General features: G+C 37.6%; 1 protein-coding gene across 1 annotated transcript; it reads right to left on the reverse strand.

Annotated features, from left to right (window-relative positions):
• Positions 1-50,064: 50,064 nt before the first annotated feature.
• On the reverse strand, positions 50,065-50,985 carry LOC116353673 (leucine-rich repeat extensin-like protein 5). Its single transcript, XM_031791334.1, has one exon. The coding sequence runs from the start codon at positions 50,983-50,985 to the stop codon at positions 50,065-50,067; it is 921 nt and encodes a 306-aa protein (XP_031647194.1).
• Positions 50,986-60,000: the final 9,015 nt, after the last annotated feature.

The raw sequence follows: 60,000 nt of genomic DNA on the forward strand, positions 1-60,000 counted from the left end.
AAGTTAGTAGTTCTTAATTCACTCCTCAGGGACCCTCAGTCATTCCAGACCTAGCACACCTGATGCAACTTGTTAATAAACACAATAATAAAACCAATGGGAAATGTAACAGTATATTATAGCTATTAAACCGAAATAAAAGAGAAACCTTATGATTCTACAAATAACTTTTTAGATAGAGAAAGATTTTTAAAGGAACCATTCTCTACAAAGGTTCAATAAATAACAATTAGAAAAAATATTTTATATAGCCCTCCAAAAAAAAGGGTTGTAAAACCATAGCGGAAACACGTGTTTGGTGCTATATCGAATATTTTTTGATTGATTCTTTATAGAACATTTGGAAAGGGTTCTTTCCAACCAGTGGTCCTGGACAAGAACACCTGATTCAACTTGTCAACTAATCATCAAGCCCTCAATTACTTGAATGAGATGTTTGTGTCGAATGGCTGTCTTTTGTGGGGGGGCGTGCATCCTGATCATATGATATCTTGGCAGAGACCCCTGAGAAACAAGATCCTTGACATTCAGGTCTTATTTTGTTCACAATTTGAATCCCAAGAAGAAAAATAACATGAATGAGTATCTACAAGGTAGCCCGTTGTTGCTGTGTGAAAAATCACTTGTTTTCCCCTCTGTGCCTCTGAGACGAAAAATCTTCTGGACACAACAGTTGCTGATGGAATTATTTCTAAAACTACTATCACACACACACACACACAAACACACACACACACAAACACACACACACACACACACACAAACACAAACACGCAAAAACACACACACCATGCCGGAACACAGCTATTCAGCTTTAATGGTTGCCATGTCAACAGCTATAGTTTTTTTCTTGGACACATGGGGTGTTAACCTCAAACAAAATAAAGACATCTTTGTATTGCCGCCTATACATTGTTGAATGTTGGCTTATTATGACCAGAACAAGACTTGTTTTAAATAGCCTCATGCACAGACAGGCAGCATAGGCCAGTACTTTACCTAGGCCAGTACTTTACCTAGGCCAGTACTTTACCTAGGCCAGTACTTTACCTAGGCCAGTACTTTAAGTTGATTCTGCAACTAAAAGGATCATGAATGTTCGGCTTGTAGACTGCATGACTATACGCTATATACTGCATGTACAGACTGCATGTATAGAGACTGCATTTACAGACTGCATATAGAGACTGCATGTATAGAGACTGCAAGGTATAGAGACTGCATATATAGACTGAATGTCGAGACTGCATGTATAGAGGCTGCGTATGTAGACTGCATGTAGAGACTGCATGTATAGAGACTGCATATATAGACTGAATACCGAGACTGCATGTATAGAGGCTGCGTATGTAGACTGCATGAATAGACTGCATATATAGACTGCATGTATAGAGATGCATGTATATAGACTGTGGGTATAGACTGCATGTATAGAGACTGCATGTATATAGATGCATGTATAGAGACTGCATGCATAGAGATGCATGTATAGAGACTGTGGGTATAGAGGCTGCATGTATAGAGATTCATGTATAGAGACTGCATGTATAGAGGCAGCATGTATAGAGACTGCATGTATAGAGACTGCATGTACAGAGACTGCATGTACAGAGACTGTGAGTACAGAGACTGTATGTATAGAGCCTGCATGTATAGAGACTGTGGGTATAGAGGCTGCATGTATAGAGATTCATGTATAGAGACTGCATGTATAGAGGCAGCATGTATAGAGACTGCATGTATAGAGACTGCATGTACAGAGACTGCATGTACAGAGACTGTGAGTACAGAGACTGTATGTATAGAGCCTGCATGTATAGAGACTGCGGGTATAGAGACCGCATGTATAGAGACTGCAGGGATAGAGACTACATGTATAGAGACTGTGTGTATAGAGACTGCATGTACAGAGACTGCATGTACAGATATTGCGGGTATAGAGACTGCATGTATAGAGACTGCGGGTATAGAGACTGCATGTACAGAGAATACATGTATGGAGACTGCATGTATAGAGACTGCATATGTAGACTGCATGTAGAGACTGCATGTATAGAGACTGCATATATAGACTGCATGTATAGAGATGCATGTATATAGACTGTGGGTATAGACTGCATGTATAGAGACTGCATGCATAGAGATGCATGTATAGAGGCTGCATGTATAGACTGCATATGTAGACTGCATGTACAGACTGCATGTATAGAGACTGCATATATAGACTGCATGTATAGAGATGCATGTATATAGACTGTGGGTATAGACTGCATGTATAGAGACTGCACGCATAGAGATGCATGTATAGAGACTCCGGGTATAGAGACTCCATGTATAGAGACTGCAGGTATAGATATGCAATTATAGAGGCTGCATGTATAGAGACTGCACGCATAGAGATGCATGTATAGAGACTGCGGGGATAGAGACTGCATGTATAGAGACTGCATGTATAAACTGCATGAATATATTGCATGTATAGAGACTGCATATATAGACTGCATGTAGAGACTGCATGTATAGAGACTTCATATATAGACTGCATGTAGAGACAGCATATATAGAGACTTCATATATAGACTGCATGTAGAGACTGCATTCATAGAGACTGCATATGTAGACTGCATCCAGAGACTGCATGTATATAGACTGCATATATAGACTGCATTTAGAGACTGCATGTATAGAGACTGCATATATAGACTGCATGCAGAGACTGCATTTATATAGACTGCATATATAGCCTGCATGTATAGAGACTGTGGGTATAGACTGCATGTGTAGAGATTCATGTATAGAGACTGCATGTATAGACTGTATGTATAGAGGCTGCTTGTATAGAGAATGCATGTATAGAGACTGCATGTACAGTGACTGCATGTACAAAGACTGAGGGTATAGAGACTGCATGTACAGAGACTGTGGGTATATAGACTGCGGGTATAGAGACTACACGCATAGAGACTGCATTTATAGCGACTGCATGTATAGAGACTGGATGTATAGAAACTCTATGTACAGAGACTGCATGTACAGAGACTGCATGTACTGAGACTGTGGATATAGAGACTGCGGGTATAGAGACGGCACGTATAGAGACTGCATGTATAAAGACAGAGGGTATAGGGACTGCTGGAATAGAGACTGCATATACAGAGACTGCATGTATAGAGACTGCATGTATAAAGACAGAGGATATAGGGACTGCTGAAATAGAGACTGCTGGAATAGAGACTGCATATACAGAGACTGCATATACAGAGACTGCATATACAGAGACTGCATGTATAGAGACTGCATGTATAGAGACTGCGGGGATAGAGACTGCATGTATAGAGACTGCATATACAGAGACTGCATGTATAGAGACTGCATGTATAGAGACTGCATGTATAGAGACTGCATGTATAGAGACTGCATGTATAGAGACTGCATGCACAGAGACTGCACGTACAGAGACTGCACGTATAGAGACTGCATGTATAGAGACTGCATGTATAGAGACTGCATATACAGAGACTGCATATACAGAGACTGCATGTATAGAGACTGCATGTATAAAGACAGAGGGTATAGGGACTGCTGGAATAGAGACTGCATATACAGAGACTGCATGTATAGAGACTGCATGTATAGAGACTGCATGTATAGAGACTGCACGTATAGAGACTGCACGTATAGAGACTGCATGTATAGAGAATGCATGTATAGAGACTGCATGTATAGAGACTGCATGTATAGAGACTGCATGTATAGAGACTGCATGTATAGAGACTGCATGTATAGAGACTGCATATACAGAGACTGCATGTATAGAGACTGCATGTATAGAGTTATGCACAAGCTGTATAGCCTATTGTATATAACATATATTGATGAATATAGTAGTGTAAAGGGTATATACTTTTTAAAGCACCTTTTTGTGACGTTAGATCAGCTGCATTTCAAGGTCATGCATATATACAGCTCACCTGCAGACAGTTTACACCTCCCTGCCAAGTACTACAACGCCTCCAAATACCCTTCCCCTCCAAAGTATTGCACCAAATAAGGCAATCGTGTCATCTTAAGCAGTTTCCCAATCTCACATATTTCACCTCTTCAGAGAAGGTGTAGGATAATGTAGCAGCGCATGTCTCTTAAAAAATGCTGAAAGAATACAAAATATATTGGATACCTTATTTACTGACACTACCACCAGGAATATTTCTGAGGTTTTGCAACAGTGGAGGTAGAGGAGGAGGAGGGAGGGTAGCTTTCATCCACCCAGGGACCCTTGACAGTGGTTGCTTTCATAAGAGCAGAGCCATAGGAGAAAAGAGAAGGAGGGGTTGAGACCATACTAGCCCAGCCCCTATCCACCGTGATATATCTTTATCATTTTAGGTGATGGGCTGACCTCTAAGAGTTGTGCCGGTGAGGGGGGTCCTCATTAATACAACTTTAAAACCCTCCTGGCTCATTCCTCTTATTTTCTTGATGCCTGTGACCTTTCTTAGGACGCAGCCTAGAATGGGTGATATCAAACAGAGCCCTCCGTGGCAGCTCTTTTAGTCGAGAGAATAGAGGAGAGTGGAGATCAGCAATGGATCCTGTTTGGTTTAGTAAAAAAAAGCCCATCATGGCATTGCCTCTAAGGTAGGCTAACTAAAATGTCAGACATATTTTATCTTGTAGCAAGCTTGTGTGAGCATGGCTGTTGTCTCATAGTGTTCCATTTGAATTAGGAAATTGATCTTATATTGTTACTAAACAAATCAAATTACAACTCTAAGGTCCCAAGGGCTTCATATTGTATGGGAGGAACCAACCCTATGTGTACAGTAGATTCCTATTGTATAGGGAGGAACCAACCCAATGTGTACAGTAGATTCCTATTGTATAGGGAGGAACCAACCCAATGTGTACAGTAGATTCCTATTGTATAGGGAGGAACCAACCCAATGTGTACAGTAGATTCCTATTGTATAGGGAGGAACCAACCCAATGTGTACAGTAGATTCTCTGGGGGGGAAGGCTGCATTTTGTTAGTTTTTTCGCGTTGTTCGTAATTTGTTTTGTACATAATGTTGCTGCTACCTTCCCTTATGACTGAAAAGAGCTTCTGGACATCAGAACTGCGATTGCTTATCTCAAACTGGACAAAGAGTTCTTCTTCAATGAGTCAGACGGAAGAGATATAACACCTCCGACCTGGCCCAGATACCCAATGAGCCTGACGGTAGAGATATAACACCTCCGACCTGGCCCAGATCCCCAATGAGCCGGACGGTAGAGATATAACACCCCCGACCTGGCCCAGACACCCAATGAGCCTGACGGTAGAGATATAACACCTCCGACCTGGCCCAGATCCCCAATGAGCCGGACGGTAGAGATATAACACCTCCAACCTGGCCCAGATACCCAATGAGCCGGACGGTAGAGATATAACACCTCCGACCTGGCCCAGATACCCAATGAGCCTGACGGTAGAGATATAACACCCCCGACCTGGCACAGATACCCAATGAGCCGGACGGTAGAGATATAACACCCCCGACCTGGCCCAGATACCCAATGAGCCTGACGGTAGAGATATAACACACCCGACCTGACCCAGATACCCAATGAGCCTGACGGTAGAGATATAACACCCCCGATCTGGCCCAGATACCCAATGAGCCGGACAGTAGAGATATAACACCCCCGACCTGGCCCAGATACCCAATGAGCCTGACGGTAGAGATATAACATACCCGACCTGGCCCAGATACCCAATGAGCCGGACGGTAGAGATATAACACCCCCGATCTGGCCCAGATACCCAATGAGCTGGACGGTAGAGATATAACACCCCCGACCTGGCCCAGATACCCAATGAGCCTGACGGTAGAGATATAACACCCCCGACCTGGCCCAGATACCCAATGAGCCTGACGGTAGAGATATAACACCCCCGACCTGGCCCAGATACCCAATGAGCCGGACGGTAGAGATATAACACCTCCGACCTGGCCCAGATACCCAATGAGCCGGACGGTAGAGATATAACACCTCCGACCTGGCCCAGATCCCCGTTATTCGCTGGAGAAGGAAGCGGAGACTTAGTGGAAAGAGATCAGGGTGCATCTTCTGTTTCATCGAGTCGTGGCTGAACGACAACATTAAAAACATACAGCTGGCGGGTTATGTACTTTATCGGCAGAACAGAAAAGCAGCCTCTGGTAACACACGGGGCGGGGGCCTATGCATTTATACTGCATGATATCTAAGGAAATCTCTAGATTTTGCTCACCTGAGGCAGAGTATCTCATGATAAGCTGTAGACCACACTATCTACCTAGAGAGTTTTCATCTGTATTCTTCGTAGCTGTCTACATACCACCGCAGACCGAAGCTGGCACCAAAACCACAGTCAATGAGCTGTGTAAAGCCATAAGTAAACACGAGTGACCGGGGACTTTAATGCAGTTTTGTTTTACTTCATTTCAATCAGCATGTTAAATGTGCAACCAGAGGGAAAACAATTCTAGACCACCTTTCCTCCACACACAGAGACACGTACAAAGCTCTCCCTCGCCCTCAATTTGGCAAATCTGACCATAATTATATCCTCCTGATTCATGCTTGCAAGCAAAAATTAAAGTGGGAGGAAGCAATGGTGACTCCGTCAAAAAAAGGTGGTCAAATGAAGCAGATGCTAAGCTACAGGACTGATTTGATAGCCAAGACTGGAATACGTTACAGGATTCTTCCTATGGCATTGAGGAGTACACCACATCAGTCATTGGCTTCATCAATAAGTGCATTGATGACGTCTTCCCCACAGTGACCGTACATACCCCAACCAGAAGCCATGGATTACAGGCAGCATCCGCACTGAGCTAAAGGCTAGAGCTGCCGCTTTCAAGAAGCAGGACTCTAACCCGGAACCTTATAAGACATCCCGCTATGCCCTCCGACAAACCATCAAACAGGCAAAGTGTCAATACAGGACTAAGATTGAATTGTATTCATTTATTTTATTCATTCCATCGCCTACAATTCTCAGAATGCAACCTGACGTCCGCCCCCTTTTTCTCCGTCGTTTCTTCACGCAATGATGGGGATTTGCGCCTGTTTCTGGGAAAGCATTATGGCGTTCATGTCGGGCTCGTCGGACTCGTTAAAGGAAATAAAAGGTTCTGCCAGTTCGTGTAATCGATGTTCTGATGTCCAGAAGTTATTTTCAGTCATAAGAGACATTAGCAGCAACATTATGTGTAAAAAAATATAATAAAAAAAGGTTTACAAACAACACAAAAACGGACATAATAACACAATCTGTTAGGAACACCAGCGGCTAGGGTTAGAGTTAGGGTTAGTGGCTAGGGCTAGGGTTAGGGTTAGGGCTAGGGCTAGGGCTAGGGTTAGGGCTAGGGGTTAGGTAGAGTTAGGGTTAGGGTTAGGGCTAGGGTTAGGGCTAGGGGGAGAGAGTAGGGCTAGGGCTTAAGGGTTAGGGCTAGGGCTTAGGGTTAGGGCTAGGTTAGGGCTAGGGTTAGGCTAGGGTGGTTAGGGTTAGGGCTAAGGGTAGGGTTACGGGTTAGGACTAGGGCTAGGGTTAGGTTAGGGCTAGGGTTACGCGCGAGAGTCCCCCCGGCTAGGGTTAGGGTTAGAGCTAGGGTTAGGGTTAGGGCTAGGGCTAGGGCTAGAGTTAGGGTTAGGGCTAGGGCTAGGGTTAGGGTTAGGGTTAGGGTTAGGGTTAGTTAGGGTTAGGGTTAGGGCTAGGGCTAGGGCTAGGGTTAGGGTTAGGGTTAGGGCTAGGGTTAGGGTTAGGGCTAAGGTTAGGGTTAGGACTAGGGCTAGGGTTAGGGTTAGGGCTAGGGTTAGGGTTAGAGCTAGGGTTAGGGTTAGGGCTAGGGGTAGGGCTAGGGCTAGGGTTAGGGTTAGGGTTAGGGTTAGGGCTAGGGTTAGGGTTAGGGGTAGGGTTATTGGGTGTGTAGAGGGAAAAGACAGCAGTCCTGAAATCCTAAAAAAACACTCAAATTTCAACAGCATAAATAATTCTGCAGTTAGCTTTAAAAGATCAAAGGCCAATCAAAGTGATTACCTTCTCCAACATTTCAATTCATATTTCACTCTCACGTTTGATGTGCACCTTGTAGAAGCCTCATTCTTTATTCTATGCCATCGTTTCAGCTACTCTATATATCTGACTCCTCCCGGTTCCAATACCTCGCAACTGACCTTGAAATATCAAGCAATGCTTCTTCTTCTGCACTTGATCAGACCTTTTCTATCAACTACAAATGAGTTTGATTGAACCGATGGATGGAAGTAAGTCCTGGTCTATAGGTAAAATATGAGGTAGGTAACAATGCCACTTACTCACCGTAAGGCCTTGAGGATGGCAAACTATTTCTGACTCTCAGATATCCAACCCAAATCTCTTGCACAGCACTGTTCACCTTTAGCCTCAGTAAATGATGTCGTAATATATGTGTCGTAATATATGCCCTTTAGCAGATGCTCTTACTCAAAGACACGTACAGTACAGGCATGCAAACAACCTTGTTTGCGAGTGGACCTCTTCCGTCCCGAAATATCCCACGAAATACTAGACATTTGACTTAATACATTAATGACAAGTTCTTTAAATTAATTCCTTAAGGAAATGGAAGCTTTAAACCACAATTGAATCATTGACTCTAATTACGGTGAGATGAATGGTATGGTAATTACCAACCCAGCCGAACATAACTCAGAACCAATCAATTATATTGAGGGGAAAAAAAATGCTATTAAATGAATGTAGCTAATTGAAATCCCACTTCAGAACATAATTAGACCCAAATATAACCTTTTTTAAACAAAAAAAAAGAAGTTTAAAGGAACAACTGTTTGCTCTTGGTGACGAGGGAACAGGAACAGGAACAGGGATACGAAGGGAAGACCAAAAAAATAGCACATCAAATAAGTAGAGCACCACATTAAGGCTGATGATCAGTAAAAATAGGTTTTATTCTCATGCATATCTTATTAACAGGGGGCTAAAGAGAGAAAAAACAGGAAAGAGGAATTGATCCTAATGATCTTAAAAGTCACCACAAACCAGCTACACCTATAGCTATACCTCCGAGGCTCTTGTTTATGAGTGGTGTTTATCCCATCAACATTCTACCTGTAATTACTCCCATATGGTGAATAACTGATATGGATTAAACAATTAAAGACAATTTTCTCCGCTTGTCTCCTGGCAGAATCCTCCAACTTGCATTTCAATTGAAATTTGCCCCAATAGATGAATCCGTTTTACTTCCCTGAACAATTAAACGTGGCATAGGTTGTAAGATTATCTATAATTAAAATGGACTGCTGGGGTGTCTGGTGCCTAATGCAGCTTGTTCTTTGTTGTTGTGTTTTACTTTAGAAACTATAGTGAGTTTTATATTTGGCCCTGTATTCATGTGCAAATAATACATCCTACACTTCCCAGTAGTATTTTAGGGATCTTGTAATTTGACCTTTATTTTTACAGGTTTTTTCTCATTGAGATAACATCTCTTTTCCAAGAGAGACCTGGTCCAATAGCAGCAGGGGGAACAACGTTTCAGACAAAACAACTTACATACACGAACACAACATTAAACACAACTATAAACACACATACAGTACAACAGATACATATTACAATTAAAAACACAAACATCTTGACTAAAAACAGCTGGCCTAAAAACAATTACACTCTTCTATGTTATATACATCGATCAAGTGTTTAAACTCCACCAATGAAACTAGATCATCACATTTTAAAATGTTCAGGAGAGAATTTCAGGACCACGGTGCTAACTAACTAAAGATATTTCTACCATGACCTGTTCTAATTTTTGCTACTGGTAGAAGCAAATCAGAGTGGGACCGTAATTGATATTTATTTACTGACCTGACTTAAAAAGAACAGAGAGAAAATGGCATTTTACCCAACATGGCCTTATAAATCAGTGTACACCAGTGTTTAAGCCTACGCAAGGTCAATGACGACCAGCCAACAGCGCTGTAGAGATCCCAATGATGTGTTAGACATTTCTGATTTGTAATGAACCTGAGGGCTACATGATACACTGAATCAAATGCTCTCAGGGTAGTGTCTGAGGCCTGCATATACAGTGGGGAGAACAAGTATTTGATTCACTGCTGATTTTGCAGGTTTTCCTACTTACAAAGCATGTAGAGGTCTGTAATTTTTATCATAGGTACACTTAAACTGTGAGAGACGGAATCTAAAACAAAAATCCAGAAAATCACATTGTATGATTTTTAAGTACTTAATTTGCATTTTATTGCATGACATAAGTATTTGATCACCTACCAACCAGTAAGAATTCCGGCTCTCACAGACCTGTTAGTTTTTCTTTAAGAAGCCCTCCTGTTCTCCACTCATTACCTGTTTTAACTGCACCTGTTTGAACTTGTTACCTGTATGAAAGACACCTGTTCACACAATCAATCAAATAGACTCCAACCTCTCCACAGTGGCCAAGACCAGAGAGCTGTGTAAAGACATCAGGGATAAAATTGTAGAACTGCACAAGGCTGGGATGGGCTACAGGACAATAGGCAAGCAGCTTGGTGAAAAGGCAACAACTGTTGGCACAATTATTAGAAAATGGAAGAAGTTCAAGATGGCGGTCAATCACCCTCGGTCTGGGGCTCAATGCAAGATCTCACCTCGTTGAGCATCAGTGATCATGAGGAAGGTGAGGGATCAGCCCAGAACTACACGGCAGGACCTGGTCAATGACCTGAAGAGAGCTGGGACCACAGTCGCAAAGAAAACATTAGTAACACACAAACGCCGTCATGGATTAAAATCCTGCAGCACATGCAAGGTCCCCCTGCTTAAGCCAGTTTAAGGAGGAATGGGAGAAGGTCATGTGATCTGATGAGACAAATATAGAGCTTTTTGGTCTAAACTCCACTCGCAGTGTTTGGAGGAAGAAGAAGGATGAGTACAACCCCAAGAACACCATCCCAACCATGAAGCATGGAGGTGGAAACATCATTCTTTGGGGGTGCTTTTCTGCAAAGGGGACAGGACGGCTGCACCGTATTGAGGGGAGCATGGATGGGGCCATGTATCGCGAGATCTTGGCCCTCTTTTAGAGCATTGAAGATGGGTGGTGGCTGGGTCTTCCAGCATGACAACGACCCGAACACACAGCCAGGGCAACTAAGGAGTCTCCAGACCTGAACCCAATAGAAAATCTTTGGAAGGAGCTGAAAGTCCGTATTGCCCAGCGACAGCCCCGAAACCTGAAGGATCTGGAGAAGATCTGTATGGTGGAGTGGGCCAAAATCCCTGCTGCAGTGTGTGCAAACCTGATCAAGAACTACAGGAAAAGTAGAATCTCTGTAATTGCAAACAAACGTTTCTGTACCAAATATTAAATTCTGCTTTTCTGATGTATCAAATACTTATGTAATGTAATGAAATGCAAATTAATTACTTAAAAATCATACGATGTGATTTTCTGGGTTTTTGTTTTAGATTCCGTCTCTCACGGAGTGTACCTATGATAAAAATTACAGACCTCTACATGCTTTGTAAGTAGGAAAACCTGCAAAATCGGCAGTGTATCAAATACTTGTTCTCCCCACTGTATATAACATCACTCAAATCTAAAACCGGCAGTAATGTACATCGTACCAGCTCCTTCCTGGTCCCAAAAGAAAAACAAGCCTTATGCCGGTAATAAAATCCTATTTTCAGCTTGAGCTTCCTTATCAAGTTCTCTACATGCACAGCGAAGCTCAGCTTATCATTAACCCACACACCCAAATATTTGTACACTTTAACTTGCTCTATAGTATGTCCAGCCAATGTAGCAATGCCATGACTGGTAACATGCCTGGCATTTGAAAATACCATGCATTTTGTTTTACCCAAATTTAGAATCAGCTTTAAATCATACAGATTCTGTTGTGTGATGTTAAATGCTCTTTGTGCATTTTCTAAAGCTAAAGATAAACTACTACCACTTGAATAAAGAACTGTATCATCTGCATAAAAATGAACATCCGCTGTTTCAATAAGATCCCCATGTTGTTGATATACAAAATGAACAACAGTGGTCCCAAAATAGAACCTTGCAGAACACCTGGGCACACCTCAGGTGGACACCTCTACCATCCGCCATTACACATTGTGTACAATTTGATAGGTAATTTATAAACCAATCTAGAGCATGACCAGTAATTCCACAACATTTTAACCTTTGCACTAACACATCATGTCAAAAGCCTTCGACAAATCAATAAAAACAGACACACAATGTAACTTCTCAGAGCTCTGCTCTGTCCTTTGTTTGAGTCACAGCTCTGCTCTGTCCTTTGTTTGAGACACAGCTCTGCTCTGTCCTTTGTTTGAGTCACAGCTCTGCTCTGTCCTTTGTTTGAGTCACAGCTCTGCTCTGTCCTTTGTTTGAGTCACAGCTCTGCTCTGTCCTTTGTTTGAGTCACAGCTCTGCTCTGTCCTGTGTTTGAGTCACAGCTCTGCTCTGTCCTTTGTTTGAGACACAGCTCTGCTCTGTCCTTTGTTTGAGTCACAGCTCTGCTCTGTCCTTTGTTTGAGTCACAGCTCTGCTCTGTCCTTTGTTTGAGTCACAGCTCTGCTCTGTCCTTTGTTTGAGTCACAGCTCTGCTCTGTCCTTTGTTTGAGTCACAGTTCTGCTCTGTCCTTTGTTAGAGTCACAGCTCTGCTCTGTCCTTTGTTTGAGGCGCAGCTCAACCCCATTAAGATGCATAATGTGTGTACTAGTTCTGCAGTGACTTAAAGATTTTTGGCAATAGCCATGACTGCTTCAGAAGTTTCATCTGAAAATAAGGGAGGAAGGAAGGAAGGAAGGATGGAAGAAAGGGAGGAGGTAAGGACACCCATGTGTGTTAAGGTTAATTTGATGACCCTATCCATCTCAATTAGTGATTTAAAGACATGCTTTTCTCCAAGTAGGTGCGGAAATTGAAATGTGTTACAGATGGTCCTTCTTGAGGGGTTGGTTGAAGATAATATAACACTGTTTTGACATTTCAACCGCCTGGTAGAGCTCTGTAATTTCCAAAATGAACATAATGTTTGGGGGAAAAAAACTATTGGAATGTCTTATTTGAGTTGTCAGTAGTTTTAGAATGGAAAGGTGAAATATTTGACAGCTGAAGGGTTCAAACTCAATTAAACTGAAACTTAAAGTTATTCTAATACATTGAATGGTATAAAAAACATGCGAAGACTATGCAGCAACACCAAAGCAGGAATATGAACCATTATGAATATGGCTGTGAAAATGACACCGCCTCATCGGTACATAGTGACAAAGATCATTAACATAATTGCTGTGTTCTTTGTCTGTCACCATCCAGAGCAACCATGCCATTTATTATAATGCTATTTGCTGTCCATTGCAATTGTCATCTCTTTCATTATAATCTCCATTTAATTACCATTATTGATGTAATTCTAATCCATCATTAAAGTTTTGCGATTTAATTTCTATTCTAAAATTATCACTTTCATTGCTGATCTCCCTTCGTCAAAAGCCATTGAGACAGTATTAGTATAGGCTGTGATATTCAATTAATCCTGTTCATTTAAACTCTGTTTCTAGATGAGACTACAGCTGTGAAAACATCTGGCTTAATTGTTATGTCTTGTATCTCTTATCCAAAGAATCTGGTCTGGCTAAGAGGGTTTTATGAAAATTGTCTAATTGTTTGAAATAAATGTATACTACTTATGACTAGTTATCCCAACAGAAATTAGAAGCTTTTGTTTAAATCACAGTGTGTGGGACCACTAGCGGCCTTGCCATTTCCAACAACCAGTGCTGAAACTGTAACTCTCATTCCATGGGTCTGTCCCAGCCTGTTCCCTATGTAGTGCATTCCTTTTAACCAGTGGCAGTAGTAGTGACCTAGTGCCAGGTAAAAAGTCAAATCAAATCAAAGTTTATTTGTCACATTCACCAAATACAACAGGTATGGAATTTACTGTGAAATGCCTACTTTACAAGCCCTTTAATAATCAACCATGCAGTTGAAGAATGGAGTTAAGAAAATATTTACCAAATAAAGTAAAAATGATTCAAAAGTAACACCATTATCTCAGCCCAAGACCCGTCTCCCCAGCCCCGTCTCCCCAGCCCCGTCTCCCCAGCCCCGTCTCCCCAGCCCCGTCTCCCCAGACCCGTCTTCCCACGCCCCGTATCCCCAGCCCCGTTACTCCAGCCCCGTCCCCCCAGCCCCGTACCCCAGCCCCGTTACTCAAGCCCCGTCTCCCCAGCCCCGTCTCCCCAGCCCCGTTACTCCAGCCCCGTCTCCCCAGCCCCGTTACTCCAGCCCCGTATCCCCAGCCCCATCTCCCCAGCCCCGTTACTCCAGCCCCGTCTCCCCAGCCCCGTTACTCCAGCCCCGTCTCCCCAGCCCCGTTACTCCAGCCCCGTCTCCCCAGCCCCATCTCCCCAGCCCCGTTACTCCAGCCCCGTCTCGCCAGCCCCATACCCCAGCCCCGTCTCCCCAGCCCCATCTCCCCAGCCCCAATCTCCCCAGCCCCGTCTCCCCAGCCCAGTCTCCCCAGCCCTGTCTTCCCAGCCCTGTCTCCCCAGCACCGTCTCCCCAGCCCAGTCTCCCCAGCCCAGTCTCCCCAGCCCAGTCTCCCCAGCCCCGGCTCCCCAGCCCCGGCTCCCCAGCACCGTCTCCCCAGCCCAGTCTCCCCAGCCCAGTCTCCCCAGCCCCGGCTCCCCAGCCCCGGCTCCCCAGCCCCGTGTCCCCAGCCCCGTCTCCCCAGCCCTGTCTCCCCAGCCCCGTCACCCCTACTTCAGCCCAGTCTCCCCAGCCCCGTCTCTCCAGCCCAGTTCCCCAGCCCCGTCAACCCTACTCCAGCCCCGTCTCCCCTACCCCAGCCCCGTCACCCCAGCCCCGTCTCTCCAGCCCCGTCACTCCATCCCCGTCCCCCCAGCCCCGTCACCCCAGCCCCATCTCCCCAGCCCCGTCACCCCAGCCCCGTCACCCCAGCCCCGTCTCTCCAGCCCCGTCTCTCCAGCCCCGTCAGTCCAGCCCCGTCACCAGTCTCTCTCCATCCCCCCTCCAGCACCAACTTAAAGGGAATTCATTTCCCTCGGCACCCTGGCCCATCTATTGCCAACAAACATTGTGAGGACTGCAGTCACATCATGTTGACACAGTGCAGAATCAGTTCCCCTTGTCTGCGTTGTTCCAGTGGCACAAAGAAAATGAAAAGGACAGGGGGGAGGTCCGTCTGAAAATGGCACATTATTTCAGAATCCGCTGTTAACCTCATGTTGTCGTTAGCCGGAGACATTCTCCTCCAGAATAAAAGGGACCCGGGGGAGGATGCTTCAATCAACAGCATTTGTTCTCTGTACATGTAAACAGAAATGGAAATGGATGTAAGGTCTAACTTATTCCCTCAGAGACACCTTTAAAAGACATACTGTAAGTTGCCCTGGGCAGGCTCTCTGCACCGGTATCACCTACAGTAGATCTCTTAGATCTTAACGAACACATAGAACAGTAGGTTAGGAATATATGTTTTGTAATGAAATTTGCCTGAATGTAATCTTAATCCACCCCATGTGTATTCATTCTAATGTCATTTCAGATTATCATCAGGAGGGGAAAGGTTTCATGAGACGACGATGGAGGACAAAAACGCCCCAGGGAATATGCAGTGGCACGAAATCAATCGAATTCGGCTGGCAGGTTAGGAATTATTTTCAAAGGGGAACTTATTAAGGATGATCAATCCCCATGATTCTAATTGTCTCTCTATGCAAATATCAAACGTGCATATGCATAGGCTCGTCAATGACTTTTGGACAATCCTTTTTTTTTTTACATTTTTACTAGGGATGATAGTCCGTTTTAATCAGGTTCTGCTTTTCTTTTCTTAGTCAGCCGTGTGTTCCTTCAGGGACCTAAATAAATCAGATCAAATCAGGGAGTAAATCAGGATGTAATCAATGTAGATGATGAGAAAGTGGTTGATCATATCCTAGTAAACCTCGTTCATAAAGGATTAGAAGACAGCGGGGGGCATTCGTAAGGCGTGACCAGATATTCGTAGTGCCTTCGAGTGGTGATAAAGACGGTCTTCCATTCTTCGCCTTCACGTATAATTCCAAGGTTACAGTTGGAAGTTTACATACACCTTAGCCAAATACATTTAAACTCAGTTTTTCACAATTCCTGACATTTAATCCAAGTAAAAATGTCCTGTTTTAGGTTAATTAGGATCACCACGAAATTTTAAGAATGTGAAATGTCAGAATAATAGTAGAGAGAATTATTTATTTCAGCTTTTATTTTTTTTCATCACATTCCCAGTGGGTCAGAAGTTTACATTCACTCAATTAGTATTTGGTAGCATTGCCTTTTAATTGTTTAACTTGGGTCAAATGTTTCGGGTAGCCTTCCACAAGCTTCCCACAATAAGTTGGCAGAATTTTGGCCCATTCCTCCTGACAGAGCTGGTGTAACTGAGTCAGGTTTGTAGGCCTCTTTGCTCGCACACACTTTTCAGTTCTGCCCACACATTTTCCATAGGATTACGGTCAGTTCTTTGTGATGGCCACTCCAATACCTTGACTTTGTTGTCCTTAAGCCATTTTGCCACAACTTTGTAAGTATGCTTGGGGTCATTGTCCATTTGGAAGACCCATTAGCAACCAAGCTTTAACTTCCTGACTGATGTCTTGAGATGTTGCTTCAATATATCCACATACATGTCTTATCCTCATGATGTCATCTATTTTGTGAAGTGCACCAGTCCCTCCTGCAGCAAAGTATCCCCACAACATGATGCTGCCACCCCCATCCTTCACAGTTGGGATGGTGTTCTTCGGCTTGCAAGCCTCCCCTTTTTCCTCCAAACATAACGAGGGTCATTATGGCCAAACAGTTCTATTTTTGTTTCATCAGACCAGAGGACATTTCTCCAAAAAGTACAATCTTTGTCCCCATGTGCAGTTGCAAACTGTAGTCTCCATTATTTATGGTGGTTTTGGAGGAGAAGCTTCTTCCTTTCAGGTTATGTCGATGTAGGTCTTGTTTTTACTGTCGATATAGATACATTTACCTGTTTCCTCCAGCATCTTCACAAGGTCCTTTGCTGTTGTTCTGGGATTGATTTGCACTTTTCGCACCAAAGTACGTTCATCTCTAGGAGACAGAACTCGTCTCCTTCCTGAGCAGTATGATGGCTGTGTGGTCCCATGGTATTTATACTTGAGTACTATTGTTTGTACAGATGAACGTGGTACCTTCAGGCATTTGGAAATTGCTCCCAAGGATGAACCAGACTTGTGGATGTCTACAATTTCTATTCTGAGGCCTGTGCAACTGGGTCCTCGACTTTCTGACGGGCCACCCCAGGTCGTAAAGGTAGGAAACAACACCTCCACCTCGCTGACTCTCAACACTGGGGCCCCACAATGGTGCATGCTCAGCTCCCTCCTGTACTCCCTGTTCACCCACGACTGAGTGGCCATGCACACCTCCAACTCAATCATCAAGTTTGCAGATGAACAGTAGTGTGCTCGATTACCAACAATGACGAGACGGCCTACAGGGAGGAGGTGAGGTCACTCGGAGTGAAGTGTCAGGAAAATAACCTCTCACTCAACGTCAACAAAACAAAAGGGATGATTGTGAACTTCAGGAAACAGCAGAGGGAACACCCCCCTATCCACGTCGAAGAGGACAGCAGTGGAGAAAGTGGAAGGTTTTAAGTCTCAACCGCAAGGCTCTCCAGAGGGTAGTAAGGTCTGCACAACACATCACCGGGGGAAAACTACCTGACCTCCAGGACACATACACCACCTGATGTCACAGGAAGGCAAAAAAGATCATCAAAGACAACAACCACCTGAGCCACTGCCTGTTCACACCGCTACCGTCCAGAAGGAGAGGTCAGTACAGGTGCATCAAAGCTGGAAATGAGAGACTGAAGAACAGCTTCTATCTCAAGGCCATCAGACTGCTAAACAGTGATCAGTAACTCAGAGAGGCTGCTGCCTACATGGAGACCCAATCACTGGCCACTTTAACAAATGGACCACTAGTCACTTTAAACAATGCATCTTTAAATAATGCCACTTTAATAATGTTTACATATCTTACGTTACTCATATCATATGTACATACTGTATCTTATACCATCTATTGTACCTTGCCTATGCCGCTCGGCCATCGCTCATCCATGTATTTATATGTACATATTGTCATTCACCCCTTTTTGATTCGTGTGTAATAGGAAGTTGTTGGAGAATTGTTAGATTACTTGTTAGATATTGCTGCACTATCGGAACCAGAAGCACAAGCATTTCACTACACTACCATTAACATCTGCTAACCATGTGTATGTGGCAAATAAAATTTGATTTGATTTGTTTTGAATTGATCTGACCACTTTTTTTATTGAACGAGTCACTGGTACTTCCTGCTTTAATTTTTGCTTGTAAACAGGAATCAGGAGGATAGAATTATGGTCAGATTTATCAAATGGAGGGCGAGGGAGAGCTTTGTAGGCATCTATGTGTGTGGATATACATGCCTGTAGTTCGTCCACTTTATTTTCCAGCGATTTTATCGATGGCAAAGGCAGATTAGCCACTCGTTGCCGGATCCTTACAAGGCACCCCGAGCTCCTTCCGCGATCCCTCTGTCTCTTTCTCCTGCGAATGACGGGGATGAGGGCCTTGTAGGGTGTCTGGAGTAAATCTCGTCCGACTCGTTAAAGGAAATTATTTGTCCAGTTCGAGGTGAGCAATCGCTGTTTTGATGTCCAGAAGCTCTTTTCGGTAATAAGAGACGGTAGCAGCAACATTATGTACAAAATGTGTTACAAACAATGCAAAACAACAAACAAAATAGGCACAGTTGGTTAAGAGCCCATAAAATGTCAGCCCTCTTTCCAGCATCACCTTCAGATGTTGTAAATGGAATGAAATGCCCTTGTTCTCCCACTTATCCTGTATTCAGACCACAGAGGAAGGTTGTACGATCAATCCTTTTCTAGGCGTTTAGTCCTCTGTCCTAGTAAGCATCTCTTGGTCCATGCTTTGCCTTGTAACCTAACCTTAGAATCTATATACCTAGAGTAATACTTTGTTAACGTCAGCATTGCCTTATAACTTAAGCGTCATGCTTAAACAGCATACAAAGTTATCAAATAAAACTTCATTTGAATTTTGTTTCTCCATTTCTTGATCTTAGTCAGCGAAACTCATAACAGTTTATTGCACGTGGTTCAAATGTAGTCTCTTGCATATGCCACTTATTTTTATGGAGTCAGAGAAACATTTTAAATGGCTAATTGCTTGTGATGTGTATATATTATATACTGAATATTCACGTATAAAATATCTAAATATTATTATTACACACTTATGTACACACTACACACTATGCCACGGGGCATTGAAGCTGTTCTCACAGCTCCTGATGCTCCAACACCCTTATAAGACACTTTATGTTGGTGTTTCCTCCGCTAATTACGTGTATACGCTTGCAATAACATTTAATCCACAGTTATTTTTATAGTGATGATTGACCCCTCTGCAGCTAAATGATGGTCTCTGGTGTATTTTAAACATTGAGTGTGGGCTCCTGTGGTTGGATAAAAACAATAACAATAATAAATAAATAATAGAATTGTTTTTTTGTGGGTTTTTTTGCTTCTTGGGTCCAGCCGCTGACTTCACACGCTTGACCAGTCACATGTATTTGTTATGCAGTTAATGTTTATTTATTTTTATTAATCAGTTACCCAATCAAGACAGGGCCCCCCAGTTACCCAATCAAGACAGGGCCCCCCAGTTACCCAATCAAGACAGGGCCCCCCAGTTACCCACGTGGGCCCTCTACCTCCTCTCCTCCCTCATCTGATGATTAGCAGAGCAGGAGTAGGAAGCAGCAGGCTCTGAACGCGTGCTGACAACTCCTATATCCTCCTGTGGTTGGAGGTTGCAATAAAATAACATTGAACATAATATATACTACATATCTAATAAGTATATACTGTAGAATATATACAGCATCTATGTATTATCATTTAATATGTGTTTACTTTTACTATTAATCCAGCCCTGTACACATGTAATTACACTGTAATAAGGATTGCTGTAAATGAAGTGTTGCCATTAAAAACCCTTATTTCCACAGGGGTAACATGTAACAAAAAGTCCAATATAATCCTTTCATTTTGCAGCAGATTCCTCTCCACTGGAGGGAACTGGTTTCAGCAGAATAAACCTGCATAGACTGTATAGACATGTTAATGGTAGGTATCAGGGACATTCAACTGAAATATTTTTCCCTTTTAGCAGTGTGTGCTGTGCCCTTGAAAATCAATAGCTACAAAATACTGGCTCGCTGCCTGTCACCCCGTTAATATGTTCCACAATTGAATCTCACCATCTAGACGAGTTCTATACAGTCCAGTTAACAAGGTCCAGACCGCCTCACAAAATGCAGAGAATCCTTAGAGTACACTCTACATGAAAATGTAACCCTGAAGTACGGTCAATATGTTTTTCGATGTAGTTTAATGCAACATTTATTAGTCTCAACTATAATCAATGGTTATTGGTCCGTTTATAGAAAAACAGTCAAGAGGAAGATATAAAAACAGTTTAAGGTTATTCAAGGATGAAGGTTTAGTTTAGCTTGTAATGAATGGGTAACTGTACAAAACACGGATAAATTGGTTTTATTGCTATCTGCTGTTGGATTCTATCTGCTGTTGGATTCTATCTGCTGCTGGATTCTATCTGCTGTTGGATTCTATCTGCTGTTGGATTCTACTTGCTGCTGGATTCTACCTGCTGCTGGATTCTATCTGCTGCTGGATTCTACCTGCTGCTGGATTCTACCTGCTGCTGGATTCTACCTGCTGCTGGATTCTACCTGCTGCTGGATTCTACCTGCTGCTGGATTCTACCTGCTGCTGGATTCTACCTGCTGCTGGATGAGGGCTAGTTGGCCCACAACAGTGCTATCAGACTTACCAACAATAACATAGAAGACAAGCTACATTAAGGTTCTATACGTATTTTGTTACATTGTGCCCAAGAGTGTTGGTATTGAGATTCCATTCACTATAGGTGCTTGTTATTGTTATTTTGTTACGACAAGAGGTGCAGGGAAGACCAATGAAGACATGTGTTAAGTGTAATTACTTCAGTAATTTGGTAGTGACCATCTTACTATCTGGACACAGTATCTGATTTCACCATTGAACCTATTGGTCTGACTACCAGTAATTATCTCTAAGGACAGGAGTGTCTCCATTAACAGATGTAAAGGTGTGGACACTAATAAACTCTTTGCTGAAATTGCTGAAAGGCAACTGCAATTCCTAAAAGCAAAAGTTTGCAAGTTCACATGCAAAGGGACTGGCTGCAGTCAACCATAGTGGTATATTAAAACGATATAGATGAGTTAGAGTTGTGTTAATAACGATATAGATCAGTTAGAGTTGTGTTAAAACTGACTGATTTATATTGGTCTAGTAAAACAACTCTAACTGATCTACATCGTTATTAACACAACTCTAACGGATCTATATCGTTATTAATACAACTCTAACGGATCTATATCGTTATTAATACAACTCTAACGGATCTATATCATTATTAACACAACTCTAACTGATCTATATCGTTATTAATACAACTCTAACGGATCTATATCGTTATTAATACAACTCTAACGGATCTATATCGCTATTAACACAACTCTAACTGATCTATATCGTTATTAACACAACTCTAACGGATCTATATCGTTATTAATACAACTCTAACGGATCTATATCGTTATTAATACAACTCTAACGGATCTATATCATTATTAACACAACTCTAACTGATCTATATCGTTATTAATACAACTCTAACGGATCTATATCGTTATTAATACAACTCTAACGGATCTATATCGTTATTAATACAACTCTAACTGGTGCACCCTAACACTGCGAGTGTTTAAATGCAAACTTAACTGTGTAAAGTGAGCCTCACATTATCTTCAGGGCTGGAATCTTAAACTACATTGACAGGGAATCGTGCTTTATTAAGCTAGTCAGGAATATGTTTCACTTCAACAACCCAGAGATGTTGCTCATTAGGCAACACATCTTAATGTGGATTAATGACTAGATGGCCATGTTTAGCCACACTCAATTGCAGGAGTAATGTTCCTGAGTCACATCAGACCACTGGACCATTCTGCTTCCGACAACATATCTGTAAATTCCAGGCCCATAATACACTTGAGCCTGTCCACATACCACAACCCTATGGGCCCTGGTCAAAAGTAGTGCACTACATAGGGAATAGGTTGCCATTTAGAAAAAAAACTCCGGAATTACCTAACTTAACTACTTTACTGGTTGATGTCAATACTACACTAGAAAATCTACAAACTCTAAAAAATGAAAATAATTTTCAGATAGTATGACTGTTTCTCAACAGGCTCAAATCAAGGCCATTTCCTTTTACTTTGAAATTACAAATTAATAAAGACTTGGTTTGTCGGTATTTCCCTGGTTTCTATTCAGTCTGGAGTGTAACCATTAGATATAATATGATTCTATATTTATAAAACTCATTCCTCTATTTTGTTTGACAAAGAGATAAAGAGATTACCCAGTATATTTATAAGACTCATTCCTCAAATTAGATTGTGAAACAGATGATGCAGTATATTTCTGTCCACTAACAGTGAAAAGCCATGGAATTGCCTTTGGTGCTTAAAGCTGACTTCCTTCCTGTCTTTTTCTGCACTTTCCATCTTGGCTAATGTTACACCATATTTCTGATTATAAGATTTCCGCAGTTCTGTCTGGTAGAAAATACATCTTCTTATGACCTCTTGACACTATTAACTTCTTCTGTTATCAGCTTAAGCTTTGAGTAGCGAACCTCCTGTGTGCTGAGTGCTGCAGGTAAGTCTCTCCTTCACCTCTCCATGCCAGGCGTTCTCTATCACCACTACCTCATTAAAGGCTAGTCCTTGAATCTTGGATCTGGAGAGAAAGGACCGCTCTCCTCATCTTCCTCCTCCTCCAAGGCAGCCCAACACATTAGTGCATTTTTAAGGCACTCTATTAGCGGAGCAAGACTCTGTCCTGATTTTGACAGCCACCTCAAATAATATGGCATCATGAATGTTATGGTACTTTATTAAGGATCCACCCCTTTAAAAAAAAAAACATTTTGCCCGAAAATGACATACCCATCTCTAACTGCCTGTAGCTCAGGCCCTAAAATGACATACCCATCTCTAACTGCCTGTAGCTCAGGCCCTAAAATGACATACCCATCTCTAACTGCCTGTAGCTCAGGCCCTAAAATGACATACCCATCTCTAACTGCCTGTAGCTCAGGCCCTAAAATGACATACCCATCTCTAACTGCCTGTAGCTCAGGCCCTAAAATGACATACCCATCTCTAACTGCCTGTAGCTCAGGCCCTAAAATGACATACCCATCTCTAACTGCCTGTAGCTCAGGCCCTAAAATGACATACCCATCTCTAACTGCCTGTAGCTCAGGCACTAAAATGACATACCCATCTCTAACTGCCTGTAGCTCAGGCCCTAAAATGACATACCCATCTCTAACTGCCTGTAGCTCAGGCCCTAAAATGACATACCCATCTCTAACTGCCTGTAGCTCAGGCCCTAAAATGACATACCCATCTCTAACTGCCTGTAGCTCAGGCCCTAAAATGACATACCCATCTCTAACTGCCTGTAGCTCAGGCCCTGAAGCAAGGATTTGATTTGATTTTGATTTTATTTTATTACGATCTCTTTTAGTCCACCATTTGGACTAATCTTCCAAGAGTCCTTAACATTAAAATAAAATTTATAATACAAACACACTTTCACATATAACACACTATTACAAACATACATAATACACTAGCATAATGACCCAATAAATACTCAATCTAAAAAAATATTGATTCTTCATCTACTATAGTCCCACAACATTTCTATATACTATATTTAAATTGTTTTTAAATCATGTTTAAACGTATATATTGAAAGGTTTCTAGAAAGGATATGCATATTCTTGGTACCATGTGAAAGGAAACACTTAGAAGTTTGTGGTAATTTGAAAGGAATGTAGGAGAATACAACATAATAGATCTGGTAGAAGATAATACAAAGAAAAAAACAACCGTTCTTTTGTATTTTTTGTACCATCTTTGAAATGCAAGAGAAAGGCCATAATGTATTATTCCAGCCCAGGTGCAATTTAGATTTTTGCCACTAGATGGCAGCAATGTGCAATGTTTTAGACTGATCCAAGGAACCATTGCATTTCTGTTCAAAATGTTGTATCAAGATTGCTCAAATGTGCCTAATTTGCTTATTAATAACTTTTTATGTTCAAACTTGTGCACTCTCCTCCTTTGAAGAATCACATATATAAAATATATTTAGATTTGTTTAACACTTTTTTGGTTACTACATGATTCCATATGTGTAATTTTATAGTTTTGATGTATTCACTTGTATTCTACAATGTAGAAAATAATGACAATAAAGAAAAAGCCTGGAATGAGTAGATGTGTCCAAACTTTTGACTGGTACTGTATATGGATTAGGAGTACATCCCAAATGGCACCCTATTTCCTATATAGGGCACTACTTTAGACTTTTGTCAGGGGTCAAAAGTAGTGCACTATATAGTGAACAGAGTGACATTTGGGACAGAGGCTTGGACAGAAGGTTTTAGCTTAGTCGTGGAGGTCAGACAGACGTCAGCCATTTTATCGACAGGACAACGTTGAGGGATCACCTTAGAGAACGGTAGAATCATCCAATCATCCTCCTACTGAAATGTAATTATTGTCAAAGTAAGCTCACGGCCACCCACAACTGTATGGATTTGACAGTTGCGGAGGCATGGCGTAGGATGAGAGGTTAAATCAACACTATATATATAAACTAGTTAGATGTAGTGTGCTGCGAGGTCACTCACGACTGAGGAGAGATCACATCAACACTAGTTAGATGTAGTCACATCAACACTCTATAAACTGAACAAAAATGCAACTAAAAACAATTTCAAAGATTTTACTGAGTTACAGTTCATAGAAGGAAATCAGTCAATTTAAATAAATTCATTAGGCACTAATTTATGGATTTCTCATGACTGGGCAGGGGTGCAGCCTTGTGTGGGCCTGGGAGGGCTTAGGCCCACCCACTGAGGAGCCAGGCCCAGCCAATCAGAATAAGTTTTTCCCCACAAAAGGGCTTTATTACAGACAGAAATACTTGTTTGGATGGTCTCGGCAAAGGAGAAATGCTCACTAACAGGGATGTAAACACATTTTGAAGAAATAAGGTTTTTGTGCGTCTGGAACATTTCTGGGATCTTTTATTTCAGCTCATGAAACAATAGACACTTTACATGTTGCGTTTATATTTTTATTCAGTATATAAACTAGTTATTTGTAATCCAGACTGTATCACAACCAGTCGTGATTGGGAGCGTCGTCCGTGTTTGGCCGGCGTAGGTTGTCAATGTAAATAAGAATTTGTTCTTTAACTGACTTACATAGTTAAATAAAGGTAAAATAATGAAAAATGAAAATGTTCTGCACGGTCACACACGACTGACGAGCGGTCAAATCAACACTAGTTAGTTGTAGTCATATCAACAATATACGATATGGTTAGTTGTAGTCACATCAACACTATGTTTAAACTTGGGCCGGCAGGGTAGCCTAGTGGTTAGAGCGGTGGACTAGCAACCGAAGGTTGCAAGTTCAAACCCCAGACCAGAGCTGACAAGGTACAAATCTGTCGTTCTGCCCCTGAACAGGCAGTTAACCCACTGTTCCTAGACCAGTTAACCCACTGTTCCCAGGCCGTCATTGAAAATAAGAATTAGTTAAATAAAGGTAAAATAAAATTTAAAAATAAATAAACTAGTTAGTTGTAGTCACATCAACACTATATAAACTAGTTAGTTGTAGTCACATCAACACTATATAAACTAGTTAGTTGTAGTCACATCAACACTATATAAACTAGTTAGTTGTAGTCACATCAACACTATATAAACTAGTTAGTTGTAGTCATATAAACTAGTTAGTTGTAGTCACATCAACACTATATAAACTAGTTAGTTGTAGTCACATCAACACTATATAAATTAGTTAGTTGTAGTCACATCAACACTATATAAACTAGTTAGTTGTAGTCACATCAACACTATATAAACTAGTTAGTTGTAGTCACATCAACACTATATAAACTAGTTAGTTGTAGTCACATCAACACTATATAAACTAGTTAGTTGTAGTCACATCAACACTATATAAACTAGTTAGTTGTAGTCACATCAACACTATATAAACTAGTTAGTTGTAGTCACATCAACACTATATAAACTAGTTAGTCGTAGTCACATCAACACTATATAAACTAGTTAGTTGTAGTCACATCAACACTATATAAACTAGTTAGTTGTAGTCACATCAACACTATATAAACTAGTTAGTTGTAGTCACATCAACACTATATAAACTAGTTAGTTGTAGTCACATCAACACTATATAAACTAGTTAGTTGTAGTCACATCAACACTATATAAACTAGTTAGTTGTAGTCACATCAACACTATATAAACTAGTTAGTTGTAGTCACATCAACACTATATAAACTAGTTAGTCGTAGTCACATCAACACTATATAAACTAGTTAGTTGTAGTCACATCAACACTATATAAACTAGTTAGTTGTAGTCACATCAACACTATATAAACTAGTTAGTTGTAGTCACATCAACACTATATAAACTAGTTAGTTGTAGTCACATCAACACTATATAAACTAGTTAGTTGTAGTCACATAAACACTACGTATTAACTAGTTAGTTGTAGTCACATCAACACTACTTATTAACTAGTTAGTTGTAGTCACATCAACACTACGTATTAACTAGTTAGTTGTAGTCACATCAACACTATATAAACTAGTTAGTTGTAGTCACATAAACACTACGTATTAACTAGTTAGTTGTAGTCACATCAACACTATATAAACTAGTTAGTTGTAGTCACATCAACACTATATAAACTAGTTAGTTGTAGTCACATCAACACTATATAAACTAGTTAGTCGTAGTCACATCAACACTATATATACTAGTTAGTCGTAGTCACATCAACACTATATAAACTAGTTAGTTGTAGTCACATCAACACTATATAAACTAGTTAGTTGTAGTCACATAAACACTACGTATTAACTAGTTAGTTGTAGTCACATCAACACTATATAAACTAGTTAGTTGTAGTCACATCAACACTATATAAACTAGTTAGTCGTAGTCACATCAACACTATATAAACTAGTTAGTTGTAGTCACATCAACACTATATAAACTAGTTAGTTGTAGTCACATCAACACTATATAAACTAGTTAGTTGTAGTCACATCAACACTATATAAACTAGTTAGTCGTAGTCACATCAACACTATATAAACTAGTTAGTTGTAGTCACATCAACACTATATAAACTAGTTAGTCGTAGTCACATCAACACTATATAAACTAGTTAGTTGTAGTCACATCAACACTATATAAACTAGTTAGTCGTAGTCACATCAACACTATATAAACTAGTTAGTTGTAGTCACATCAACACTATATAAACTAGTTAGTTGTAGTCACATCAACACTATATAAACTAGTTAGTCGTAGTCACATCAACACTATATAAACTAGTTAGTCGTAGTCACATCAACACTATATAAACTAGTTAGTTGTAGTCACATCAACACTATATAAACTAGTTAGTTGTAGTCACATCAACACTATATAAACTAGTTAGTTGTAGTCACATCAACACTATATAAACTAGTTAGTTGTAGTCACATCAATCACTATATAAACTAGTTAGTTGTAGTCACATCAACACTATATAAACTAGTTAGTTGTAGTCACATCAACACTATATAAACTAGTTAGTTGTAGTCACATCAACACTATATAAACTAGTTAGTTGTAGTCACATCAACACTATATAAACTAGTTAGTCGTAGTCACATCAACACTATATAAACTAGTTAGTTGTAGTCACATCAACACTATATAAACTAGTTAGTTGTAGTCACATCAACACTATATAAACTAGTTAGTTGTAGTCACATCAACACTATATAAACTAGTTAGTCGTAGTCACATCAACACTATATAAACTAGTTAGTTGTAGTCACATCAACACTATATAAACTAGTTAGTCGTAGTCACATCAACACTATATAAACTAGTTAGTTGTAGTCACATCAACACTATATAAACTAGTTAGTCGTAGTCACATCAACACTATATAAACTAGTTAGTTGTAGTCACATCAACACTATATAAACTAGTTAGTTGTAGTCACATCAACACTATATAAACTAGTTAGTTGTAGTCACATCAACACTATATAAACTAGTTAGTCGTAGTCACATCAACACTATATAAACTAGTTAGTCGTAGTCACATCAACACTATATAAACTAGTTAGTCGTAGTCATATCAACACTATATAAACTAGTTAGTCGTAGTCACATCAACACTATATAAACTAGTTAGTTGTAGTCACATCAACACTATATAAACTAGTTAGTTGTAGTCACATCAACACTATATAAACTAGTTAGTTGTAGTCACATCAACACTATATAAACTAGTTAGTTGTAGTCACATCAACACTATATAAACTAGTTAGTTGTAGTCACATAAACACTACGTATTTACTAGTTAGTTGTAGTCACATCAACACTATATAAACTAGTTAGTCGTAGTCACATCAACACTATATAAACTAGTTAGTCGTAGTCACATCAACACTATATAAACTAGTTAGTTGTAGTCACATCAACACTATATAAACTAGTTAGTTGTAGTCACATCAACACTATATAAACTAGTTAGTTGTAGTCACATCAACACTATATAAACTAGTTAGTTGTAGTCACATCATCACTATATAAACTAGTTAGTTGTAGTCACATCAACACTATATAAACTAGTTAGTTGTAGTCACATCAACACTATATAAACTAGTTAGTTGTAGTCACATCAACACTATATAAACGAGTTAGTTGTAGTCACATCAACACTATATAAACTAGTTAGTTGTAGTCACATCAACACTATATAAACTAGTTAGTCGTAGTCACATCAACACTATATAAACTAGTTAGTTGTAGTCACATCAACACTATATAAACTAGTTAGTTGTAGTCACATCAACACTATATAAACTAGTTAGTTGTAGTCACATCAACACTATATAAACTAGTTAGTCGTAGTCACATCAACACTATATAAACTAGTTAGTCGTAGTCACATCAACACTATATAAACTAGTTAGTCATAGTCACATCAACACTATATAAACTAGTTAGTCGTAGTCACATCAACACTATATAAACTAGTTAGTTGTAGTCACATCAACACTATATAAACTAGTTAGTTGTAGTCACATAAACACTACGTATTAACTAGTTAGTTGTAGTCACATCAACACTATATAAACTAGTTAGTTGTAGTCACATCAACACTATATAAACTAGTTAGTCGTAGTCACATCAACACTATATAAACTAGTTAGTTGTAGTCACATCAACACTATATAAACTAGTTAGTTGTAGTCACATCAACACTATATAAACTAGTTAGTTGTAGTCACATCAACACTATATAAACTAGTTAGTCGTAGTCACATCAACACTATATAAACTAGTTAGTTGTAGTCACTTCAACAATATATAAACTAGTTAGTCGTAGTCACATCAACACTATATAAACTAGTTAGTTGTAGTCACATCAACACTATATAAACTAGTTAGTCGTAGTCACATCAACACTATATAAACTAGTTAGTTGTAGTCACATCAACACTATATAAACTAGTTAGTTGTAGTCACATCAACACTATATAAACTAGTTAGTTGTAGTCACATCAACACTATATAAACCAGTTAGTTGTAGTCACATCAACACTATATAAACTAGTTAGTTGTAGTCACATCAACACTATATAAACTAGTTAGTTGTAGTCACATCAACACTATATAAACTAGTTAGTTGTAGTCACATCAACACTATATAAACTAGTTAGTTGTAGTCACATCAACACTATATAAACTAGTTAGTTGTAGTCACATCAACACTATATAAACTAGTTAGTTGTAGTCACATAAACACTACGTATTAACTAGTTAGTTGTAGTCACATCAACACTACTTATTAACTAGTTAGTTGTAGTCACATCAACACTACGTATTAACTAGTTAGTTGTAGTCACATCAACACTATATAAACTAGTTAGTTGTAGTCACATAAACACTACGTATTAACTAGTTAGTTGTAGTCACATCAACACTATATAAACTAGTTAGTTGTAGTCACATCAACACTATATAAACTAGTTAGTTGTAGTCACATCAACACTATATAAACTAGTTAGTCGTAGTCACATCAACACTATATATACTAGTTAGTCGTAGTCACATCAACACTATATAAACTAGTTAGTTGTAGTCACATCAACACTATATAAACTAGTTAGTTGTAGTCACATAAACACTACGTATTAACTAGTTAGTTGTAGTCACATAAACACTATATAAACTAGTTAGTTGTAGTCACATCAACACTATATAAACTAGTTAGTCGTAGTCACATCAACACTATATAAACTAGTTAGTTGTAGTCACATCAACACTATATAAACTAGTTAGTTGTAGTCACATCAACACTATATAAACTAGTTAGTTGTAGTCACATCAACACTATATAAACTAGTTAGTCGTAGTCAAATCAACACTATATAAACTAGTTAGTTGTAGTCACATCAACACTATATAAACTAGTTAGTCGTAGTCACATCAACACTATATAAACTAGTTAGTTGTAGTCACATCAACACTATATAAACTAGTTAGTCGTAGTCACATCAACACTATATAAACTAGTTAGTTGTAGTCACATCAACACTATATAAACTAGTTAGTTGTAGTCACATCAACACTATATAAACTAGTTAGTTGTAGTCACATCAACACTATATAACTAGTTAGTCGTAGTCACATCAACACTATATAAACGAGTTAGTCGTAGTCACATCAACACTATATAAACTAGTTAGTCGTAGTCATATCAACACTATATAAACTAGTTAGTCGTAGTCACATCAACACTATATAAACTAGTTAGTTGTAGTCACATCAACACTATATAAACTAGTTAGTTGTAGTCACATCAACACTATATAAACTAGTTAGTTGTAGTCACATCAACACTATATAAACTAGTTAGTTGTAGTCACATCAACACTATATAAACTAGTTAGTTGTAGTCACATAAACACTACGTATTAACTAGTTAGTTGTAGTCACATCAACACTATATAAACTAGTTAGTCGTAGTCACATCAACACTATATAAACTAGTTAGTCGTAGTCACATCAACACTATATAAACTAGTTAGTTGTAGTCACATCAACACTATATAAACTAGTTAGTTGTAGTCACATCAACACTATATAAAACTAGTTAGTTGTAGTCACATCAACACTATATAAACTAGTTAGTTGTAGTCACATCATCACTATATAAACTAGTTAGTTGTAGTCACATCAACACTATATAAACTAGTTAGTTGTAGTCACATCAACACTATATAAACTAGTTAGTTGTAGTCACATCAACACTATATAAACTAGTTAGTTGTAGTCACATCAACACTATATAAACTAGTTAGTCGTAGTCACATCAACACTATATAAACTAGTTAGTTGTAGTCACATCAACACTATATAAACTAGTTAGTCGTAGTCACATCAACACTATATAAACTAGTTAGTTGTAGTCACATCAACACTATATAAACTAGTTAGTCGTAGTCACATCAACACTATATAAACTAGTTAGTTGTAGTCACATCAACACTATATAAACTAGTTAGTCGTAGTCACATCAACACTATATAAACTAGTTAGTTGTAGTCACATCAACACTATATAAACTAGTTAGTCGTAGTCACATCAACACTATATAAACTAGTTAGTTGTAGTCACATCAACACTATATAAACTAGTTAGTTGTAGTCACATCAACACTATATAAACTAGTTAGTTGTAGTCACATCAACACTATATAAACTAGTTAGTCGTAGTCACATCAACACTATATAAACTAGTTAGTCGTAGTCACATCAACACTATATAAACTAGTTAGTCATAGTCACATCAACACTATATAAACTAGTTAGTCGTAGTCACATCAACACTATATAACTAGTTAGTTGTAGTCACATCAACACTATATAAACTAGTTAGTTGTAGTCACATCAACACTATATAAACTAGTTAGTTGTAGTCACATCAACACTATATAAACTAGTTAGTTGTAGTCACATCAACACTATATAAACTAGTTAGTTGTAGTCACATCAACACTATATAAACTAGTTAGTCGTAGTCACATCAACACTATATAAACTAGTTAGTCGTAGTCACATCAACACTATATAAACTAGTTAGTCGTAGTCACATCAACACTATATAAACGAGTTAGTCGTAGTCACATCAACACTATATAAACTAGTTAGTCGTAGTCACATCAACACTATATAAACTAGTTAGTTGTAGTCACATCAACACTATATAAACGAGTTAGTTGTAGTCACATCAACACTATATAAACTAGTTAGTTGTAGTCACATCAACACTATATAAACTAGTTAGTCGTAGTCACATCAACACTATATAAACTAGTTAGTTGTAGTCACATCAACACTATATAAACTAGTTAGTTGTAGTCACATCAACACTATATAAACTAGTTAGTTGTAGTCACATAAACACTACGTATTAACTAGTTAGTTGTAGTCACATCAACACTACGTATTAACTAGTTAGTTGTAGTCACATCAACACTATATAAACTAGTTAGTCGTAGTCACATCAACACTATATAAACTAGTTAGTCATAGTCACATCAACACTATATAAACTAGTTAGTCATAGTCACATCAACACTATATAAACTAGTTAGTCGTAGTCACATCAACACTATATAAACTAGTTAGTTGTAGTCACATCAACACTATATAAACTAGTTAGTTGTAGTCACATCAACACTATATAAACTAGTTAGTTGTAGTCACATCAACACTATATAAACTAGTTAGTTGTAGTCACATCAACACTATATAAACTAGTTAGTTGTAGTCACATCAACACTATATAAACTAGTTAGTCGTAGTCACATCAACACTATATAAACTAGTTAGTTGTAGTCACATCAACACTATATAAACTAGTTAGTTGTAGTCACATAAACACTACGTATTAACTAGTTAGTTGTAGTCACATCAACACTACGTATTAACTAGTTAGTTGTAGTCACATCAACACTATATAAACTAGTTAGTTGTAGTCACATAAACACTAAGTATTAACTAGTTAGTTGTAGTCACATCAACACTATATAAACTAGTTAGTTGTAGTCACATCAACACTATATAAACTAGTTAGTTGTAGTCACATCAACACTATATAAACTAGTTAGTCGTAGTCACATCAACACTATATAAACTAGTTAGTCGTAGTCACATCAACACTATATAAACTAGTTAGTTGTAGTCACATCAACACTATATAACTAGTTAGTCGTAGTCACATCAACACTATATAAACTAGTTAGTTGTAGTCACATCAACACTATATAACTAGTTAGTTGTAGTCACATCAACACTATATAAACTAGTTAGTCGTAGTCACATCAACACTATATAAACTAGTTAGTTGTAGTCACATCAACACTATATAAACTAGTTAGTTGTAGTCACATCAACACTATATAAACTAGTTAGTTGTAGTCACATCAACACTATATAAACTAGTTAGTTGTAGTCACATCAACACTATATAAACTAGTTAGTTGTAGTCACATCAACACTATATAAACTAGTTAGTTGTAGTCACATCAACACTATATAAACTAGTTAGTTGTAGTCACATCAAAACTATATAAACTAGTTAGTTGTAGTCACATCAACACTATATAAACTAGTTAGTTGTAGTCACATCAACACTATATAAACTAGTTAGTTGTAGTCACATCAACACTATATAAACTAGTTAGTTGTAGTCACATCAACACTATATAAACTAGTTAGTTGTAGTCACATCAACACTATATAAACTAGTTAGTTGTAGTCACATCAACACTATATAAACTAGTTAGTTGTAGTCACATCAACACTATATAAACTAGTTAGTTGTAGTCACATCAACACTATATAAACTAGTTAGTTGTAGTCACATAAACACTACGTATTAACTAGTTAGTTGTAGTCACATCAACACTACGTATTAACTAGTTAGTTGTAGTCACATCAACACTACGTATTAACTAGTTAGTTGTAGTCACATCAACACTATATAAACTAGTTAGTTGTAGTCACATAAACACTACGTATTAACTAGTTAGTTGTAGTCACATCAACACTATATAAACTAGTTAGTTGTAGTCACATCAACACTATATAAACTAGTTAGTTGTAGTCACATCAACACTATATAAACTAGTTAGTCGTAGTCACATCACACTATATATACTAGTTAGTTGTAGTCACATCAACACTATATAAACTAGTTAGTTGTAGTCACATCAACACTATATAAACTAGTTAGTTGTAGTCACATAAACACTACGTATTAACTAGTTAGTTGTAGTCACATCAACACTATATAAACTAGTTAGTTGTAGTCACATCAACACTATATAAACTAGTTAGTTGTAGTCACATCAACACTATATAAACTAGTTAGTTGTAGTCACATCAACACTATATAAACTAGTTAGTTGTAGTCACATCAACACTATATAAACTAGTTAGTTGTAGTCACATCAACACTATATAAACTAGTTAGTTGTAGTCACATAAACACTACGTATTAACTAGTTAGTTGTAGTCACATCAACACTACGTATTAACTAGTTAGTTGTAGTCACATCAACACTACGTATTAACTAGTTAGTTGTAGTCACATCAACACTATATAAACTAGTTAGTTGTAGTCACATAAACACTACGTATTAACTAGTTAGTTGTAGTCACATCAACACTATATAAACTAGTTAGTTGTAGTCACATCAACACTATATAAACTAGTTAGTTGTAGTCACATCAACACTATATAAACTAGTTAGTCGTAGTCACATCAACACTATATATACTAGTTAGTTGTAGTCACATCAACACTATATAAACTAGTTAGTTGTAGTCACATCAACACTATATAAACTAGTTAGTTGTAGTCACATAACACTACGTATTAACTAGTTAGTTGTAGTCACATCAACACTATATAAACTAGTTAGTTGTAGTCACATCAACACTATATAAACTAGTTAGTTGTAGTCACATCAACACTATATAAACTAGTTAGTTGTAGTCACATCAACACTATATAAACTAGTTAGTTGTAGTCACATCAACACTTATAAACTAGTTAGTTGTAGTCACATCACACTATATAAACTAGTTAGTCGTAGTCACATCAACACTATATAAACTAGTTAGTCGTAGTCACATCAACACTATATAAACTAGTTAGTCGTAGTCACATCAACACTATATAAACTAGTTAGTCGTAGTCACATCAACACTATATAAACTAGTTAGTTGTAGTCACCATCAACACCAAATAAACTAGTTAGTTGTAGTCCACTATAAACTAGTTAGTCACATCAACTATATAAACTAGTTAGTTGTAGTCACATCAACACTATATAAACTAGTTAGTTGTAGTCACATCAACACTATATAAACTAGTTAGTTGTAGTCCATGTTCACATCACCACTAGTATAAACTAGTTAGTTGTAGTCACATCAACACTATAAAACTATTAGTTGTAGTCACATCAACACTACTATTAACTAGTTAGTTGTAGTCACATCACACTATATAAACTAGTTGTCGTAGTCACAATCAACACTATATAAACTAGTTAGTCGTAGTCACATCAACACTATATAAACTAGTTAGTCGTAGTCACATCAACACTATATAAACTAGTTAGTCGTAGTCAACATCAACACTATATAAACTAGTTAGTTCGTAGTCACATCAACACTATATAACTAGATTAGTTGTAGTCACATCAACACTATATAAACTAGTTAGTTGTAGTCACATCAAACCTATATAAACTAAGTTAGTTGTAGTCACATCAACACTATATAAACTAGTTAGTTGTAGTCCACATCAACACTATATAAACTAGTTAGTTGTAGTCACATCAACACTATATAAACTAGTTAGTTGTAGTCACCATCAACACTATATAAACTAGTTAGTTGTAGTCACATCACACTATATAAACCGAGTTGGTATAGTCACATCAAACTATATAAACTAGTTAGTTGTAGCACATCAACACTATATAAACTAGTTAGTTGTAGTCCACAATCAACACTATATAACCTAGTTAGTTGTATAACATCAACACTATATAAACCTAGTTAGTTGTAGTCACATCAACACTATATAAACTAGTTAGTTGTAGTCACATCAACACTATATAAACTAGTTAGTTGTAGTCACATCAACACTATATAAACTAGTTATCGTAGTCACATCAACACTATATAAACTAGTTAGTCGTAGTCACATCAACACTATATAAACTAGTTAGTCGTAGTCACATCAACACTATATAAACTAGTTAGTCGTAGTCACATCAACACTATATAAACTAGTTAGTCGTAGTCACATCAACACTATATAAACTAGTTAGTCGTAGTTCACATCAACACTATATAAACTAGTTAGTCGTAGTCACATCAACACTATATAAACTAGTTAGTCGTAGTCACATCAACACTATATAAACTATTTAGTCGTAGTCACATCAACACTATAAAACTAGTTAGTCGTAGTCACATCAACACTATATAAACTAGTTAGTTGTAGTCACATCAACACTATATAAACTAGTTAGTCGTAGTCACATCAACACTATATAAACTAGTTTAGTTGTAGTCACATCAACACTATATAAACTAGTTAGTCGTAGTCACATCAACACTATATAAACTAGTTAGTTGTAGTCACATCAACCACTATATAAACTAGTTAGTCGTAGTCACATCAACACTATATAAACTAGTTAGTTGTAGTCACATCAACACTATATAAACTAGTTAGTCGTAGTCACATCACACTATATAAACTAGTTAGTGTAGTCACATCACACATATAAACTAGTTAGTTGTAGTCACATCAACACTATATAAACTAGTTAGTTGTAGTCACATCAACACTATATAAAACTAGTTAGTCGTAGTCACATCAACACTATATAAACTAGTTAGTCGTAGTCACATCAACACTATATAAACTAGTTAGTCATAGTCACATCAACACTATATAAACTAGTTAGTCGTAGTCCACATCAACACTATATAAACTAGTTAGTTGTAGTCACATCAACACTATATAAACTAGTTAGTTGTAGTCACATAAACACTACGTATTAACTAGTTAGTTGTAGTCACATCAACACTATAATAACTAGTTAGTTGTAGTCACATCAACACTATATAAACTAGTTAGTCGTAGTCACATCAACACTATATAAACTAGTTAGTTGTAGTCACATCAACACTATATAAACTAGTTAGTTGTAGTCACATCAACACTATATAAACTAGTTAGTTGTAGTCACATCAACACTATATAAACTAGTTAGTCGTAGTCACATCAACACTATATAAACTAGTTAGTTGTAGTCACATCAACACTATATAAACTAGTTAGTCGTAGTCACATCAACACTATATAAACTAGTTAGTTGTAGTCACATCAACACTATATAAACTAGTTTAGTCGTAGTCACATCAACACTATATAAACTAGTTAGTTGTAGTCACATCAACACTATATAAACTAGTTAGTTGTAGTCACATCAACACTATATAAACTAGTTAGTTGTAGTCACATCAACACTATATAAACTAGTTAGTTGTAGTCACATCAACACTATATAAACTAGTTAGTCGTAGTCACATCAACACTATATATACTAGTTAGTCGTAGTCACATCAACACTATATAAACTAGTTAGTTGTAGTCACATCAACACTATATAAACTAGTTAGTTGTAGTCACATAACACTACGTATAACTAGTTAGTTGTAGTCACATCAACACTATATAAACTAGTTAGTTGTAGTCACATCAACACTATATAAACTAGTTAGTCGTAGTCACATCAACACTATATAAACTAGTTAGTTGTAGTCACATCAACACTATATAAACTAGTTAGTTGTAGTCACATCAACACTATATAAACTAGTTAGTTGTAGTCACATCAACACTATATAAACTAGTTAGTCGTAGTCACATCAACACTATATAAACTAGTTAGTTGTAGTCACATCAACACTATATAAACTAGTTAGTCGTAGTCACATCAACACTATATAAACTAGTTAGTTGTAGTCACATCAACACTATATAAACTAGTTAGTCGTAGTCACATCAACACTATATAAACTAGTTAGTTGTAGTCACATCAACACTATATAAACTAGTTAGTTGTAGTCACATCAACACTATATAAACTAGTTAGTTGTAGTCACATCAACACTATATAAACTAGTTAGTTGTAGTCACATCAACACTATATAAACTAGTTAGTTGTAGTCACATCAACACTATATAAACTAGTTAGTTGTAGTCACATCAACACTATATAAACTAGTTAGTTGTAGTCACATCACACTATATAAACTAGTTAGTTGTAGTCACATCAACACTATATAAACTACTTAGTTGTAGTCACATCAACACTATATAAACTAGTTAGTTGTAGTCACATAAACACTACGTATTAACTAGTTAGTTGTAGTCACATCAACACTACTTATTAACTAGTTAGTTGTAGTCACATCAACACTACGTATTAACTAGTTAGTTGTAGTCACATCAACACTATATAAACTAGTTAGTTGTAGTCACATAAACACTACGTATTAACTAGTTAGTTGTAGTCACATCAACACTATATAAACTAGTTAGTTGTAGTCACATCAACACTATATAAACTAGTTAGTTGTAGTCACATCAACACTATATAAACTAGTTAGTCGTAGTCACATCAACACTATATATACTAGTTAGTCGTAGTCACATCAACACTATATAACTAGTTAGTTGTAGTCACATCAACACTATATAAACTAGTTAGTTGTAGTCACATAAACACTACGTATTAACTAGTTAGTTGTAGTCACATAAACACTATATAAACTAGTTAGTTGTAGTCACATCAACACTATATAAACTAGTTAGTCGTAGTCACATCAACACTATATAAACTAGTTAGTTGTAGTCACATCAACACTATATAAACTAGTTAGTTGTAGTCACATCAACACTATATAAACTAGTTAGTTGTAGTCACATCAACACTATATAAACTAGTTAGTCGTAGTCAAATCAACACTATATAAACTAGTTAGTTGTAGTCACATCAACACTATATAAACTAGTTAGTCGTAGTCACATCAACACTATATAAACTAGTTAGTTGTAGTCACATCACACTAAACTATTTAGTCGTAGTCACATCAACACGATACTAGTTAGTTGTAGTCACATCAACACTATATAAACTAGTTAGTTGTAGTCACATCAACACTATATAAACTAGTTAGTTGTAGTCACATCAACACTATATAAACTAGTTAGTCGTAGTCACATCAACACTATATAAACTAGTTAGTCGTAGTCACATCAACACTATATAAACTAGTTAGTCGTAGTCACATCAACACTATATAAACTAGTTAGTCGTAGTCATATCAACACTATATAAACTAGTTAGTCGTAGTCACATCAACACTATATAAACTAGTTAGTTGTAGTCACATCAACACTATATAAACTAGTTAGTTGTAGTCACATCAACACTATATAAACTAGTTAGTTGTAGTCACATCAACACTATATAAACTAGTTAGTTGTAGTCACATCAACACTATATAAACTAGTTAGTTGTAGTCACATAAACACTACGTATTAACTAGTTAGTTGTAGTCACATCAACACTATATAAACTAGTTAGTCGTAGTCACATCAACACTATATAAACTAGTTAGTCGTAGTCACATCAACACTATATAAACTAGTTAGTTGTAGTCACATCAACACTATATAAACTAGTTAGTTGTAGTCACATCAACACTATATAAACTAGTTAGTTGTAGTCACATCAACACTATATAAACTAGTTAGTTGTAGTCACATCATCACTATATAAACTAGTTAGTTGTAGTCACATCAACACTATATAAACTAGTTAGTTGTAGTCACATCAACACTATATAAACTAGTTAGTTGTAGTCACATCAACACTATATAAACTAGTTAGTTGTAGTCACATCAACACTATATAAACTAGTTAGTCGTAGTCACATCAACACTATATAAACTAGTTAGTTGTAGTCACATCAACACTATATAAACTAGTTAGTCGTAGTCACATCAACACTATATAAACTAGTTAGTTGTAGTCACATCAACACTATATAAACTAGTTAGTCGTAGTCACATCAACACTATATAAACTAGTTAGTTGTAGTCACATCAACACTATATAAACTAGTTAGTCGTAGTCACATCAACACTATATAAACTAGTTAGTTGTAGTCACATCAACACTATATAAACTAGTTAGTCGTAGTCACATCAACACTATATAAACTAGTTAGTTGTAGTCACATCAACACTATATAAACTAGTTAGTTGTAGTCACATCAACACTATATAAACTAGTTAGTTGTAGTCACATCAACACTATATAAACTAGTTAGTCGTAGTCACATCAACACTATATAAACTAGTTAGTCGTAGTCACATCAACACTATATAAACTAGTTAGTCATAGTCACATCAACACTATATAAACTAGTTAGTCGTAGTCACATCAACACTATATAAACTAGTTAGTTGTAGTCACATCAACACTATATAAACTAGTTAGTTGTAGTCACATCAACACTATATAAACTAGTTAGTTGTAGTCACATCAACACTATATAAACTAGTTAGTTGTAGTCACATCAACACTATATAAACTAGTTAGTTGTAGTCCCATCAACACTATATAAACTAGTTAGTCGTAGTCACATCAACACTATATAAACTAGTTAGTCGTAGTCACATCAACACTATATAAACTAGTTAGTCGTAGTCACATCAACACTATATAAACGAGTTAGTCGTAGTCACATCAACACTATATAAACTAGTTAGTCGTAGTCACATCAACACTATATAAACTAGTTAGTTGTAGTCACATCAACACTATATAAACGAGTTAGTTGTAGTCACATCAACACTATATAAACTAGTTAGTTGTAGTCACATCAACACTATATAACTAGTTAGTCGTAGTCACATCAACACTATATAAACTAGTTAGTTGTAGTCACATCAACACTATATAAACTAGTTAGTTGTAGTCACATCACACTATATAAACTAGTTAGTTGTAGTCACATCAACACTATATAAACTAGTTAGTCGTAGTCACATCAACACTATATAAACTAGTTAGTCGTAGTCACATCAACACTATATAAACTAGTTAGTCATAGTCACATCAACACTATATAAACTAGTTAGTCGTAGTCACATCAACACTATATAAACTAGTAGTTGTAGTCACATCAACACTATATAAACTAGTTAGTTGTAGTCACATCAACACTATATAAACTAGTTAGTTGTAGTCACATCAACACTATATAAACTAGTTAGTTGTAGTCACATCAACACTATATAAACTAGTTAGTTGTAGTCACATCAACACTATATAAACTAGTTAGTTGTAGTCACATCAACACTATATAAACTAGTTAGTCGTAGTCACAATCAACACTATATAAACTAGTTAGTCGTAGTCACATCAACACTATATAAACTAGTTAGTCGTAGTCACATCAACACTATATAAACGAGTTAGTCGTAGTCACATCAACACTATATAAACTAGTTAGTCGTAGTCACATCAACACTATATAAACTAGTTAGTTGTAGTCACATCAACACTATATAAACGAGTTAGTTGTAGTCACATCAACACTATATAAACTAGTTAGTTGTAGTCACATCAACACTATATAAACTAGTTAGTCGTAGTCACATCAACACTATATAAACTAGTTAGTTGTAGTCACATCAACACTATATAAACTAGTTAGTTGTAGTCACATCAACACTATATAAACTAGTTAGTTGTAGTCACATAAACACTACGTATTAACTAGTTAGTTGTAGTCACATCAACACTACGTATTAACTAGTTAGTTGTAGTCACATCAACACTATATAAACTAGTTAGTCGTAGTCACATCAACACTATATAAACTAGTTAGTCATAGTCACATCAACACTATATAAACTAGTTAGTCATAGTCACATCAACACTATATAAACTAGTTAGTCGTAGTCACATCAACACTATATAAACTAGTTAGTTGTAGTCACATCAACACTATATAAACTAGTTAGTTGTAGTCACATCAACACTATATAAACTAGTTAGTTGTAGTCACATCAACACTATATAAACTAGTTAGTTGTAGTCACATCAACACTATATAAACTAGTTAGTTGTAGTCACATCAACACTATATAAACTAGTTAGTCGTAGTCACATCAACACTATATAAACTAGTTAGTCGTAGTCACATCAACACTATATAAACTAGTTAGTCGTAGTCACATCAACACTATATAAACGAGTTAGTCGTAGTCACATCAACACTATATAAACTAGTTAGTCGTAGTCACATCAACACTATATAAACTAGTTAGTTGTAGTCACATCAACACTATATAAACTAGTTAGTTGTAGTCACATCAACACTATATAAACTAGTTAGTTGTAGTCACATCAACACTATATAAACTAGTTAGTCGTAGTCACATCAACACTATATAAACTAGTTAGTTGTAGTCACATCAACACTATATAAACTAGTTAGTTGTAGTCACATCAACACTATATAAACTAGTTAGTTGTAGTCACATAAACACTACGTATTAACTAGTTAGTTGTAGTCACATCAACACTACGTATTAACTAGTTAGTTGTAGTCACATCAACACTATATAAACTAGTTAGTTGTAGTCACATAAACACTAAGTATTAACTAGTTAGTTGTAGTCACATCAACACTATATAAACTAGTTAGTTGTAGTCACATCAACACTATATAAACTAGTTAGTTGTAGTCACATCAACACTATATAAACTAGTTAGTCGTAGTCACATCAACACTATATAAACTAGTTAGTCATAGTCACATCAACACTATATAAACTAGTTAGTTGTAGTCACATCAACACTATATAAACTAGTTAGTCGTAGTCACATCAACACTATATAAACTAGTTAGTTGTAGTCACATCAACACTATATAAACTAGTTAGTTGTAGTCACATCAACACTATATAAACTAGTTAGTCGTAGTCACATCAACACTATATAAACTAGTTAGTTGTAGTCACATCAACACTATATAAACTAGTTAGTTGTAGTCACATCAACACTATATAAACTAGTTAGTTGTAGTCACATCAACACTATATAAACTAGTTAGTTGTAGTCACATCAACACTATATAAACTAGTTAGTTGTAGTCACATCAACACTATATAAACTAGTTAGTTGTAGTCACATCAACACTATATAAACTAGTTAGTTGTAGTCACATCAACACTATATAAACTAGTTAGTTGTAGTCACATCAACACTATATAAACTAGTTAGTTGTAGTCACATCAACACTATATAAACTAGTTAGTTGTAGTCACATCAACACTATATAAATAGTTAGTTGTAGTCACATCAACACTATATAAACTAGTTAGTTGTAGTCACATCAACACTATATAAACTAGTTAGTTGTAGTCACATCAACACTATATAAACTAGTTAGTTGTAGTCACATAAACACTACGTATTAACTAGTTAGTTGTAGTCACATCAACACTACGTATTAACTAGTTAGTTGTAGTCACATCAAACACTACGTATTAACTAGTTAGTTGTAGTCACATCAACACTATATAAACTAGTTAGTTGTAGTCACATAAACACTACGTATTAACTAGTTAGTTGTAGTCACATCAACACTATATAAACTAGTTAGTTGTAGTCACATCAACACTATATAAACTAGTTAGTTGTAGTCACATCAACACTATATAAACTAGTTAGTCGTAGTCACATCAACACTATATATACTAGTTAGTTGTAGTCACATCAACACTATATAAACTAGTTAGTTGTAGTCACATCAACACTATATAAACTAGTTAGTTGTAGTCACATAAACACTACGTATTAACTAGTTAGTTGTAGTCACATCAACACTATATAAACTAGTTAGTTGTAGTCACATCAACACTATATAAACTAGTTAGTCGTAGTCACATCAACACTATATAAACTAGTTAGTTGTAGTCACATCAACACTATATAAACTAGTTAGTTGTAGTCACATCAACACTATATAAACTAGTTAGTTGTAGTCACATCAACACTATATAAACTAGTTAGTCGTAGTCACATCAACACTATATAAACTAGTTAGTTGTAGTCACATCAACACTATATAAACTAGTTAGTCGTAGTCACATCAACACTATATAAACTAGTTAGTTGTAGTCACATCAACACTATATAAACTAGTTAGTCGTATTCACATCAACACTATATAAACTAGTTAGTTGTAGTCACATCAACACTATATAAACTAGTTAGTTGTAGTCACATCAACACTATATAAACTAGTTAGTTGTAGTCACATCAACACTATATAAACTAGTTAGTCGTAGTCACATCAACACTATATAAACTAGTTAGTCGTAGTCACATCAACACTATATAAACTAGTTAGTCGTAGTCACATCAACACTATATAAACTAGTTAGTCGTAGTCACATCAACACTATATAAACTAGTTAGTTGTAGTCACATCAACACTATATAAACTAGTTAGTTGTAGTCACATCAACACTATATAAACTAGTTAGTTGTAGTCACATCAACACTATATAAACTAGTTAGTTGTAGTCACATCAACACTATATAAACTAGTTAGTTGTAGTCACATCAACACTACGTATTAACTAGTTAGTTGTAGTCACATCAACACTATATAAACTAGTTAGTCGTAGTCACATCAACACTATATAAACTAGTTAGTCGTAGTCACATCAACACTATATAAACTAGTTAGTCGTAGTCACATCAACACTATATAAACTAGTTAGTCGTAGTCACATCAACACTATATAAACTAGTTAGTCGTAGTCACATCAACACTATATAAACTAGTTAGTCGTAGTCACATCAACACTATATAAACTAGTTAGTTGTAGTCACATCAACACTATATAAACTAGTTAGTTGTAGTCACATCAACACTATATAAACTAGTTAGTTGTAGTCACATCAACACTATATAAACTAGTTAGTTGTAGTCACATCAACACTATATAAACTAGTTAGTTGTAGTCACATCAACACTATATAAACTAGTTAGTTGTAGTCACATCAACACTATATAAACTAGTTAGTTGTAGTCACATCAACACTATATAAACTAGTTAGTTGTAGTCACATCAACACTATATAAACTAGTTAGTTGTAGTCACATCAACACTATATAAACTAGTTAGTTGTAGTCACATCAACACTATATAAACTAGTTAGTTGTAGTCACATCAACACTATATAAACTAGTTAGTTGTAGTCACATCAACACTATATAAACTAGTTAGTTGTAGTCACATCAACACTATATAAACTAGTTAGTCGTAGTCACATCAACACTATATAAACTAGTTAGTCGTAGTCACATCAACACTATATAAACTAGTTAGTCGTAGTCACATCAACACTATATAAACTAGTTAGTCGTAGTCACATCAACACTATATAAACTAGTTAGTCGTAGTCACATCAACACTATATAAACTAGTTAGTCGTAGTCACATCAACACTATATAAACTAGTTAGTCGTAGTCACATCAACACTATATAAACTAGTTAGTCGTAGTCACATCAACACTATATAAACTATTTAGTCGTAGTCACATCAACACTATATAAACTAGTTAGTCGTAGTCACATCAACACTATATAAACTAGTTAGTCGTAGTCACATCAACACTATATAAACTAGTTAGTTGTAGTCACATCAACACTATATAAACTAGTTAGTTGTAGTCACATCAACACTATGTTTAAACTAGTTAGTTGTAGTCACATCAACACTATATATTAACTAGTTAGTTGTAGTCACATCAACACTATGTTTAAACTAGTTAGTTCAAATCAAATCATATGTATTTGTCACATACACGTGGTTAGCAGATGTTTATGCGACGGTAGCGAAATGCTTGTGCTTCTAGTTCCGACAATGCAGTAGTAACCAAAGAATAATCTAACCTAACAATTCCAAACCTACTACCTTATACACACAAGTGTAAAGGGATAAAGAATATGTACATAAAGATATATAAATGAGTGATGGTACAGAACGGAATAGGCAAGATGCAGTAGATGGTATCGAGTACAGTATATACATATGAGATGAGTAATGTAGGGTATGTAAACAAAGTGGCATAGTTTAAAGTGGCTAGTGATACATGCATTACATAAAGATGCAGTAGATGATATAGAGTACAGTATATACATATGAGATGAGTATGTAAACAAAGTGGCATAGTTAAAGTGGCTAGTGATACATGCATTACATAAAGATGCAGTAGATGATATAGAGTACAGTATATACATATACAAATGAGATGAGTAATGTAGGGTATGTAAACATTATATTAAGTAGCATTGTTTAAAGTGGCTAGTGATATATTTTACATCAATTTCCATCAATTCCCATTATTAAAGTGGCTGGAGTTGAGTCAGTGTGTTGGCAGCAGCCACTCAATGTTAGTGGTTTAACAGTCTGATGGCCTTGAGATAGAAGCTGTTTTTCAGTCTCTCGGTCCCAGCTTTGATGCACCTGTACTGACCTCACCTTCTGGATGATAGCGGGGTGAACAGGCAGTGACTTGGGTGGTTGTTGTCCTTGATGATCTTTATGGCCTTCCTGTGACATCGGGTGGTGTAGGTGTCCTGGAGGGCAGGTAGTTTGCCCCCCGGTGATGCGTTGTGCAGACCTCACTACCCTCTGGAGAGCCTTACGGTTGTGGGCAGAGCAGTTGCCGTACCAGGCGGTGATACAGCCCGACAGGATGCTCTTGATTGTGCATTTGTGAAAGTTTGTGAGTGCTTTTGGTGATAAGCCGAATATCTTAAGCCTCCTGAGGTTGAAGAGGCGCTGCTGCGCCTTCTTCACGATGCTGTCTGTGTGGGTGGACCAATTCAGTTTGTCCGTCATGTGTCCGACAAGGAACTTAAAACTACCCTCTCCACTACTGTCCCATCGATGTGGATAGGGGGGTGCTCCCTCCCTAGTTGTAGTCATATCAACACTATATATTAACCAGTTAGTTGGAGTCACATCAACACTATATAAACTAGTTAGTTGTAGTCACATCAACACTATATAAACTAATTAGCTGTAGTCACATCAACACTATATAAACTAGTTAGTTGTAGTCACATAAACACTACGTATTAACTAGTTAGTTGTAGTCACATCAACACTATATAAACTAATTAGTTGTAGTCACATCAACACTATATAAGCTAGTTAGTTGTAGTCACATCAACACTATGTTTAAACTAGTTAGTTGTAGTCACATCAACACTATGTTTAAACTAGTTAGTTGTAGTCACATCAACACTATGTTTAAACTAGTTAGTTGTAGTCACATCAACACTATATAAACTAGTTAGTTGTAGTCACATCAACACTATATAGACTAGTTAGTTGTAGTCACATCAACACTATATAAACTAGTTAGTTGTAGTCACATCAACACTATATAAACTAGTTAATTGTAGTCACATCAGTACCCTATAAACAAGTTAGTTGTAGTCACATCAACACTATATAAACTAGTTAGTTGTAGTCACATCAACACTATATAAACTAGTTAATTGTAGTCACATCAGTACCCTATAAACAAGTTAGTTGTAGTCACATCAACACTATGTTTAAACTAGTTAGTAGTTGTCTCATCAACACTATGTTTAAACTAGTTAGTTGTAGTCACATCAGTACTATATATATACTTTTTATTTGTAGTGTGCTGATTTATTGATGATGTGATTCAGAGCAAGCTCCTCTGTCACTTTATATAAACTATGAGACAAACCTGGTCTTTGGCCTTGTGAACACCACTTTCATTGATGACAGTAATGTTCCCTCTGTGGATTTCTCAAGGCAGAACAGAATGATCGGGAAGTGAACAGAATGTTTGTACCAAAGTCCTCTGATGCTCCTGCTGTCTTTTAACTCAATGGAAGTCAATTGCACTTATTTCTACACCGCTAGAAAAAAAAAGTGCTGTCTAGAACTTTACAGGGTTCTTCAGCGGTCTCCATAGGAGAACCCTTTGAAGAACCCTTTTTATTTCCAGCTAGAAACGGTGTTCCATGTAGAATCCTCTGTGGAAAGGGTTCTACCTGGAACCCAAAAGGTTTCTACCTGGAACCAAAAAGGTTCCTCGCATAGGGATCAGCCGAAGAACCCTTTTAGAACCCCTTTCTCTTACAGTGTCGATTTCTGTGGGGTCCGGAAAGGTTCATCGTTTGGTAAACCTAAACCCTGACATTGGAAGAACTTCTGCCTGTAGTTTTAAGTCAGCCCAAGGTTGATTTGCGATTGCTGCTGTAGGAAAGGACCGAAATAATCAGAGATTTCAAACTTTGATCACAGAGAAAGTATTTCTCACGTCTGTTCCAGACGTATGAGTCAAAACAACATGTCCTTTGCTCTCAGGAGGCAGTCGACAACATGCTTTCGTACACGTACACTATAATGTATTTTCTCCCTGCTGCAATTTCATGTTATTTAACTGGATTAACACTGAATATAATGTATGAGGTCCTTCAGTACATACCGTAATTAGCCACCTGTATTTGATAACTTAGAATACCTTGTGTTTTGGCTATTTCTTTAAAGAAATTGTGTTTTGGCTATTTTTAAAAAAACCTTGTGTTTTAGCTATTTCTTTAAAACCTTGTGTTTTGGCTATTTCTTTAAAACCTTGTGTTTTGGCTATTTCTTTAAAACCTTGTGTTTTGGCTATTTCGTTGAAAACCTTGCTCTCAAACCTCAAGTTCACAACACAATACATAAGCTGATTCATTTCAGGGGAGCGTGGATCTCTTTTTGACATTCTTCCTGCCTTTTTGTACTACTCAACAACTCCACTAATCAGCCTTATTATTACATTGATTGTTTATTTGCGTCCTTGCGTTCGAATCCGAATGGAATGGAACAGATATAGACTAACTGTGAAATGCTTCCTTACGAGTCCATTTCCAACAATACAGAGTTAAAGACATATATTATTGCAACAGAAAATTGATATAGTGACACGAGGAATAAATACACATTGAATAAGCAATAACAAACAACAACGTTAATCTCTATCGAGGATATCGTTGAGAGATGGAGGAAACATAAATGGTGTGTGTGTGTGTGTGTGTGTATGTGTTGCATGATATGTTAGCGAGAGTCTCTAGTCCTGTTCAGATTTAGAACTTCAACAAGAGTCATTAACAGACTATTGTAACGACGCCATGATTTCAAAGGTGCTCCACAAACAGCTCGTGAGGCGATGGATGATTGAACCAGAGCACTTGAAAGGGGAAGAGAGACGTCAGGTTCACAGCATCCTGTCACAGCCCATCTGCTTTCCTCCCTGCTCCCCTCAGTCACAAGCCTTTGTAAGGGAGATGGTGTTTGAACATCAAAGCTAAGCCATGCTACCTAAGAGACAGAAACAATTAGGATGTGGGGAAGAAAGGATGGGGCATGGATGGTGTTGGGATGGGTTGGGGGTGTGATGGAAGGATGAGGCATGGATGGTGTTGGGATGGGTTGGGGGTGTGATGGAATGATGGGGCATGGATGGTGTTTGGATGGGTTGGGGGTGTGATGGAAGGATGAGGCATGGATGGTGTTGGGATGGGTTGGGGGTGTGATGGAAGGATGGGGCATGGATGGTGTTGGGATGGGTTGGGGGTGTGATGGAATGATGGGGCATGGATGGTGTTGGGATGGGTTGGGGGTGTGATGGAAGGATGAGGCATGGATGGTGTTGGGATGGGTTGGGGGTGTGATGGAAGGATGGGGCATGGATGGTGTTGGGATGGGTTGGGGGTGTGATGGAATGATGGGGCATGGATGGTGTTGGGATGGGTTGGGGGTGTGATGGAAGGATGAGGCATGGATGGTGTTGGGATGGGTTGGGAGTGTGATGGAAGGATGAGGCATGGATGGTGTTGGAATGGATTGGGGGTGTGATGGAAGGATGAGGCATGGATGGTGTTGGGATAGGTTGGAGGTGTATTGGAAGGATGGGGCATGGATGGTGTTGGAACGGATTAGGGGTGTGATGGAAGGATGAGGCATGGATGGTGTTGAGATGGGTTGGGGGTGTGATGGAAGGATGAGGCATGGATGGTGTTGGGCTTGGTTGGGAGTGTGATGGAAGGATGAGGCATGGATGGTGTTGGAATGGATTGGGGGTGTGATGGAAGGATGAGGCATGGATGGTGTTGGGATGGGTTGGGAGTGTGATGGAAGGATGAGGCATGGATGGTGTTGGAATGGATTGGGGGTGTGATGGAAGGATGAGGCATGGATGGTGTTGGGATGGGTTGGGAGTGTGATGGAAGGATGAGGCATGGATGGTGTTGGAATGGATTGAGGGTGTGATGGAAGGATGAGGCATGGATGGTGTTGGGATGGGTTAGGAGTGTGATGGAAGGATGAGGCATGGATGGTGTTGGAACGGATTGGGGGTGTGATGGAAGGATGGGGCATGGATGGTGTTGAGATGGGTTGGGAGTGTGATGGAAGGATGGGGCATCGATGGTGTTGGAATTAGTTGGGGTTGCGATGTAGGCAACTCAAAATGGCCAGGGACAGTTTTGAAGTGAGCTCACAGGCTGTTGAGGGAATTGAGGATATGGAAATATAACATTTAAAGGCATTGAAAACCAAATACTTTAAAAAGACAGGACTAGACAGAAGTGGAATGTGGATGGGAATCATTCTCATCAGGTGTAGTTTTAAAATGCCATGGTCATTATCCCAAGCTATATTTCTTTATAAATGTACATGCCATGCATCAGTGTGGGTGGTAATGGTTTAGCTGGTTTACATGGGTCTCTGTTTATTTACAACCTGTTATCATTTAGCTATTTCATGTTTAACTTTAGGAACCTTTTAGGTATGGAAAAAAAGGTTCTTACAAAATTATTTTATGAACAATTGAATTTGATAGCCCATAGAAACACATGGAATAAGACATTCATAAAAGACAGTCCCCTCAAAAATCATAAAAACTAAAGGTTTAGAAACTCAGGGAATATATACATATATATAGGGAATATATACATATATATATACATATACATATATATACATATATATAGGGAATATATACATATATATAGGGAATATATACATATATATACATATATATAGGGAATATATACAGTGCCTTGCGAAAGTATTCGGCCCCCTTGAACTTTGCAACCTTTTGCCACATTTCAGGCTTCAAACATAAAGATATAAAACTGTATTTTTTGTGAAGAATCAACAACAAGTGGGACACAATCATGAAGTGGAACGACATTTATTGGATATTTCAAACTTTTTTAACAAATCAAAAACTGAAAAATCGGGCGTGCAAAATTATTCAGCCCCCTTAAGTTAATACTTTGTAGCGCCACCTTTTGCTGCGATTACAGCTGTAAGTCGCTTGGGGTATGTCTCTATCAGTTTTGCACATCGAGAGACTGACATTTTTTCCCATTCCTCCTTGCAAAACAGCTCGAGCTCAGTGAGGTTGGATGGAGAGCATTTGTGAACAGCAGTTTTCAGTTCTTTCCACAGATTCTCGATTGGATTCAGGTCTGGACTTTGACTTGGCCATTCTAACACCTGGATATGTTTATTTTTAAACCATTCCATTGTAGATTTTGCTTTATGTTTTGGATCATTGTCTTGTTGGAAGACAAATCTCTGTCCCAGTCTCAGGTCTTTTGCAGACTCCATCAGGTTTTCTTCCAGAATGGTCCTATATTTGGCTCCATCCATCTTCCCATCAATTTTAACCATCTTCCCTGTCCCTGCTGAAGAAAAGCAGGCCCAAACCATGATGCTGCCACCACCATGTTTGACAGTGGGGTTGGTGTGTTCAGGGTGATGAGCTGTGTTGCTTTTACGCCAAACATAACGTTTTGCATTGTTGCCAAAAAGTTCAATTTTGGTTTCATCTGACCAGAGCACCTTCTTCCACATGTTTGATGTGTCTCCCAGGTGGCTTGTGGCAAACTTTAAATGACACTTTTTACGGATATCTTTAAGAAATGGCTTTCTTCTTGCCACTCTTCCATAAAGGCCAGATTTGTGCAATATACGACTGATTGTTGTCCTATGGACAGAGTCTCCCACCTCAGCTGTAGATCTCTGCAGTTCATCCAGAGTGATCATGGGCCTCTTGGCTGCATCTCTGATCAGTCTTCTCCTTGTATGAGCTGAAAGTTTAGAGGGACGGCCAGGTCTTGGTAGATTTGCAGTGGTCTGATACTCCTTCCATTTCAATATTAACGCTTGCACAGTGCTCCTTGGGATGTTTAAAGCTTGGGAAATAGTTTTGTATCCAAATCCGGCTTTAAACTTCTTCACAACAGTATCTCGGACCTGCCTGGTGTGTTCCTTGTTCTTCATGATGCTCTCTGCGCTTTTAAAGGACCTCTGAGACTATCACAGTGCAGGTGCATTCATACGGAGACTTGATTACACACAGGTGGATTGTATTTATCATCATTAGTCATTTAGGTCAACATTGGATCTTTCAGAGATCCTCACTGAACTTCTGGAGAGAGTTTGCTGCACTGAAAGTAAAGGGGCTGAATAATTTTGCACGCCCAATTTTTCAGTTTTTGATTTGTTAAAAAAGTTTGGAATATCCAATAAATGTCATTCCACTTCATGATTGTGTCCCACTTGTTGTTGATTCTTCACAAAAAAATACAGTTTTATATCTTTATGTTTGAAGCCTGAAATGTGGCAAAAGGTCGCAAAGTTCAAGGGGGCTGAATACTTTCGCAAGGCACTGTACATATATATACATATATATATTTTAAATTGACAAAATATTTATTCCCTTATTTCCTTCTCATTTGTATGGGTTACCTTCAGACGAGACACTTGTGTCGTAGAGCAAAATGGATACCGCCATCATGTTTGGGAGAATTATATTAGTTCATAGCCCAAACGGTTCAGACGTTACAGACAGAAGTTGGCACATGAGCGTTATCAATTTCAGATGAGTCCCGTGGGGCTTGTGGCAGTGGTGGAATTCAGGAGTAAAAATCTAAAAGTATTAGGTTTTAAATATACTTAAGTATCAAAAGTAAATGTAATTGCTAAAATATACTTAAGTATCAAAAGTACAATTATATAATTATTATATATAAATCTTTTCAAATTCCTTTTATATAGCAAACCAGATGGCGCCATCTGTAAAGTAAAGTACAAATACCCCATAAAAACAACTTAAGTAGTACTTAAACGTTTTTTTCTTTCTGTCTTTAAGTACTTCACACCACTGGCTTGAGGGAGTCGTAGAGAAAAACGGAAAACACCATCGTGAGAGTCTCCCCTATCCATAAAGTGGTCATAGTTCATAGGACAAACTGTACAGATGCTACAGACATTTTACTTGAGAAGACAGATTTTCGAGATGTCTCTTGGTCCTGATAAACACCGATGTAGCTCGGCCACCTTCCACCGCAGATGCGGAAGGCCAACAGTAGCGGATGTAGTAAATTGAGAAGCAGCCCATTTCCCCCCCCCCCAAAAAAATATCTTCAATTGATTGATTTTTATGTGGATTTTGTTTATTATTTATGTTTGTCAATAGACTGTTCAGGATTTCTAACAACAGATTATGAGTTATTCATGTACTGCCTCTAGTCTGCACTACACTTTATATCTGTGGCTATGTTCCAAAAGGCCCTGGTTAAAAGTAGTGCACTATGTAGGGAATAGGATGCTATTTAGCATGTAGCCTCAGTCACTGCTACTAATTCTAGAGAAGCCCAAAGATATGTAGATTAAACAGGAAATTAAATTGCGTACACATAATCAATTTGTGAGGAAATGAGGAAAGCATATTAAAAGATATATACGCTGAATAATTCAATTCAATTATCTGTTCAAAATGAAAGAATAGACTGGAAAGCAATATTTGCTAAGTTTCTTCACATTAAATCATTGTGCATTTTTCCTCACGTGATACAATTAGTCTGTTATTCCTTAAAGCTTTTTAGCCCATATTAAACGCAGTTGGCTTCCACATGTTTAGCTGACAGGTTTAAGTGTGAAGTAGCATCCGTAAGTGCATTGGATGGGATTGGAACCCTCAATCACTCAGTCAACTGTAATTTAATCTCAACAATGTAAGCAAAGCATTTCATTGTACTTGTGCATGTGACAAATAAAACTAGAAACCTGAACACACCCCCTCGACCCCAAATGGCACCCTCATTTTCTATATAGTGCACTACGTTTGACCAGATCTCTATGGACCCTGGTCAAAAGTAGTAAACTAATTAGGGAATAGGGTGCCATTTTGGATGCATGAACCTCTCTGTCAATAAGCTCTGGGGAAAGGAACCCTTATCCCTCATGTCTTGACTATGACTTTCATCTACAGTGGTTTGGTTTTACAGGTCACTAACTTGTTGTATAGATACACCACTTTCCTCTGGGGTTTGGTTTTACATGTCCCTAACTTGTTGTATAGATACATCACTTCCTCTGGGGTTTGGTTTTACAGGTCCCTAACTTGTTGTATAGATACACTACTTCCTCTTGGGGTTTGGTTTTACAGGTCCCTAACTTGTTGTATAGATACACTACTTCCTCTGGGGTTTGGTTTTACAGGTCCCTAACTTGTTGTATAGATACATCACTTCCTCTGGGGTTTGGTTTTACAGGTCCCTAACTTGTTGTATAGATACACTACTTCCTCTGGGGTTTGGTTTTACAGGTCCCTAACTTGTTGTATAGATACACTACTTCCTCTTGGGGTTTGGTTTTACAGGTCCCTAACTTGTTGTATAGATACACTACTTCCTCTTGGGGTTTGGTTTTACAGGTCCCTAACTTGTTGTATAGATACACTACTTCCTCTTGGGGTTTGGTTTTACAGGTCCCTAACTTGTTGTATAGATACACTACTTCCTCTGGGGTTTGGTTTTACAGGTCCCTAACTTGTTGTATAGATACACTACGTCCTCTGGGGTTTGGTTTTACAGGTCCCTAACTTGTTGTATAGATACACTACGTCCTCTGGGGTTACGGCTGCTATTCATCCATTTCAAGATGATGCATCTTTAATACAAGTAAAACAAAGTATGGTGGACTCGTACGTTTGACGGGAGATATTTTTTGTAATATATTTGACAGAATCAATGTTTGTTTGTTGGTTAGACGAAGAATAGGAACATTGCATTTCAAGGTTATTTCTCTCAAAATAAGTCCTTACTGTTCATTGTGACTGTGCAGCCTTCAACAGATAACAGACACTCAGAGACACAGAGATACAGGGACACAGAGACAAAGATACACAGAGATAGAGAGTCACAGAGACCTCCATGCTACAGGGGCATCGACACCAGTATCAATTCCTGAGGCAAGCCCAGTGAGCCGGTCCGATCCGGGGTCAAATCCAAGGGTGTGCATGCTCCGGTACTAACAGGGCAGCTGGGGGGTCTGGAGAAGTTCAGGGACGTAGGGGTCCAGTCTGTTTAGGGCTTATGTCTGAGGCACCATGAAAAGAGTAATAAAGACACAATGCCACATCCTGACTATGTCCAGATGTTGGATGTTGGATGTGGGCAATGTTGAACGAATTCAAAGAACAGCATAGCTGCTTTGACATAGGTACGTGCATGCACACAACGCATTGTACATATGTGTCTATAAACCCTCTATATAACCTGTATACTCCCTGTATATAACCTGTATACCCACCCTATATATAACCTGTATACTCCCTGTATACACCCTGTATATAACCTGTATACTCCCTGTATATAACCTGTATACACCCTGTATATAACCTGTATATAACCTGTATACTCCCTGTATATAACCTGTATTGTACCTGTATATAACCTGTATACCCACCCTATATACTCCCTGTATACTCCCTGTATACAACCTGTATATAACCTGTATACTCCCTGTATACTCCCTGTATACTCCCTGTATACTCCCTGTATATAAGCTGTATACACCCTGTATATAACCTGTATATAACCTGTATACCCACCCTATATATAACCTGTATATAACCTGTATATAACCTGTATACCCACCCTATATATAACCTGTATATAACCTGTATATAACCTGTATACACCCTGTATATAACCTGTATACCCACCCTATATATAACCTGTATATAACCTGTATATAACCTGTATACACCCTGTATATAACCTGTATATAACCTGTATATAACCTGTATACACCCTGTATATAACCTGTATACACCCTGCATATAACCTGTATACACCCTGTATATAACCTGTATACACCCTGTATATAACCTGTATATAACCTGTATACTCAAATCAAAATCAAATCAAATGTATTTATATAGCCCTTCGTACATCAGCTGATATCTCAAAGTGCTGTACAGAAACCCAGCCTAAAACCCCAAACAGCAAGCAATGCAGGTGTAGAAGCACGGTGGCTAGGAAAAACTCCCTAGAAAGGCCAATACCTAGGAAGAAACCTAGAGAGGAACCTGGCTATGTGGGGGGGCCAGTCCTCTTCTGGCTGTGCCGGGTGGAGATTATAACAGAACATGGCCAAGATGTTCAAATGTTCATAAATGACCAGCATGGTCGAATAATAATAAGGCAGAACAGTTGAAACTGGAGCAGCAGTACTGTACTGTACTGTGTACCTGTACTGTATACTCCCTGTATATAACCTGTATACTCCCTGTATATAACCTGTATATAACCTGTATACACCCTGTATATAACCTGTATACACCCTGTATATAACCTGTATATAACCTGTATACACCCTGTATATAACCTGTATACTCCCTGTATATAACCTGTATACACCCTGTATATAACCTGTATATAACCTGTATACACCCTGTATATAACCTGTATATAACCTGTATATAACCTGTATACACCCTGTATACACCCTGTATATAACCTGTATACACCCTGTATATAACCTGTATACACCCTGTATATAACCTGTATACACCATGTATATAACCTGTATACACCCTGTATACACCCTGTATATAACCTGTATACACCCTGTATATAACCTGTATATAACCTGTATACACCCTGTATATAACCTGTATATAACCTGTATACACCCTGTATATAACCTGTATACACCCTGTATATAACCTGTATACACCCTGTATACACCCTGTATATAACCTGTATACACCCTGTATATAACCTGTATATAACCTGTATACTCCCTGTATATTCCCTGTATACAACCTGTATGTAACCTGTATACTCCGTGTATATAACCTGTGTACTCCCTGTATATAACCCTTATATAACCTGTATACACCCTGTATATAACCTTTATACACCCTGTATAGAACCTGTATACACCCTGTATATAACCTGTATACACCCTGTATACACCCTGTATATAACCTGTATACACCCTGTATATAACCTGTATATAACCTTTATACACCCTGTATAGAACCTGTATACTCCCTGTATATAACCTGTATACTCCGTGTATATAACCTGTGTACTCCCTGTATATAACCCTTATATAACCTGTATACACCCTGTATATAACCTTTATACACCCTGTATAGAACCTGTATACTCTCTGTATATAACCTGTATTCTCCCTGTATATAACCTGTACACAACCTATATACTCCCTGTATACACCCTGTATATAACCTGTATTCACCCTGTATATAACCTGTATTAAACGGGTATATAACCTGTATACTCCCTGTATATAACATGTATACACCATGTATACACCCTGTATATAACCTGTATACTCCCTGTATATAACATGTATACACCATGTATACACCCTGTATATAACCTGTATTCTCCCTGTATATAACATGTATACACCATGTATACAACCTGTATATAACCTGTATACTCCCTGAAAACTCCCTGTATAGTCTGTGTATATAACATGTATACTCCCTGTATATAACATGTATACAACCTGTATATAACCTGTATACTCCCTGTGTACTCCCTGGATATAACCTGTATAATCCCTGTATACTCCCTCTATATAACCTGTATACTCCCTGTTTACTCCCTGTATATCACCTGTATACTCCCTGTATATAACCTGTATATACCCTGTATATAACCTGTATACACCCTGTATATAACCTGTATACTCCCTGTGTACTCCCTGTATATAACCTGTATACACCCTGTATATAACCTGTATACTCCCTTTATACTCCCTGTATATAACCTGTATACTCCCTGTATATAACCTGTATATAACCTGTGTATAACCTGTATACTCCCTGTATATAACCTGTATACACCCTGTATATAACCTGTATACTCCCTGTATATAACCTGTATACACCCTGTGTATAACCTGTATACCCACCCTTACAACAAAAAAACTTATCACAGGTTGAGCTATATTTTCACATGTATTAAATGTCACATGTTAATTTAATGTTCAGCTCCTGTATTCACCACACATGTTAATTTTCAGCTCCTGTATTCACCACACATGTTAATGTTCAGCTCCTGTATTCACCACACATGTTAATTTTCAGCTCCTGTATTCACCACACATGTTAATGTTCAGCTCCTGTATTCACCACACATGTTAATTTTCAGCTCCTGTATTCACCACACATGTTAATTTTCAGCTCCTGTATTCACCACACATGTTAATTTTCAGCTCCTGTATTCACCACACATGTTAATTTTCAGCTCCTGTATTCACCACACATGTTAATTTAATGTTCAGCTCCTGTATTCACCACACATGTTAATTTTCAGCTCCTGTATTCACCACACATGTTAATTTTCAGCTCCTGTATTCACCACACATGTTAATGTTCAGCTCCTGTATTCACCACACATGTTAATTTTCAGCTCCTGTATTCACCACACATGTTAATGTTCAGCTCCTGTATTCACCACACATGTTAATGTTCAGCTCCTGTATTCACCACACATGTTAATTTTCAGCTCCTGTATTCACCACACATGTTAATTTTCAGCTCCTGTATTCACCACACATGTTAATTTTCAGCTCCTGTATTCACCACACATGTTAATTTTCAGCTCCTGTTATCACCACACATGTTAATTTTCAGCTCCTGTTATCACCACACATGTTAATTTTCAGCTCCTGTTATCACCACACATGTTAATTTTCAGCTCCTGTATTCACCACACATGTTAATTTTCAGCTCCTGTTATCACCACACATGTTAATTTTCAGCTCCTGTATTCACCACACATGTTAATTTTCAGCTCCTGTATTCACCACACATGTTAATTTTCAGCTCCTGTATTCACCACACATGTTAATTTTCAGCTCCTGTATTCACCACACATGTTAATTTTCAGCTCCTGTATTCACCACACATGTTAA

This window comes from Oncorhynchus kisutch, linkage group LG15, assembly GCF_002021735.2.
Source record: "Oncorhynchus kisutch isolate 150728-3 linkage group LG15, Okis_V2, whole genome shotgun sequence".
Lineage (NCBI taxonomy): Eukaryota > Metazoa > Chordata > Actinopteri > Salmoniformes > Salmonidae > Oncorhynchus > Oncorhynchus kisutch.

What these genes read in the sequence shown, in the direction of transcription:
- LOC116353673 (XM_031791334.1), bottom strand. Translation starts at nt 50,985, where the DNA reads ATGCCTCATCCTTCCATCACACTCCCAACCCATCCCAACACCATCCAT.